The following is a 72,089-nucleotide window of genomic DNA, read 5'->3' as shown; positions in this document are numbered from 1 at the left end:
GAGGCTAATGTTAACTAATTTGATGATGCAGAGTTAAAAAAATATCAATAAAAACTTTACTTTTCGCAAAGTACGCTTTTTAACATTTTTAATTGATATGTATCAGCAGTGTTAGATTACTTACAAATTGTAGTCAGTTACTAACAGTGTTGTGTGTAACGCGTTACAAAGTAACGCGTTACAGTAACGTAACTACTTTTTCGGGTAAAAAGTAGTGTAACGCGTTACTACTGAAAATTTGGTAACGAAACGTAGTTCCTTTTTCAATTCCGCACAACGTTACTTTTCCCATGGACAGATTTGACAGCAACAGTGTCTCCTCAGCTGCGCGCTTGCAATAGTCACAAGCTCCACATGGTACGTGACAGAGGCTGGTAGCAGAGCAATCAATTCTGTGAATTACACTGCGCAAACCAAAAGTAATACTCCCACCGGATGAAGAAGGGTTGGCTCTCCACAGAACATAAAATATTAATTGTATTGAATTTTTCGTGTTCGCATTTATGAGGAAAGAAACAATGTTATGGACGTAACAGTTCTTCGGACTTGACCGCTCTGAAAGCGGCACTAAAAGACTGCTTTAAATCTTTCACAGAGACCTCAAACATGCATTTAAAACACCAAATATTAAGGATTGGCATATCAAGCAAAATAATATTCGATGATTGCTCGAAAATCGTACCTCTACCCCCACATGCTTAGTAAGACGGCGTTCGCTCAAATCCCGCTCCGATATTAAATTTCTCTGTATAGACCTGCGTGTTGTAGCCTAGTCATTAAAGAAAACGATTTAGTTTCATATTTCTGTTTAAATAAAATAATTTATTTTTTAATTTCATCAATGTTGATTATATGAAAAGTGAAAAGCATGAGTAAGAGCATGCGCAATCGGGAGACAAATAGAGTGGGCAGACATGATTTTGACCACTTCATTAAGTTTGTTTTTTTAGAAAGCCTTTCTTTAAAGTGAATTTCGTTTTGTATTAATTGTATCTTAATTTTAATCAATGTTTCATCAACCAATTGTCTTTAATAAATAAGCAGTAAATATAGCAGGCAATATAATCAGGACTTCTCAGGAGCTCCGTGCCAGCGCGTGGACTGAGCTCGTCTCATAAATGAACCGAAACTTAGCGCAAGCTACTTGCCTCAAAGATCTGAGAAATATATAGAAAGCTTGAAATGTGTACTTTAAAACAAAACTATTCAAAACGAGAGAAAACAGACTCTCTGCATGTAATCCATATGAAATGTGCATTTCTCTCTGGCGCGTTCACTACTGTGAAGATCGCGAGTCAGCATCGTCAACTTTATCTTTGCAGCCGACACTGACTGACAAAGAAAACACTTGTTTATTAATAAACAATTGAAATGTCTCCTTGCTATATTTGATATTCGATATTCATAATCATTTCTTTTGCCGGTTCTTTGTGACATTTTTCATGAACGCGTCACCACCGCTCAATAGTTAATATTGTGCTTTGGTGTTCAGTTTATACAGGTTTTTCAAATGTTATTTAAATAAACATATTTTATTTTTCTATCTCAAAATCTTTCTTTTTTTTCTAGTTTTTCAATAAGTAGAGTTCATAGTAGAATTTTATGTAGGCCTACACATTTAGGAACAGATATTGGGTTCTGCCCAAAGTCAAGCAACATAAAAGTAACGTAAAAGTAACGAGTAACATAAAAAGTTACTTTCCAAAGGGGGTAACTAAGTAAAGTAACGGATTACTTTTTTAAGAAGTAACGAGTAACGAGAAAACACTACTTTTTAAAAGTAACTTCCCCAACACTGGTTACTAATGCCAAATTACAAAAAATGTAGTTTGTAACGTAATCCATTACATTGCATTTTAGGTCATATAATCTGATTAATTTTAGATTACTTTTTGACCTAACTCGTTTATCACATTGATTTGAATACGATAATCTTGGACCATATTGATATAAAAGTACAAAGAGAAAGAAAATATATTCCATTTGTTATCAACAACATGAAGTATTATTGAAATATTACATTACGTCAGAGTTTCCCAAACTGGGGTTCATGAAGGAACTGCAGGAGCTTCGGGAGTTTAATAAAAAGCTATTAGGTAATTATATCATTAAAACATTTTTTTAAAAAAAATTTTATATAAAAACAATAAAAAATAAAACGCTTTAATTTTAAATATATTAGGTCAAAGAGCTTCAGCTGACAAAAAAAGTTGAGGATTCCCTGCATTGCATGTAAATATGAAATAATGTAAATGTATGCATTTTAATGTGTATGAAAGACAAAAGCCTTCCAAAGACAGTAATACTTAAATGACTCACTGAGTGATAATGCAAATATGTGTTTGTCAGGATTAGATATGCATTGCTGAGAAAACACTTTTTAAAAGATGAATGGGTTGTGTAAATCCAGTGATCAAATGCTGTAGGTCTCAGTTTTTTATTGAAAGTCACATGACTAGTGGCTGGTCTGTATGCCGTTCTAAAAACCTGAAGACCTTCTGAAATATGGCTTTTTTTAGAAAATGTAATAGATAGAAAAGAAGTAGTAGGTAGAATAAATGACTTAATGAATAATTTTATTTTGAGAATAACATGTAATCAATAAAAAAGTAACTGTAGCCTGATTACGAGTATTTTACTTTTAAACGTACATATTGAACGTAATATAATCTAATTGCAAGTACTTTTTTTTTTTTTGGAAACTGATTACTTAATTCAGATTACATGTAATCAGTTACTTCCCAGCTCTGTATATCAGCTTTAATGCACTCATCAAACTAACAAAAGCAGTCAAACGTCATTAAAAGTTTAGTTTTTAATGACAAACAGAAGCATTCAAAATGCATAATTTAATTTACAGTCTGCAAAATTGTGGAAAAAAAAGACTTTACATACACACAAGTTTACACATAAATACTTTTTTTTGTCACTGTCACTGTTTGGATGTGAGCACAAAACAGATGTAGCTCAGAAAACTGGGTCCCAAATCTGGATGTTTGCATTTTCTTCTGTCACTGGCCATAATTCTAATCTTGGAATCAGGATTAGGCATAAAATCATGTGGAAATCGGCTGAGAATTGAACATATAGTTGTGACCTTTTTCAGAGGAAGAGAGGAATCATGTCTCTCCTCATATAACACAAGACTTCTTCACCTATAATGCACACATCATATTTTGTGAGAACTTTGACAAAACAGACACTATTTTTAGAATCAGCACCACAAAATGAGTAAGTAATAAGTATTGTATTTGATTCAGCGTGATGCAGGGCGGTGTTATCTTTAAACAGTCCAACGCTCCTCACCTCGACCCTCAGGGCTTGTTTGAATAAGGTCTGCTCAGGCTCCCTATAGCCCGCTGCCCTTTGACCCCTGTGTACATTCCACATGTATTCTGTGAAATGAAGTGAGGAATTCCTCTGAAGTTTAGTTAATGGATTGGAGGAGCTACTGAGGAACACATGCTGGACCTCAGGCTCTCACAGAGCACGGATGTGTTGAAGGTCATGCGAAACCCAATGCTTTTGGTTGTTGATGCATAATGTGGCCATGGACTAATTTATAGGAAATGTATATTTTAGGTGTAACTCACCATTTCTAATTCAGAATCACAATTATAAACATGGATGGTTGTCGCTTTAAAAGAATAAAACAACTGCTTTTTGAAAAATAATGTTGACATTTTAAACTATTATATATATATAGTATAAATTATAATATATACATTATGCCTATATTACGGTTATTATTATACAGTTTATTAATTATTTTAAATTAAGAACCAATATTCCAATGCTGTTTAATAAAATAATATAATACAAAAACCCAACATTTACAATACACAACCAGTCAAAGCGAACTAGTTATAAGGTAAACGAGTAATTAAAAAATATGAAAACATAATTACAACCTAAAAAAAACATTCGTCAGAAATTAAACTAATTTATTCAGCAAGTATGCATGACATTTATAATGTTACAAAATATTGCTATTTTAAATATATACTGTTCTTTTGATCTTTCTAGAATCCTGGGAAAAAATATATATATCATGGTTTCCACAAGCAACACAAACCGTTTTCAACATTGATAATAATATGAGCACAAATTCAGAATATTAGAATGATCAAGGATCACGTGACACTGAAGACTGGAGTAATGATGCTGAAAATACAGCTTTGATCACAGGAATAAATTACATTTTAAGACATATTCAAACAAAAAACAGTTATTTTGAATTGTAAAAAATATTTCACTTTTTAGTTTTTTGATCAAATAAATGGAGCCTTGGTCAGCATAACTTCTTTAAATAAACATGAACAAATTACCAGCCCCAAAATTTAAATAGCAGTGAATACGCATATCAAAAGAATGAGCAAAATGCTGTTTAAAATAGTTTTAGCATGTCAAAACTTTCCAAAAGAGTTTACATATATTCATATAGCTGTTTTCTGAATAAATGATTATTTGTTCCTAAATATTTGATCAAATGCTACAAACATCTAATTATTAGCTCATAACTGTGTTGATTTTCCTCTGAAATATTACATCAACCATTGTAAATGGCTTATGAAGAACAGCTGGTAGGTATAGTGTAGGTGAACTTCCTTGTCACGAATGTTCACACGTCTAAAGCTCTGGATGCGTGTGGAATCCCCCTCCAGAAAGCCCATGATGTTTGGTGTCACGTTCAGCTGGAAACTCCTCGCCCTGCTCTGGTCCGCCACACACACGGCTGGAATGCGGGGCATGCGCTAACTCGGGGTGGAAAGGGTAACGCTTCTTAAGGCAAAACAGGGGGGAGAAAAGTCGGGCTACTGGAGGTGGGGTCTCAACTCTCGACTCCAAAAAAGAGTGGGATTCGCATCCCATCGTCCATGTCACCACCCACTGTGATGGCGATGGAAGAAGCTAATCCATTAACCTTCTGCTGGGCTCGGGGAAATGATCAATGACATCTATCACTGCTGATGTTCCCTGTTAGGAGAGAGGCTTGGGATGGAGGAGAAGAGGGTAGGCAGGGAAAGGTTAAAGGGCAGAGGAAGAGGGGAGGAACATTTTTGGAGGAAGGGAATTGGGGGGGGGGAGAAAGAACAATAACAAAACTTTACCTCCCAGGTCTGAAGGATCTCGAATTCTCTGGTTTTCTCAGGTTTGATGACTGCTGAACATCATCCAGGACGCATTTAAAACCAATTAAAAGATGGACAGCAAATAATCATTTAACAGTCTACATGTTGCTTTAACAATCAAAACATAACAGTTTATGTTCGTTATTCGTTATGCTTTTTTAAAGTTGAAATAAATGTAGAAAATGTTTTTTAAAATGTGTGACTTTTAGGTTGTTTTTTAAGGACTTCTGAATGATCTAAACTAAACTCAGAATTATATACAATTAGACAATTTACAAAACAAATTTAAATTGTATACAGAGCCTATAAACATGTTTTTGTCTTTTTGAGGATTTAGCAAGAATTAAAAATTCAATTAATATCATGAGAACCCTGAATAAAAGCATACATTTTAGGTTTTGAAAACACAACTAAAGTACATGTTCTCGGATTAATTATCTTAGCTTTTATTTATTAAATCAGTCTCCTGAAGAGAGACACATATATGAGGACAAATGGAAAATTACAGTTTGACTCCAGAGAAATGTAAAATATGGAAATCTCTTTAAAACTGTTATTTAATTATACATGTCTGTATTTGAATTTGAATCATGGTAGTCAGTTACATCACAATGTATTTTATTTCATGTAGATTGTTTCTGTGTAAATTTGTTTTTTTGTGTGTGTGTGTGTGTTACAAATAATTAATACCATAGTTATTATACATTTGTAATCAAAAAAGCCTCTTTCGTACCGTGAAATCCATTAAAAAGAATTAGAATCTCTGAATCATTTAAACACACTTTTCTAAATCATTCCTTGAGAATTACGTCAGCTGCAATTTTGTTGTTAATTCTCTGAATATTTTACATATCGAACCGTGAGAAATATTTACTTTATTTCCTCCACACGATTTGTTTTTCCTATTCTGTATACTGTATTCATTTGATTATGTTTTATTAAATACAAGTATAAGGGGAAATGTACCTGGTTTTTGAATTAGAATAATGATTTCTTTTAACTGGTTTTGTTCTTTCCAAAATCATTACAAATACAAAACACATTTCCACTGACCTTTTTAATAACATTAATCAATCTATCATTTTTATCAATTTATAGCACGCTTCCAAACAAGTCAATGCAGTTTGAAACAAATGAAAATAACTGAATTAAAATGAATAGTCAGGCTACCTTTAATAAGCACTTTTACAGTTACATGACAAAAAAATATTTGTTTCAATTAATATAGCCTATAGATTTGTATAAAGGTTTCTCTGTCAATATGCTAAAGAAGCAACATGCATGACTGTTGACTTGTGGATGTTTTTGAGTTGCACATCAACCCTTGAACAGCATGACATGATAACCTTATAAACTAAAGAGAATCAATAAAACTTTTTCTGTCAAAACTGTATATGAATGCAAATGATATGCAGAATGCAACATGACAGCTGAAATTAGTCATTAATGGTTTTGTTATTTACACTGTAAAAAAAACTGACATTTTAAGTACAATCAACTTGGATTTTTAATCATTTCAACTTAAGACATTTCAACTGTACATTAAATTGGTTAAAAAAGAGGTGAATCTTATATAAGTTATTCAAAAAAGATGAAAATTGCTGAACTTATTTTGATGAGTTAAAGCGATGGAAAATCAAATGTTGTCATAACTTATTGATCATATAATTTTTTACAGTGTATAAATGCTTTTTTTTTTCATTAAAAACGTAAAAAATAGTGTGTCTTGTTGAAAAGCTATACTGATAATGTGTGGTAAAACATAAAGGCGATGTGTATCTCTGTTAGTTATCATCTCAAATGGCCAACTGAGAGACAGAGGCAGAACATCCCTTCTAGTTTTCCTCGCAGCCTGTGAATGCATTGCCCACATCAAACACTTTAAACAGAGTAAGCGCACAATCAGATCCCTTCAGATTGGGGGACAGAGAGAGGGGAGGGGGGGAATGGGCCCTTTCTCACCAAACAATACAATTATTTCAGCTCCCTTGGCCAAGAATGCCACATTTCACAGCCCACAACCCTCCTCCAGATGTCAATCAAAGCTCACTGGCGACTCAAGCTCCTCCCAGGACCGGCCCACCACTGTGGCCACGCCCACAAAATCTGACCGCTTCCCCTGATCCATCTTCCATAATGTGTTTTATGGTTGCCTCATAAGAGAAATGGGTAACACTTTACAATAAGGTTCGTTAGTTAACATTAGTTAACTACATTAGTTAGCATGAACTAATAATGAACTGCATACATCATTTATTAATCTTTGTTAATGTTAATTTCAACATTTACTAATACTTTATTAAAATCTTGTTAACATTAGTTAATGCACTATGAACATGAACAAACAACGAACAGCTGTATTTTTATTAACTAACATTAACAACGATTAACAAATACAGCAACACATGTATTGCCCATGGTTTGTTGTTAGTTAATTAACTAATGTTAACTAATGAACCTTATTGTAAAGTGTTAACGAGAAATGTATATAAAAAAGTGGTTTCAAAAATTTAAAGTAGGCTAATTAGTTCAAATGTATACTTTTAGACATCTGTGCAGTTTTGCTCTAAACGTCCAAATAAAATAAAAAATTGGTATTAATAAGTTATAAAAGTAAACACTAAATATTTACATGTAAATAGGCCTACACTGTAAAAATCAATAGGCCTAAGTTGACAATATATGTTTTAACATTGCTGTGACTCATCAAAATAAGTTAAGCAATTTTCAACCTTTTTTTGTTACAAGATTCAACTCATTTGTTTAGGTCAGTTTAATGTAGGCCTAATTTAAGTTGAAATGACTTAAACATCCAAGTTGATTGTGCCTAAAAATTTAAGGCAGCAACTTTTTTTTAGTGTATGTGAATAAGATGTCAATTAAAAAAAAGGTTTAAAGACTCTGTTCTGATCACAGTTATTGCCAATATGAAATATACCAAGCCAATGCATAAAAGCTATTTTCGTTTTATTTCATCATTGATTAATTTAATATTAAAATACTTTAAAATCTACACTTTTATAATGTGAATCAGCTACTTATTCAAAAGGGGTCGACTTTGACATTGACGACTGCCATGTTTACATGTGATCATGATTTACAGAGTAATCTTAATAATACATAAAAACAAACATATTGTGTACTTCATATGTTAGATGTTATGAAATGGCATCTTTCAAAGGGTACAATTTAATTACACAGCTCTGGTCATGTGACTATTTACACCAGCCATGTAAAACTCATGGTAAAACTATTCACATGAAATCAAAACAGTCTGAACTTTTACTTATATTTGAGTGAAATAGGCCTATAAACAACTCTTTAAACCTAAATTAAGTTTAATACTCAAAAAAGTAAATAGTCTATGTTTTAGACTATTATGTTAATAACTATTATGTTAAGACAAAATGGAAAGGAGATATGATTGTGTTCATGGATCATTATAATGTGTTTCAGCGGTAGTGTCACCCGGGATAGGCGGACGGCGGCGATGGGAAATTTGTGAATGAGACACAGTTCGACGCGTATTTGTTGTTCAATTAAATTATGCAGCGGCGGTATCCGTTTTGCGTCCAATCACATCACGAGTCAGAGCGCCGAGGAGCTGAGAATTCAACCAATGGCGCATCGCACGGCAGAGACTAGCGCAGCAGCAGACCAATCAGCGCCGCGCATGCAAATGAAGCATTTGCTCCGGCTGGATCTGAATGTCAACTAGTCAAAGATGGAGTCTGACGCTGGATGGCCGCGAGGCCGCGCGTCTTTACATTCGCTCGTTTATTTCGCTGAACCGCGCGATAAGATTTGAACTTTGCACTCTCGAAAACGGAGAGTTTTAAAACATTGACCATTTGAAAAAGGACAGAAGAAGAAGACGGTCAGGTTTTGCACCTTTTACTCAACTTTTCCTCTTCTCTCACTCTCCCTCTTCGTTTTTTTTTTTTCTCTGACGGAGTGTCCCTCCCTTGGTTCGCTGCCATTCATGAATTTGGGGTTCACTATGTGCTCTTCATGCATTTGGGATGATTGGGCGGAAATGGCGGGAGCTGTGGGGCGTAAAGGAGAGTTTGGATGGATGGGACCAATCCACTCGCCTCATTTTCATGCGCATCAGGACCGTGTGCCATCAAACCCTGGGTACGAGATCTTTTCTGTGGTCTGCAGCGTTTATGCGCGTAATGTTTGCTGTCTGAGAAAACAGAGAAGCCTGAATGAATTGCCACTATTTAAATGCACGCGCTGATAGTGTGATCAGGTACGAATCACCCTTTTAAACGTATGAATGTGAGGTTATGTAAACACCACCGTTATTAAATGTAAATTCGTTAGTCTGCTGAAGTTTAGTTGGTCTAGTGATGCTTTACATTTAATCCGAATCAAAACAAACACGAGAAAGTGTCAAACGGCGCTTAATTCGAATTAATATTTATTGTTAACTGGATCAGAATGCATCTAATGAGAATATGAATTGTTGTATAATTAATGAAGGTTGGATAGTAATTCGGAAAGTTTGTAACGGTTATCAACAAGTCTTTGAAAATGTTAAGCAAACTGTTAAAGTGTTTAATTACTTTTATAGCTCTCACCACTTTTAAATCAACACATTTAAATGTTTTTTGTTTTTTTTTAGTTTAAGAAAAAAAGTCGCTTTATAAAGTCGCATAATTTCTTAAACGTGTGGTTCCCACTGTCCTGGAAAACCAAATATCAGGGTATTTCAAAAGTAGACTAATTTCCAGTCCTGGAAAATTCGTGGAAATTTCTGTAGTCAATATAAAGTTTAATTATGCCCAGTTATACAAAACTATTTTAAGCAAGAGAAACACTCTAGTGTTGTGTATGTAATAAAAAAAAAAAAACCTAATTCAGTCTTCATAAAAGGTTTGAAAAGTCATAGATGAATAATGGAAATTAACTGGGAAAGTGTGGGAAACCTGAATTAAAATCATCATTGGTAGCCTTTTTTTTTTTTTACTAAAGTTCCTCTTTCTGCTTTTGTTTTCTTTTTAAAGTTTGTTTCGATTTCACTTCATCTTATGTAACTATCAAGGTCTCAACATTTTTCAGGAATACTGTTCTCTCTGTTCTAAACATGTCAGAAGTCCTGACACATTTCCAAGACTCTCCCGGAGGATCAGAGAGACATCTGTTTAAAAAGATAGATTTTTATTTAATTGTACTATTAAAACAAAAACACTAAAGTTGTTTTCATTGTAAATCAGAGCCTCACAGAGAAAAAGGAAACAGATGTGGAAAAAATGTGCTTTCGGTGGTAAAATGTTACTGTAAAACTTTGATTTTAATTTCTTAAATTTGTTCAGCTGATGTTGTTGTTGCTGTTTGTAGATGAATTATTTGGTTATATGAGTAATACTTTGAAGCTGAACTGAACTGCTCAGAGTTCACTGCTCGTTCCTTTGATTCTCATAAACAAAGTGCATGAAATCCATATAAATCAAGCACACAGAAATCTGAGTGTAATGTAATTGATCAAACATGATGAGGGAATTGTGATATTGACCATGTTTTGTCCATTGCCCTTTTTCTGTTGTACTACTGGCCAATCAGAAGAGCAGTGCAATATTAAAAGGGCATTGGCTGATAGAACAGAGACCTGCACCTCCCTCTATTCCTTCACCTCTCACCCCTCTCTGCTTTGACATTATTTAACATGTGGAGCTACAGTCAGTACACAGCCTGGAAACCTGCAGAAGCACATTTATACAGACTCTAAACGTTTGACAAACTTGCTTGATTGACAAACATGAAAGTACTGTTTTTGCTTATTAAATATCACATGTTTTCACTTATGTCACATATTTATATATATAATGTTGTTGTTTTTAGTTTTTGAGGCAGCATTTTATTTGTTTTTCTAAAAATTATAAAATTATTATTTTATAATTAGTATAATATTGTTTTTATTTGTAGTTTTGTTATACACATTTTATATATTGCATATTTATATATTGCATAAATTATTGTTATATATTTTATATTGCATATATATATATATATATATATATATTGCAAAAGGCCTGTTAAGAATGTAAATTAAAGTAATTTGAAAATAATTTTTTTGTTTATGTTTGACAAACTTGCTTTGAATCAGTTTAATGAAAGTACTATTTTTGCTTATTATTACATATATATAATTGGAAGCAGTTTATCTGTAAATAAATAATTACAAATAATATTTTTAGCAATTATATATATACATTGTTATTATGTTTTCTTGTTTTTTGTGGCTGCATTTTAATTATTTTTCTAAATATTCTAAATATTATTATTGTTGTATTATTAGTATACTATTGTCTTTATTTGTTTATAGTTGTTGCATTTTATTTATTTATTCAAATATATATATATATATGCATATAGAATATAAATTATTTGTAAAATTGGAAGTAATTTGGACATTATTATTATTCTTTTCTAATATATATTACACACACACACACACACATAGGCTATATATATATATATATGTGTGTATGTGTGTGTGTGTGTGTGTGTGAAATACTTGAAATGAGTGTGGGGCAGGAGTCGCTGTCCAGAGAAGATGGCTGTCGTCGGTCCATGTGCTGATGTGCTGAGGTCAGCTGCTCTGACGATGTTGCACTACTGTACCATCCATTCTAGCAGTGCAATAGTATTGTCATAGCATTTAGCCTCTGATATGCTCAACGCTCCGAAACAAGTGCTGCATTGCTTGGATTGTCCCCTTACGTTACCCTGCAACTGTAACCGGTGTAACGCACATGTTTGATCAATAAAATCAGTTCTTTTTCGACTTAAAACTGAGTTCAGCCGTCATTTGTTTTGGCGACCACGCCATTTTGGCTCAGTTATCGCGCCATGCGTCAGGCTAAGTTTGGAGCTAAAGGGCCGAAATAAAGGTGCACGGTCGGACCCTCCCTTGTCGCAGGTTAGCAGGGGGAAGGGAATGTTTTCAGTGGAATGCAGGGAGGCAAGTCCAGTTGTGAGTACAGGGGTGGGGGATGGTCAGGAGAGGGGCCCAGGACTGCTTAAACGTGTCTCTCGGCATTTCTGAGACAGTCCTTAACATAGCTGAGTGAATCAACCCTATAGGGGCGAGTCGCTACACACAAGGTGTCTGTACTTGCCCCGTATCTATACTAATATGCTGGTGTTGACTTGAAGTGCAGAATACTAAAGCTTAGGTTACTCCATTAACATAAACTCACAAGAAACTACACGTTAAGGCTGTAAACGTGCTATCAGCTGTTAAGTGATAAAAATGTTCCTCAAAGTTTTTGCACCGAAGTTGCACAATTTTAGGAATACGCCTGGGGTTAAATGTTAACCCCGTTTATCCATGGGGGTGGTAAACTCCCAGCGACTGGAGCACCTCAAATACCTGGGTTACGAATGCGACTTGTCGGGGCACGTTTGCAAAGGTTTCTGGGAAATTGTGGAATGTGAGGAATGGGATATGATACATGTGTCTGTGGTGCTCGGGACACATCATCACAGGGAGCTTTCGCTTCTCAAGCAAGTCGCTCAATAATCTGCTCGTCTTCAATGAAGTCACAACCGCTTGATTATGGAGAAAAAACATGCATTTATGAGTGTTTGGTTAATTCCATTACGCCTTGTTTCAACCCCATGTTTGTACTGTTAGACATGATGTAACAAGTTAATTACTGCTGAATTGCACTCTAGTGTTTGTGCTTATCGAGTTTCATTTGAAGGTCACTCAAAAAGGGTCAAAGAGCACTTGAGTTAAACAATTGAGTGTGTTATTAACGGTTCATTAACTCGCCTCATCTCAGGCCTATAAGGATATGAAACTGTCCATATCTGGTGTCTTAAGGGAACTATGTTATTTGTCATGTAGTAACTTAATTTTACAGCAAACTTAAATGTGGTTAGATGGTTCTGTTTGAAATTGAGTAGATCCCATTACCTTCAAAGAGCACGGGAATAGCAAGTACACAAGACTTCCTCCTCAACACATTGGGATTTATTTAGGGAAAACCCGTTTTATCCATCATTATTCCTGATCAAAGCCTTCAATGTCTTCTGTTGGAGACCTCATATTTTATTCATTAGGGCGCTTTCCAGGAAAATAGTAGTGTCCGAAATGCTTAAAAAGCACGTACAAATGTTGGTCATTAGCCTCGGGTCATGCTAAATTGGATATGAGTTTCATTTTATATTCATTTTATATTGGTTTTGTAATTTGTGCAACCCTGTTGGCAGTTTAAATCCCTGATTTGTGTGGTTTTGCCATTTTCTTATACATTTTTATAGGTCTCCTTTACAAATTGTTTGTTAATGACAGACTCGTGTTCCTGTAAGTCAAAGAAAAATATTTGTGTTATAATTTTCCTTGTAATAACAGGCTTGGATGGTTGAAGCTTGACAAATGCAGTCAACACTTGTTCTATAACCCTTCTTAACTTTACTTCATATCCAACAATTTGTTGAACTTGAATGTAAAAATCTAGTACAATCTACATACTACGTTTTTGTTACTCAGAAAACAGTTCAAGAGTTTTTAAGAGTAAAAGAGTTACTAAGGTGGGGCAATTCTTAATATAATTTTCACTAATTTTACAGTGTAAAAACAAATTTGTTCAGTTTACTTAATTAAATTGTGCAAACTCGTTGCCGTAATTCAATTTAGAAAGCTTAACATAATTCTATCAAGTAGCTATATATTAAAAGTGTTTCTTACTTATTTTGAGTTTAGTTAACTTAATTGTATCTGCGATCTGATGAACAGTGAACTCGAATGCATTGTGGCATGAATAAATTAATTAGTTGCTTTGTTTTACTATCTTTTTGGCTTTATTTGACAATTTGATTTGCCGTCTTGTGTCAGTAGCACAATAAAGACCGAAAATAAAGTTGTTTTGCAATGGTCAGCAACTCAGCATGCAATGTTGTTGATTACATTAGCCTACAACAAGGGGGATCAACCCCCTTTTTTGATGTTTCACAATATGGTGTTTATGATTTTTTGTTAGCAATATAATTATAATAGACCATAATTCAACATGAAATAGTGATTTAATGAGAAGTCGGGTCATCTTTTTAAAAAAAAAAACTTAGGCTATACTCTCTAACTTTCAAACCAAAAATAGTAATATTTATGAAGTTGCCAATGGAACACTAATCACCTTAATGGTGACAAAACCATTTAAGGTTAAGTAAAGGTTAACAATCAAGTTAAATCAACCTCAATTTATGAAGTCAACTTATGTGATAATGTTCTCTCAAAAATGTCAAGGCAACTAGGAGAAAGATGACTGCAGAAGTGGAGGAAATTAGTGAACATTATATTAAGAGTTGCCCTGACTCGAACTCTTTTGCTTGATAAACTGGTACTAAAACCAATCAAGTAATCTTAATTTGAGGCATAGGCATATATGAATAGTACATATTTATAGATTTGTACAATTAAGTTCAACAAATTGTTGGACATTAAGTAGCCACAGATAACTAAGAAGGGCTAGTTAGAACAACTGTTGGGTTTTATTTTTTTATAGAATGGGGTGATATTATTTCATGATATAGGCTATGTTACTTCGTTGTAAGGACTGTTACTTAACAGGGTTGAATGCTAAATTGTTTTTTAGAAAATAAAATCTGTTCAGTAAAAGATTGTACATGAATGAACTTAGTGTCAAAAAATAATGTTTGTTGTATGACTGTAAGCGTTAGATTCAGGCATGAAGATCAAGAGAAGGTTCAAGTTAAACAATCTAGTTTTACAAACATATCAAATGTAGCTAATTATCACGACAAAAACACGCGATTTGTGCCTCTATGCTCGAGACAAAAAGTCACATGACATTCATTGGCTTGCATACACTAGTAGCCTACTTATGGATTAATTAAAATAGTTTTATCGTACTTTCTTTGAGTTTTATCGTAAGTAGCCTATGCTTGATGTGCACAGTAAATTATAACCTGTCTATATGCTACCTTTACACGTGCTACATTTTTATGATAATCATTTTAAATATATTTTAATCGATACCTGTTGCAGGAAATTAATCTGCTGGTTTTATGGTCATTTGAAAAAGGAAAAAAAAAAGGTAGGCCTTGTTCACAGGTTATAGTTGTTCTCAGGTCGACGCCGCGGGAATCAAAACAGAATAGCGTGAAATATTGATGTTTGAACACACAGTAGCGGTGTGTGGTATCTGAGCTGTTTATAGCTACAAAGGCAGGGCATGATATGGTCTAATTTTATAATCATGCTCTAACAGAAGCTGGTTATGATCAAATGATAGTTCTCCATTCAAGTCGGGCGCACACACTATAGTCTTTGCCGCCATCTTACGGACAACAGAGATCTTCCCGAAGATGTCCGTATGCTAGTTAATTTACCCGTTACTGATTAAAAGTTTTTAGTTTTTACTGCAATTAATCTTCTGTTTTCATGAACATGCAGTTTCAGTACACTTCCTCGACCTCTATATCATATGGCATATTAAAAATTTCATTCAGCAATTAAAGGCTCCCATGCAGGGACAAAGTTGAACTCATTACAACAGGAAATTAACTTTCACATGTGTCTGAGGTTAATCAAATTAGAAATAAATATGACAACAGAATAAGTCTAAAATAAAGCTCTTTAATTATATCAATTCATTATAGCCTACTTATGAAAAACAGTAGGCCTAGCCTAAAAGTATAAACAAACAAACAAAAAAATATATATATGGCTAATATAATATAATAGGTATAGGCCTATATTAAATCAGTATAGGGGCAGAATAGAACAGTTTTAGAGTTACTTTCTAGATTAAGTTGTTATACATCAATGTCTGCATTATTGTATAGGCCTAAGGTCTATGATATAATAAACAAAAGTAAATAAACATTTCACCAATGAGACAAAAGGCTAGATGCTTTATCAAAGCTCTTAATCACGAACACAGAATAAACAGAATATAAAAGTTTTATAAAATGGTTAAATAATGATTTTACACTTGCTTTATAAATAATAACAAAACAGCTGTTAACTTAAACCATATGACATGCAAACGTAGCAAATTCCTTTTAATCACAAATTAGACATTTCTGCCAGAATCATACTTTAGCTAAACTGCAAATCAACCACACAAGCGCTGCTGTGTATCAATGCACAGTTTTAAGGCAGGAATGGAAACTGAGAAAGTACAACATACACATTAAATAAAAAGTTCAAATTTACAGCAGTAATAATAATTAAAAAAAAATATCAGTCCTCATGTCTCTGTGGATGAAGCTGGGTCATTTCGGGCACAATTTTCATCTTGTCCGCAGTTGGCATCGTCGCACTCACACTGCCTCTGTGTGCAAAAGATGTAAATCACTTGGCAAAGAAAAAGCATCATTTTAGAACAAAACCATGGGAAAACATTATTGTTACATTTAAAACATTACGATGTTTGAGAGTAATAAATTTTAGGAATATAACAAAACATTTATAATTATTATATAAAAAGTGAAAGCGACTCAAACCTGGATGTTTGTGCTTTTGAGCATGTGCTCTGGCAGCTCTGTGATCTGCTCTTTGGTCTGAGACTCCACAGCGGCCTCGTGTGGCAACTGTTATGAGTGACAACATTCATTCATTATACACACACTAGGAATTTTGACAAAAATATCAGCACCTATTTTTTTTTTACTAGCAATTTAGTAGTCTTAGAATAGTACTATAAATAGTTTATTTAAAAACTTTTACAATTATATTATCATTTTATAACATAATTGTAAAATTTCGACATAAAATTAAATTATTTCGACAACTGTATTGGAGAGTGTACCAGGACGTGGGGGGCTCTGAAGAGGTAGCTGAAGGGGTAGTTTAAGAGGTTGAGGCAGGTGGTAGAGTATATATCCGCATAGCGCAGTAACTGACTGGCGAAGAGGGTTTTTGTGGAACCACAGCGTAAAAGACTGCCCATTTTCCCATAGCACAGATCCATGCCGTATGTCACCATCTGTAATGCATATCGAAAAAATGCTATGTTACAGTAAGGATATACAATTTTAAGAAACATAAAATTCAGAATATTGTTTGCATGAAGATAATCCACAAAACAGGTTAGATGAGAAACCATCAAGGTAAATGATGTGTGGCAAACTTACTGAGATGATCCTGAGAACTCACCTTTATCCTGCGCTGAATCGCACTAATATCCGGGCTCTCTTGACTTCCACTGTCCAAATGCCTGATGGGATAAAATGAGAGGTCAGCTGAAAAGTTCAATGTCATTCAGTGTTAACCCTCTGGTCATCTTTGGTCACTTTTGACTGAGAAAAAAAAAAAAAGTTTTTATGTTTTACTTCATCGGAATGGTCCAAAGTTGCGTTACTTTTTTAAAATGCAACTTGCGTTACATAGTTACTTTTTACGGAAAGTAATGCGTTACGTTACTTATACGTTCCATTTCCTCATCTGGGCTCGGCTTGCTTGAAAAAACTAATAAGCCTCAGGCTGAAGGAAATGCAAATTCGCGCCTGTACAGTAGAGGGCGCAGCTCAAACAAACCTTTCAGCTGTGCAGCCATTCTGGATTGCAGAAGAATAGGACTCAGGAGAAGAAAGTTCATCACTCTTACTTAAAAACAACAACAACAAAAGAAACACAAATGTAATGTTTGACTAAAGTTATTTTTGCCTGTGACTACGGTTGAATTGGATCATCGAAGGTCAGCAGCGAGACACAGTGCGCACACAACGATTTCTCTCAACATGGGGACAGGAGAGGTGTCAGTCAAGATAGGGGAAAACATTTATTTGAAAAAGTAATGTTTTACTTTATAGTTACTTAAAGTAATCTGATTACATAACTCACATTACTTGTAATGTGTTACCCCAACACTGGAAGTCACTTTGTGACTTTTGTGGCACTTGCCATGTGAACACTCAAGGCTTGTTCGATCAAAGTATTGCGAGAGGGATTAGAGAGCAGACCATGTGCTTTTGCATTGTGTTTGCGGTATGTCATGCACCGATCGGTCTGTGCAGAGTCGCTTCAAGTCGAACAAGCCTACACACACACACACACACAAATCACGGACATGATTTAAAAAGGTTAAATGGTCCTAAAAAAGTGACACTTGTACTCCTCACAGTCAAAAATGATCGCTTTATATGATGAACAGATTGAATTTAGGCTTTTATTCACATATGACCATTGATCAGCGAACATAAACAGAAGCTCAACTGAACCTGCTTAACACGCGCGTGAACAAACCTCATTGGTTCTTGCTGAAGCTCAAACATGCTGCGAAACACGAGAATTAACCTCATTGGTTCAGAAAAAAAGTCAGAATTGTGAGATAAAAAGTCGCAATTCTGTCTCTATTTCTCAGAATTGCGACTTTATTTCTCAGAATTGCGACTTTATTTCTCAGAATTGCGACTTTATTTCTCAGAATTGCGACTTTATTTCTCAGAATTCCGACTTTATTTCTCAGAATTGCGACTTTATTTCTCAGAATTGCGACTTTATTTCTCAGAATTGCGACTTTATTTCTCAGAATTGCGACTTTATATCTCGCAATTGCGACTTTATTTCTCACAATTCTGACTTCATATCTAGCAATTGTGAGATAAAAAGTCGCAATTATTTATTTATTCATTTTTATTCAGTGGCGGAAACAAGCTTCCATAGGTTCTCACACATCAAGGAAACACACTTCCATTTACCACAACTGATGTGTGTTGGTGAATGTTTAAATGTGAATTAAATATCGAGTCTCTTCAGAAAATTTTAACTGCTCAATTCAATTGGATTACGATATCTTTATGAACTTTTTGAAGCGTCAAAGTGTAAGTTGTGTAGCTGTCTATGGAGGGACAGAAAGCTCCCAGATTTCATTAAGAATTTCTTCATTTCGGTTGTGAAGATGAAAGAAAGTCTTACGGGTTTGGAACGAATGGTGAGTAAATGATGACAGAATTTAACTAACCCTTCAAGGGTACATAACAATACATAACAACAACAAGGGGGGGGGGGACATTGTGACATTTGAGGTGTTCGAACACTTTTGACCCCTAAATGAGGAGAACCAGATTAATGTTTGTGAGCGTTTCAGCTTTTGCTGTCTCTAAGTACCCAAAAAAGGTTAAAAAAAACTTTATTTATACAGTAAAAGCCTAAATAAAATATAATTACTAAATAACCTAATTCATTTGAACTAACACTACATTGAGTGTGAAGTCTGTGCACAGAAAAGCAAGTATATGGAGTGCTGTACTGCCATCTATCCATCATGCCTAGTATTGCACGGATTCTGGCAGAGAAAGACTCACACTTACTGATATAACTCTGCAAGGAAGATGTCAAGATGTCTCAACTCCTCAAACATACCTATAAAAAGACACAAGAGACAGTATTTTTAGCCTCTAGCAGTCAACTTTGCAAATCCATTCTTTATCAAATGATGAAAATGAAAGGGTGTTATTTACTGGTTTTGTCTGTCCACACATGCAGCTCCTTCACGAGCTCAGGAACCACCAGGAAAGTCTTCCAGCCCTGACGTTTCTTTGATTTGAGGATATCCCCAAAGATGTGATCCCCCACATAGAGGATGTCTTTGCCCTTAACATCCAGCAAATCACAGACAATATCAGAAGATCCTAAGAAAGGGGTTGAAGAATAACTGACATGAGCAAAAGTAGTGTCTTAATGCAAGCCTAGCAAACAGATCATGAATATGACGAGGACAACATGTGAAAGCTCCTCTGGCATTACCTCCAGAATACACTGTCCCGTGCTGGAGGTCTCCAGTGTATGTGCCAATACGCAGCTTACCAGTGACCTACATCAGGGAGCAATCAGAAGTTCAGTACAATCCAAGCTCACGCAAGACGGTTCCTGATATTTCATTGAACAAGTGCCTTAATGTTTATAAAAATATACAGTGTACAATGTTATTTATTTATTTATTTACTGCCATTCAAATGTTTGGGGTCTGTAAGATTTTAACGTTTTTAAAGAAGTCTCTTATGCTCACCATTCATTTGATTTAAAATACAGTAAAAACAGTAATATAGTGAAATATTATTACAATTTAAAATGACTGTTTTCTATTGTAATATATTTTAAAATGTAATTTATTCCTGTGAGGCAAAGCTGAATTTTCAGCATCATTCAGTCTTCAGTGTCACATGATCCTTCAGAAATCATTTGCCGCTCAAGAAAAAAAAGATTTTTTTTTTTAAACTGATACTGTGGATTTTTTTATGATTATAATATAAATATTATTCTTATTACATTCAATGTTTATGACAAACATGCACAACTATATTGGAACATGTACTAGTATACAGTGAGAATCATCTTGTCTGGGACACAATTTTGTTAAAATCAGCATATATAAAAGTAAATCCCACCATAATGGTACAAATATTAGGTTACACTTTATTTGAAGGTGTCCTTGTAACAATGTAATTATACATTTAAGTGCTGGGCATAATATCAATTAACATGTTAGAGTTTGGTTTAGGGTTAGTGGCATGTAATTATGCATAATTTATAGTTATTACTATAGTAACTACCTACATGTAACTTTTAAAAAGGTCACTGTAAAATAGTGATACCACATATTATGTCACTGAGAACAAGACTTTTCAATTCACTACAAAGAGAAATGTGGGGAAATGTATAGTAATGTAAATGTAGTAAAAAGCAATTTCTTTTTCCGTTTTTTTTTTTTTTTTTTGTAAAATGGAGCTAGACATGTTCCTGACAGTCTTAAGATTCACCCATAGTCTCATTGTTATTAAATCATTGGGTATAACAGCTAACTTTTACATCAAAACCCCCTTATTTTTGCCTGAATGAATGGTTAATTTAAAAGAGAGTACAGCTTTTGATTTCTACATGAATAGTAGCAGTGACTGTGCACCCCACCAGACAGCAGGAACCCACCGTGTCGACCTGTCGCAATACTGTCCCTCCTGCGAAGAACATGGGCTTCCTAGTGTCCACCACCACCAGGTCAAAGTAGGAGCGCCAGGGTTTCTTGGGGTTCTAGACAACATGAAACATTTCAGAATTTTAACATCTTTACGTGTGCATAAAGTCAGAGTAAATGATACTAAGTAGTATGTTTTGTGTCAGTCAGAGAGTCCTCGTGCTGCTCACCTTAGAGCCAGCCGGGGAATCCAGTAAGTACTTCATAATAGCCTAATTTGAGAAAAGACGTGATACAGCGTGATTAAAATCCAATTATGAATATTAATGATAGCGTGCAATGATATGCAGCCTGTCCGTGGCAGTGTAAATAATTTCTAGGGGGCTGGCGCTCTCCTTACCTCAGTGTAATTGAAGTCGCTGTTGGTGGCCAGGAACACTTTGGCGACCTCTTTAATGCGGCTCAGTAACACAGGAAGACGAGGCTAAACATAATCATATGTATATGAGTCTTTAGGCACATGCAAATCTATAATATAATTATCATAATGATGATTAGCATACAAAATGTTTCTCTCAGGCAATTTGAGAAAAAAATATATAATTATTAGGCTACTTACATCTTTAATCACGTACTTGTCCAGGTTCTTGAGTGTTCGTTCCTTCAGAGTGCCCTGAAAGACAAAAATAATAATTACTGTAATGTGTGTATGCCTGAATATTCAGCATTAATCATCAATTGCAGAGGACAACTGATGATTAACACATGTATGAATGGATTCTGATTGGCTGGCAATGTCTTATCGTTCATCAATTGAGAAAAATCATTCTGAAAGTGATTCCAACGTTAGCGTTCCTCTGTGTGATTATTGTTATAGTTGTGGACTTCCCTATTCTCATAGAATTAGAATGATTATTAAAACTTTATAGTTATCGTCCTCTGCGTGATCGGCCCTTTATAATCTACACACAAATGTTAGTGAAAATGGTCGTTTACCGTGTCGTGAAGGTGATCCATGGCGTCCCTCACGTCCTGAAACATGCTTCTGTGTGACATGAACAAGTCTCCGTGTTTGAACCCTTTCTGGCAACTAAGTGGGAGAGGAACAGTAAAACAGATTTTAGAAATCTTTTGAGCATCTTTTAAAGGTTCCTAATTTATTTTTTGAGGTCTGCTACAATAGGTTTACATGCATCCAAGGTCAAAAACACACTCTCACTTTGTCATAATATACATTGCAGCATAGCCTATTTTCGTACAGTGTCTGAAAATGATTCTATCTTTCTAAACCACTCCTTCCTGATACCTCAAGCGAACCGTCCCAGAGTTCGTTTGCAATCGGTCCGAGACTATCTCGTTTAGGCGATCTCGGAGTGATTGTTTTTGGTGCGGATCTGAGCACGATTGCCATGTTCACATATGCCTAAACAAACCGAACCAAGGGCGAAAACGCACCAGGTTCGAAACAAATCCTCAAGTGTAAAAGCACCCTAAGTTTCCTTTTTTAGCATATACTCAACAGACTCTATAGATTTGCTATATGGTTGCTAAGGTATTCAAATTGGTCGCTAGGGTGTTCTAGGTCTGCCATATGAACAGTCTGAAAATGATAATGGTTTGAAACCTCTAGCCTTAAGCATAAGCAAGAGTAATAGTGATGTTTGCCTCAGCAAAAACTGTCAATTATAAACATTATTCTCATGACTAAGCTGTAAAAGAGCCTGTTGCAGTTAAGAATAACTCACTCACTTTTTGTATCTGGTGGTTTTGGCGAAGAAGTCAAACAGGCACGCATAAAGATACGTCTCTGAGAACATGAGAGAGACAAATCATGTTAATAGAATCGATTATCCTTTCACTTGACCGTTGGGATGCAAAGGTTTCATTGTACCTGATAGGTTGAAGAGCGTGTTGAGGACGTAAAAGCGGTTAGTGTCGTCCCTCTGGATGAACTTGTTTGGATAATACTCATCAACCTGTTCACTGCAAACAGACACGCGTCTTAATGAGAATACAAGCAGACAAATAAGCTTTCTGACAAACCATACAAAAGCATTGGGAATATGTTCACATATCGGAAGGCGTGTGGCGAAACAATAACAGTGTGTCACTGAGCTGCCCAGCTAATGTGTCACAGCAGCGGCCAGTGTTGAGAGACTGCTAACAATACTGTTCTCAAACAACTGATCCCTGCTTAATAAAACCGTCCCCAAAATACCGGTACCCCATGTCTAATGAATCACCCTTTATAACACCGTCTTATACGTGAGGATAACCAACAGCCTCATTAACAAAATCTACAGGTGTTGGATATAAATATACTACTATAATGAGTTCATTACTTCTGTGTCTGATCTAAATAGAGAGTTGGGTCTCAAATTAGACATTTTCCACAAAAATGGAACAAAATAGTGGTTATAAGTTTTTGTTCATCCACCTCAGGAGGTCTAACTATTTTTTTTGTTATGATATATGACAAAATATAGATATTTTATTTTATATACACTACAGTTCAAAAGTTTGGTTGAGTAAATGTTTAATGTTTTTTTTTTTTTATAAATTTTTTAAATTCAATTTTAAGTAAGCTTGTATATTGTTATGCTTCGAGAAAAAGATTTGTTCATGAAGCAGAATGATTAAGATGTTTAGTTTAGGCTAACAATTGCTATATTCATTTTTTTAAATTCGCTTTTGTGAAGCCCCTTCATTGCTAACGTGCATTTTTTTTTTTTTACTTGTGATGTTAAACACAATATTGCCTTGCTCTGCTGTGCTAGTCTGTAACACAGATCCTTGTATTTCTTTATCTGTTTTCAACAGCTCTCAACCCTGTCGTTCCTTCACATTCGGTTTATTGGCTTTCAACCTGCCTCCCTTGAATGTTCTGTCCCACGCAGCACTCACCTTTGTTGGTATCTTCTGTTGTCAGAGAAAGGTTGAGGGGGCATTTGCGAGCAAACTCTCACTCAATACAGCATTGACTCGCGCCACAATGAATCATCTCACTCACCCTCTCAGGTACTCAAAGCCGTGAGTGCACACCAGGATGTTTCCATTGGAGTCTATTTTCAACAGGTTACCGTACGTAGTATCGTACACCAGGCCTCTGGAGAGGAGAGGAGAAAGAGAGGGAACGTTGGAAAGAACAAGAGTCTGGGAGCATTCAGACAAGTGAATAATTGATAGCAAAATATGGCCCTCTTAGGAGTTAAAACAAGAGTTCATTCATATTTATATTTCCCGCAGCAGTATCATTGAGCAGAGAGTTAAACTGTCTGCGTTTGGCATTCAGCACGTTTTAAAAACGACCTCAAGCAACACTATTGCTTTTACGAGACTCTTGAGACTGACGTAATGCAGGGCATTTTTATTTGTATGGTTACCCACAAAGGTTCTCAGGAAGGGTTTATAATAGGCTCAAAAATGACTACAAACACAAAATTAAGTGGACTTAAGGTCTCCATCTTGTACTAAAGAGATCAATTTTTATTGGAATTATCTGATAATTTACACTACCGTTCAAAAGTTTGGGGTCAGTATAATCTTTTTCTTAAAAAAAAAAATACATTTGTGTTTTTATTCGGCAAGGACAAATTAAACTGATCAAAAGTGACAGTTAAGACATTTATAATGTTACAAAAGATTTCTATTTCAAATAAATGCTGTTCTTTTGAACTTTGTTTATCTAAGAATCCAGAAAAAAATCACACTTTCTTCAAAAATATTAAGCAGCACAACTGTTTTCAACATCGATGATGATAATTATAGTAAATGTTTCTTGAGCATCAAATCATCATATTAGAATGATTTCTGGAGGATCATGTGACACTGAAGACTGGAGTAATGATGCTGAAAATTCAGCTTTATCATCACAGAAATAAATTACATTTTAAAATATATATCAAAAGAAAACAGTCATTTTAAATTGTAATAATATTTCACTATATTACTGTTTTTACTGTATTTTTGATCAAATAAATGAAGTCTTGGTGAGCATAAAAGACTTCTTTCAAAAATATTATTAACCTCAAACTTTTGAACATTAGTGTGTATATCACGGTAACCTAATTGCATAATTAATAATGAATTAAAAAACTATGAAAAATAAAACTAGCGAAAGAAAGAAGCATATTCATCATAAATCAAAACTGATCCTTTAATTTCTCAATACCAACTTTTCCACAATTCTACACTGCACATTATTTTAAATAAAAAATCTAAATGCAATAACTTTCTCCACTTCTGAAACAAATGAAGTTCACGAAAACCTTATCAACTCTCAAAGTACCTGCATATATTCATAATGCCTATTTTTCAAAAAATACTCGATGGAAATGACTGGATTTTGAAGTTATGAATGGCATTTCGTATCGACTTGAAAGCAAATGAACATAAATTAGTACAAATACTGAAACTGTAAACTGCAAAAAAAATATTTTCTTACTCAGTATTTTCGTCTTGTAATCATTTATAAATATCTAAACGTTCTTAAATCAAGATACATTAAATTAAAATGCAAAGATTTCTAGAGCTAATGCTCCTATTATTGTCATGAATTATCATTATAAATATTATCATTGATACTATCACCACTAATATTAATATATTGCTGTTGTTGTTGTGATTGTTGGGATAATTAATACTTCACTAAAGCTATACTGATACTACCGGACTGTCCCTATCCATACTTGCATCACAGAAAGGATCTCATGTCCCTACATACACCACTTTATCGATGACTGTACTGGGCTGTTTTGTATTTCGTTGTTTTTGTTTTGTTTTTGTGCTTTTTCTCTCTTATGTATTGTATATGTGTCTCACTACCTTGTATGTATTACTCCTTTGTTAATTTGCAATAAAAAATAATAATAATAAATAAATAAATAAAAATGCAAAATTACTTAAGATATTAAGTCTTGTTTTCTGAAAAAATGGATCAAAATTAAGTGAAAGGGGAAGAAAAATAAACTTAATTTAAAGGGAAATCCATTTTATTTTGCTTACCTTATTGGTAGACATTTTTATCTTGTTTTAAGCGTAAACTTGCTTTAATTTTGATATATTTTTCCGAAAACAACACTTGTTATCTGATGTCATTTTGCTTCTCAAGTAATTGAATCTTGATTTAGGGACATTAAGGTATTTGTAATGAAAAATAAGGAGAAAATCATATTTTGCAGTGAAGATTCCCCTGAACTATTCATTTTGAAATTCACTGCACTGTTGTCACTTCTTTAAGTTGCTTACATTTCTATTTTCCCCCTTGTGACATACCATTCCCATTGAAATCAATGGATTAATCGTGTCCTGTGACGCAACGTAAACCAGAATACGGATATTAAGAAGATGATGTGCATGTAAACACAGTCAACGTTCTGCTTGCACCGCCACAAACCCTCAAAAGCCTTTCCAATAAGCTCAGTTACCCAATATAGCCTGATCCAGACCCATTAATGCGCAACACTTACCGTGTGGGGAAGGTAGGGTCGTATGAATAGCCCAGCAGCTCGTGTGGGTATCCGATTGACACCAGCCTGTCTCTGAGCAGCTCAAAGCCCAGACTCTCATACTCTGGAGACTTATACACTGTTGAAAACACGAGAGTTGATGTGAAAGAAGCACTTCACACATAGTCTGACAACTTGCAACTCCCAAATGCACTATAAAAGCACTCACCCGCCAGAGTGTAATCCATGTCAAATCCATAGCACTTGATGTTTTCAAGTGTCAAACTCCGGTTCACAAACACCCTGAAGGGAAAGACAGGAGGTTGTTTATTTGATTGGTCATGCCTTTCTTACAGTTATCGATTTGGCATATACTTTTATCCAGAGAACACTTACACTGAATTAAATGGGACCCTTTTATGCCATTTTAAAAGTCTTCTTTTTTATGAAAAATGATTTCAATTAAATTATTTAAATGAGGGATATTGTGTTGCTGGAAGAAAACTCAAGACTACAAACAAAGCGTTTCAGGGAGCTCAGAAACAGTGCGCACTGATACAGAGAATAACTCTCATGCTTTGTAACTTTGCAGACATTTTTCATGCTCAAACAGCAACATTACACATGAAGAAAGATGAAAATGTACAAAATAAATAAACATCCTTTAAGTTATAATCAAAGCCACAACCTCAGTGTAGTAACCCTGGCATAAATGCTGAATTTTGTAACATTATTGAACTGAATTGAATCAACATTGACTCGAGCTGAATAACGACACTGCTGTCTTCTGTAGAGCTTCTTATGACTGAATTGAACTAATTTCATTACTGATGAATGTTACACAGTTATTGAACTAAACTGAATCAACACTGAACTGACTCGAGCTGAATAATGACACCAATGTTTTTTTAGAGCTGCTTACAGCAGAATTTCAATTTGTTTCATATTTGATGAAGTTTGCATCATTGGTCGTTTATTACTGTGAAACTGCTTTAAAACAATCTGTTTTGTATAAAGTGCTGTAGAAATGTAGATAACTTGACTGAGCAACAAGAACACGTAATACCGCCAAAAAGTGGTAATTTACGTGTTTGTATTGAAACGTGCAGTGCTTATCACACTGTCCTATATATCAAGTCAGCGCAGTTTAGGTCTGTTCTTATCAGGTCCCTGGCATATGACATCAGTGCAGCTGGTGTGAGGTCACTGCCGTTCGAAACATGTAAAGACGTAGGGTGAAGGAACAGCCAACTGGCACTCTTTCTTCTTGGCAATTTTTCAATGCAAACAAGTCGTGTTTTTATATTTACAAAGGAAAGGACTGACTAAGCAATGTAAAAACAGTAAGACAATGCAACTTGATTAAATCGAATGATATTTTAAATGTTGCATGCTTGACAGTCAACTTATGTTGAATTTGAAAAAGAATTGAGGTTGAAATCTTTGATATCTGTATATCACAACTATTCCTAAAAATATTACTGACCAACTGACGATTGACAGTTTCATATACTCATATATATATATATATATATATATATATATATATATATATATATATATATTAGTGCTGTCAACCGATTAAAAAATAACTAACATTTTTCTGTAATTAATCACGAGTAATCACGCCTAACATTAAAGGTTTTAATGTGTTTTTATATTTGTAATAATTTCACATTGAATCTCCCAAGTAATGTAGAAACAAAATGAAGATGGTATATTTTGAATATTTGTAATGCCATCTTATGAATGAATCTTATGATACCAGTACTGATACTGATGTCACTATTACATTGATTGTATAGCCAATCAACATTACAGTATAACTGAAAGCTATATCTTTTTTTAACTTTTTAACATATTTAACATTTTATAGCCTTTTAAAAATATAACAACTTTTAATTTAAGTGAACTTAAATCAATCTTTGCATAAACCCATTGTAATAAATGTTACATTTAGCTGTGCCTTTAATATATCAGGGCTCAACACTAACTAACAGGTATACAGAAATTGAATTATCAAACACTGCACAGTGCAGTTATAAATTGAATATTAGTTGCCTTGATGAATTTATTGGCTGAATGAGATATTTTGTATTTAAAGGGATAGTTCACTTTGAAATTAATTTTTGGTATGTTTTAGCTTACCTCAAGGGCGTTCTTGTCTGTCAGTCATATAATGCAGGTCTATGGTCACCACCTCAAAGAGCATGCACAGAGAAGTCCAAATTAAACATGATTTAATGACTCGTAAATGTAAGTACACATTGATGGCCTAAGACACGAAACAAGCGGTTTGTGAGAGAAAACGAACAGTATTTATATCGTTTTTACCTCTTGTAACCACAGCCACGTCCAAGTGATCTGAGGGCGCGGGCGCTTCGGTCTGCGCGTTACAAGAGGTAAAAACGATATAAATACTGTTCGTTTTCTCACACAAACCGCTCGTTTCGTGTCTTAGGCCATCAATGTATACTTACATTTACGAGTCATTAAATCATGTTTAATTTGGACTTCTCTGTGCATGCTCTTTGAGGTGGTGACCATAGACCTGCATTATATAACTGAGACAAGAACGGTTTGACCTAAAAATATCAAAATTGAAACTTCTGCGGAAACAAAGACACCTACATCTTGGATGCCCTTGAGGTAAGCTAAAACATATAAAAAATTTATTTCAAAGTGAACTATCCCTTTAAACGAACAAATTCAAAACAAAGTAGTGTTATGCCTTATACTCGACGCGTCCGCACGAGCGCGAGTCTCCGCTGACTGCGCGCGCACCTCTCCAAACGGACGAGGCGTTTATACTTGACGCGCTCGCCGTTGTGCTATTCTGTGAAACGACAGGGGGCGACTCGGAGTAATTCTCCTCTAAACCACCAGGAATCAGCAGTGAAGAAGTAGTTTGCCGTTTATTAGTAGTTTATTAATAGCTGATTCATATTAAAAGAGTAATAAATGCAGTAGGTGTATTGTACTTTCTTGTACAAACTCGTTAAACAACTGAAGCCTTATTGAAGAGTGTTTAAACCTTAATTTCATCAGCAGGGCTTACTTCTGCTATTGTAGGCTTATTTTATAAATGTAAGCAGTTACTTTAGACAAGTGCAAACTGGGTGCTTAATGCAAATGTGTTCCTATTCACAAAATGAGAGGCTTTTATGGTCGCCCATCAATGCAAATGTCTCTGTGTATAGAAGGATCATAAACATGCTGGTACAGACGCACCAGTTCGGCCTGATTCGGCTCGAAGTCGTTCATCTTCGGATGCGGCGCCGCGCGCGATGTTACAAAAAGTGCCGTGCACACCGCCAGGCGAAATGGGGTCTTGCGCACCCAACGCGCACGACCGCCCACACCGCAATGACGTCATTTTAGCCGCGCGCACTTCGCGCACTTGCGGACGCGTCGAGTATAAACAAGGCTTTACTTAAGACAATTTCTAGCACAATACACTGTAAAAAAAATATTGTTGGTTTAACTAAGAAAAGTAAGTAATCTGGTTGCATTCATTTTGAGTTCATTGAAACAAAAATTTTTAGTTACAAAGAAAGAGATTGATTCAATCAACAGAAACTCAAAATATTGTGGTACAAGTTGATTTGACAAATGAAAAGGTTGTGATAAATCATGAAAATAATTTCATATAATGAAGAGAACCTAAAAAAGCGAATGCATCAGTTCTCTCAACAATTCCTTTTTTTATTTTACAGTGAGTGTATTTATGTCTCATTGACTCACTGTGCAGGTTCAGTTGAAGATGTAAAACAGGTTGTGATAGTCATATGTTTGCAATGCCATATGCAACCTTTCTTATCATAGTTATTTTCAACTTCTTTGATGACACACATGAATTCTTAATGAAATAGTTCACCCAAAAAATTTAATTCTGTCATCATTCACTCGCTCTTTTGTGTTCAGCAGAGGAAATAAAGTCATACAGGTTTGGCACGACGTCAGGGCAAGTAATTAATTTTAATTTTGGGGCGAACAATCACTTCAAGTATGTCCAAAGTCTTAATGATTAAAAAGCACAGTTAATTACCTAGATGAGTGACTTGTCATCTGTGACTAACTATTCACCGAGAAAAGAAACAATCAGTCTTTTATCTTTGAATAGATAAGACTGAGTATACAGGACCAACTAACTGAATTTAAATCAAATGAATGAATGTATAAAATTTAAATAAATAAACACTTTATTTTAGTGTCCTTGTTACACGTTACATGTACTTTACTATAGTAATAAAACAAAAATTATGCATAATTACAAGCAACTAAACCTAAACCAAACCCTATAAGTGTTAATAGTGCTCAGTACTTAATAAATTACACTGTAAGGACACCTTAAAATAAAGTGTAACCAAATAAAGCAAAACAAAAATAATTTGTCTATGTAGGTATATTATTGTTTTATGACAGACGTTATTATTTTTTGGAAAAGTTACATTTTGTTTAGATATTATATAGAGCATTGGCCCAGGTTAATGTCTAAATATGATGCTTTAAGTAAATTGATGTCATTGAGAGGCAAGAAACTCAAAGCCTGTCAGTGGAGGCTATTGCCACATTATTGTGAAATCAAACTACAGGAAATGCCTTTTTTTGTCCAAAAAATATCCCATGAGGCAGCATGATATATGACAAACACCGAGACTTACTACAACAAAGTGGTATTGTAGTGGTATAACGACACAATTTAAATAAAAACAAACAAATCAACTGAAAATATGAATAAATAACAGCATACTAAGACCCGTGTTTCTAAAGATCGTTTAAGCTGGTTAAAGGCTGGTATTCACCTGTATGACAGTGTAAAAGTACCTGTTCTTACCTGTGATGTATTTCTTTTTTGGCGCTGCGCATCTCCATCGCGAGTGTCCGGTCTGTGTGTTCGCTCGCGCTCCCCGAATCACTCTCTGGTCACTCTGAACTGTCACGACACCCTTTGCGCTTTAAAATGTACCATGATGTTGACATCACTAGTGTGAATTTACCTTGGGTTTGGCTTGTAAACAGGAACCTTAAGTACGTAGTTTGGGCGTGTGTGGGGTGCACGCGAACACGAGTGAAGTTTGAAATCGGTCGCTGTGGACTGGCTCCAGCGCGCAGCTCGAGCACGTAGATTGTGTTATCAGTATCAGACAGGCGCGCGCGCTCGCCTCAGGACGCAAAGGTCCCGTCCAGCGCCCAAACACGAGACCATCGATACTGCGCCACCGAGCCGACTAGAGTCAGGAGCATTTACAAATTAACCGCGCATTCATATTTCATTTAGCGCACGAGTGTTCCTCCCTTCATTCATATTCGCGACAAGAGAGTGCGTCTCTCACACCGGGGAAAGTTGTCACAGTGGCTATAACTATAGATATACTCGCTTAGCCTATACTTAAAGACAAACTTGTCACGTGTTTTAAATTTTGAACAAATGAAATGTAAACACTTAAATTTCAAACTCCGCTAATATATATTTAAACAAAACCTGTGTTTCTTTCTTCTGTGGAACATAAAAGAAGACATTTTGAGAAATGTCTGTGGTTTTTGTCCATACCATGTTCCTTCATGCTGCAATGTGACATCCAGGATAAAGTCCTAACAGATCAATACATTCTCAGGAATATTTTGAACTTGCATTTATTTTTATATTGCCATTTTCTTTATAATTTTGAAATGTGCTCTGGACAATTGTATTAGTTTCTTATTTTTTTTATTTAGCTTTATTTTTATTTTAGTAGGCTATTTACAATTTTCAACCAATATCTGCATTTTATTTTAGCTTTATTTCAATTAACGAAAACAAGTGTTTTTTTTCTTTTTCTGATTAATGTCCATAATGAAGTCAATTTTAGCCAAAAGTTTTTGGTTTTTAACATTCTTTACAATATCTTATTGTGTGTTATACAGAAGCAAAATTTCTTCTGGTTTTTATGGGTGAACCAGACCTTTAACCCACTTTTAAATGTAGAACATTTTAAATCCTAAATGTTCTTTTTTTTTTTTTAAGTAAAGAATGTGATGGTTTTAGAGAATATGTAATTCAAATAAATTGTATAATATTTAAGGATAAAACAGCCACTTGGCAGAAACAATAAAGCAATTTTCTGTTTAATTTTCAATTATACAGTCATTTTGGTGGAGTCCAATTTTTTTATTTGATAGTTTTATGGCGTGTGGTAAGAGGTCAACACACCTCTGAGGACTGATACTCAAGCCTTACTAATCACTACTGAACTATCCAAGGAACAATGTCAATAAAGTCATTGCAGCACAACAACTGTATCAGGCCAAACCTGAATTGGTGTCTCTCGGCGTGACAAAGTACAAACATATTGATTCAACATTCAGTTCGCCTCTAATTAAAATTAGATTTTTGAGTTAAAAAATGTGATGTGGCTTACAGTTTAACACACTAGATGTCACCAACAGAATAGCCAAACAGATCACAGAGTCATCAGCCATCAAAACAAGAAGTGGATATTGGGTGTAAGATGACTTTTTATTGGTCAGCTTCTGATTTAACTACATGACTAATTCTGGTGCTAAAGCTTGGTAGATATGTCAGTTTGTATGTTGTTGATGTGTATTGAGCTCAGTTTGGACTGTAGTGAGTATCTGCGTTTCTGGTGCATTCTCTTAAAGTCTTCGGAGATCTCCAGAACAGTTTTATTCTTTGTCTCAGGCACGTGGAACCACACAAAAACACCAGAGAAGAAGCAGAACACAAAAAATACGAGGAAGCAAAAATAATCCAAATGCTCCTGCAATGGAGAAATACATTAGTTAAGAAAAAAAACTAATAGCGCAAATAGGCATGTTTTCAAAAGTGTACTTTATATTTTTTGGTTTATGTCATCTTGCACTTATACTGACACCTAGTGGTGTGGGTGTATGTAAAAGCACCCTTCAGTTTTCAGTTTCAGATTCCACTGATGAAATGCACTGTTCACATTAAGCCATAATTAATTTATTCTTCAAGTGAAAGTGTTGGGTAACAAGAGTAGTAACCAAATAAAGTTGAGTAGTATTAAACTGGTCATGTGATCTAAAAATGGCAGCCTCCATAAGGAGACCCACTCCATGTAAAATAAAAAGGGTTTTAATAAGGCTACTAAATACGAGTGGAGTCTTCATCTCATGTGAGATTACATTTGAAAAATGTTTAAAATTATGTACAATTTTTGCATGTGTAAATTCTAAGCAAAAAATGGGTCATAAAATGATTGAGGCGGACCAGCTCACCACCATAAGAGGAAACAACATGCCCACTAGAAAGAGCCCGACCCAGTTGAGGATGCAAGCCACCATGAACGCTGGAGGTTTATAAGACTGTGTGAAAATCTCACCAGGAAGTGATGCGGTCACCCCGGCTGTGGAAGAGAGAATTCACAAGAGTATTTTTGAGGCCATAGAGCCACAAACATGAGTCTGAAATGCACTCTGAACGTCAGAAAAATGTGTGGATGTACCTGGCCCGCTAGAGAAGAAGAAAATGTAGGTGAAAATAAGGACAATGCTGCAATATGGCATCCAGGATACAAAGTTCTATAACAGAGTCAGACATATCCAATCTCATCAACAGCTTCATGTATACAGTACCCATATAAACTGCTCATTTAATGCTCATTAATTCGTTTTTCTTTAATGTGTACCTCAATTGTTATTTTACCTGATTTGTCTTTAAGAAATAATTCACTTTATGACATTCTTTCTTCAATGAAATGCAAAATATGTGGATAAGGTTTTCTGTGAATAATGCGTTAAATTGTGTCTGTTCCTCAACAGAACAATCATGTGATCACAGAAAGCATGGAATAAAGCTTATATCTGTACTACCTTTATTGTACTTTTATCACATTATTTTTGTCATTTTTAAAGCTTGACATCTGCAGTCCCCATTCACCCCCATTTTACAAAATTATCACCTTGACATTTGAGAGTTGTGGTGAAGGTTTTTTGTGAATAACAACTTAAATTTAGCCCATTCCTCAAAAAAAAGGAAATCAATTAATTAAAAGACATTCGCCATTCGGTTTCATTATATGAAAAACAGCCACCTGAGATTTAAAAAGCTGTGGCGAAGACTTTTTTTTTTTAAACTACTTATAAGGTACTTTCATGATGCTTTTTGTCATTTTTGACATTATTTTTAGCCATTATATGAAAAGAGCAGCTGGATATTCTGCAAACATCTCTTTCTCATATGGCTTTGGAATGAGACTAAGTAAATGCTGACTCCTTTAAATGTAGCTGCACAAGCAGCGCTTTTCTTGTTAATAACTGAATTATTAGCCATACACACAAACTATCATTTGAATTCTCATTCAAAAATTAACCACACAATGTATATAATTGCACGATTGCATAATTAAAAAAAATAACCAAACCTGGAGGTAAAGAGTGAGTGTGAGCAGGGCAAGTGAGGCCGCCATGCACAGGTAACCCCTAAAGAGAAGCACTCTCTTCCCTGTACTCTCAATGATCAGCACCTGGATAAAAATAGCACAGTAAACAACCACACAAAACCAACAGAAGCTTCCTTTAAACCAGGTCACATCATGTTTTGAGGTTGAGGTGGTGAAGAGCGGCTCACGCAGGCAATGGAGGTGGAGACTTCACACAGGCCTGTCCCTAAGGCGGCGTAGCGCAGGCTCTCCTTGGCAATACCGGCAGCTTGAAACACATCAAACGAATAGAGATAGACCTGCAAAGACATCAATCACAGGCCATATGAACACCAATACCTTTAAATTCTATTATTCATCTTTGAAACTGAATGATGAAAATAATTACGGTGGCTTTCTTTAAAAAGAAGAATGGGGGGGAAGGCAATTCTGGTAATGTGTTTTCTGTGCTGTGTGAAGTCAATTTCCTGAGCAGATTGTGGAATGTAGCGGTGCGTTTTGACAAAATAAGCGTTCTCGATTCAATCATTTTTGGATTGAGCAGGTGCGGGCGGCTCCGTGTCTTTCCTGTGACTCACAGCATTGATGCCGCAGAGCTGCAGAGTGACGAACGTGACGAGGATGGTGAGGAGCTGCCAGCGGACGTTGTGGTCGAGGAAGAGGTCCATGAGCCCCTGGATCTTCACTCCCTTCAGGGTGGTGTGTTCAGCCAACATCTCCTCCATCTCTGGTCCAGGGTCCATTTCAGCCCCCCACAGCCTGCGCAGAGCTGGGCCGTAACAAACATTGTCAAACAACTTGACAGAATACACACTCAAATTTAAGAGAACGTGATACAAATACTGTTTTGACACACTTTGGCTTGGGAAGCGTTTGCCGATCGATTAAAAGTTTGGGGTTGGTAAGATTTTTTTTAATGTTTTGAAAAAGGCTTCACCAAGGCTTCATTTATTTTAATAAACAAAATACAGTAAAACAGTAATATTGTGACATTTTATTTCAATTTAGAATAATTATATTCAAATATATTTTAAAATGTCATTTATTCCTGTGATCAAAGCTGAATTTTCAGCATCATAACTCCAAATTGGAACTTTAAATTGGAATATCGCATAAAACATTTGCAAATAAAGCACCGTTTTTCACTTTGCTCAGGCATTTCAGAACGACCAAAACAACATTTTCAGATTCTGCGCAATGAGATCGTTCCGCTGGTTAGTCCAGCTATGCCGTCCCATCGCAAACTATCGATACGCATCAAGGAATTTATTTGGTAACTCTGTTTCCATCGTAGTTTATGCGCATGATTTCTTATCGGATAAAAAGTTTATTCGACTTTTAATTCGTGATTAATTATTTATTTATTTTTCTTGACGTTTCCATCCAGCGTTTTTTATGCGATATCCCAAAACGCGCATAAAAATAGGTGGATGGAAACATAGCTAGTGTCACATGACCCTTCAGAAATCATTCTAATATGCTAATTTGCTGTGCATGAAACATTTATTATTATTAATGTTGAAAACTGTTTTTGTTGCTTAATATGCTTGTGGAAACCCTGATACACTATTCAGAAGTTTGGGGTAAGTAAGATTAAAGAAAAAGAAATTAATACTTTGATAAAAAGTGACAGTTATGAAATGTATAATGTTACAAAATAGCAGTACATAAAATATACAAAACTATTTTAAATGTTTCTATTTCAAATATATGCTGTTCTTTTGAATTTTCTATTCATCAAAGAATCCTGAAAGTATTGTGGTTTCCAAAAAAAAAAAAAAAAAAACTGTTTTCAAAACTGATAATAAGAACCACTATTAATAATTGAACAATGATAATAATTGATAAATGAGCAGCAAATAAAATGATTTCTGAGGGACCATGTGACATTGAAGACTGGAGTAATGATGCTGAACATAAATTACCTTTTTAAATATATTCAAATAGAAAAGATTTATTTTAAATTGTAATAATATTTCACAATATTACTGTTTTTTTACTGTATTTTATAGAATTGGTGAACATAAGAGACTTATTTCAAAGACGTTAAAATCTAACATTTAACCGGTAGTGTATGTGTAAATGTCACAGAAGGAGTCTGTGGTTCTGACCCGTCTCACAGCCGTGTTTGTCTGCCTTCTCCAGCAGGAGGTACCGCGGGGACTCTGGGAGAAAGGGCAGAGTTAGCATCTGCAGGAGCCCAGCCGCCCCACTGAAGGCCAGCAGCCAGATCCAGCGCTCCTCAGTGCCTAACACCTCGCTGACACACACACACACACACACACAAGTCACACGCAAAACCAGAGTTCAAATCTTTAAAATGTATGACGAAGACGTGTTCATTTGATTAACACGTGGACAGCGAAAGTAACAGAAAATGCTACAGGAAGATGAACCTGCTGTTAATGACCCACCTAATCCCAAGCAGCTGACCGAAGAACTTCCCCAATGAGACAAAAGAGGCCACAGACACGCCAACCATCCCACGCAGCCTCTTGGGGGCGCACTCCAATATATACATGGTGTGGACAGTCAAACTCACACCTGCGCAGACATCACTCAAGTAGTTTATATAGAAACACAGCACATCACAAAACAGACAATACATGTACAGATTTTTCCAACGCACCAGCGTTGAGGCCGTATAGGACGCGTCCCACCATGATCATCTCAAACGAGAGGGCGGTTTTACTCAACAACATCAGGACAGCTCCACAGATTGCCACCACATTGTTCAAAAGCAGAGTTCTCTTCCTGTGAAGGGTTAAAAACACACACTGTGCAAACACACTTAGTTGCTACTCCTTCTAGAAGAATTTAAATACTTAAAATTGACCTAAAATGCAATGGTTACCAAAAATAAAAATGGTCATTTTCATGTCACTCCAAATCCGTGTGATTTTTTTTCTTTCCCTTTTTAACACCATGCCAACTTCTATGGCTATGTTCATGGCGAGGGCCAGGTTTAGTTATTAAAAGATACAACTAAATAAGAATTCAAATGGGTAGAAGTATTACAGTCCAGCAAAATGTTTAATGCGTAAGATTTTTTTCTTTATTCACACACAAAAAGAGATGTTTGGCAGAATGTTCATGCTCTTTGCCATTTAATGAAAGTGAATGATGAGCAGGGGCTGTTAAGGCTCCAAAAACATTATAAATGTAGTCTATATGCACCATGTTTTAAGTTTTTCGAAGCCATACATGAACAATATAGTGCACAAGTCACATATAGACTACTCTTATAGTGCATTTAGTCATTTTTGGAGCTGTTCATCTCCTGGTCACTGTTCATTGTATGGGAAAGAGCAGCATGGACATTCTGCTAAATATCTTTTTTTTTTTTCTGTGGAAGAAAAATACATTTATTCAGGTTTGTAACACCATATGGTTGACTAAATGATGATACAATTTTCATTTTTGGGTGGACTATCCCTTTAAGAAATATTAAAATGAGCCAGAGTGTTTACATTTGAAATGTTTTGCTCTGCCAGCTGGGTTACAGGAACAGAACATAACACTGAAGAGGCTTAATCTAGGACAGACTGGCTTAAAGAAATATCTGTGGCTTTATGTTAGCATTATTTCAGGACAATTCTGGAATTAAAGGCCCACGTTGCTCATTGAATTGCTCCCATTTGGTCATTTATTCACATGCTAAAAATGTTTGATACAAAAGTTGCTTCTTAAAATACAGAATAAAGGGCTGTGGATGGATCCATGTTAGGATCCTGAAAATCAACCTAGTTTACACAAGGTTAATATTTTGCAACCCAAGACATCCTGGAAACCAAAAATTGTTAGCTATATATATACACACACACACACATATACATACATATATACATATATATATATATATATATATATATATATATATATATATATATATATATATATACACACACACACTTTTCTTTTTTACAATATTACTGTTTTACTGTGTTTTTGATCAAATAAATATCATGCAAAACCACAATGAACCCCATTAACTTTCATTATATGGCCAAAATACTAAAATATCTTATATTTTAAGCTGAACTATCCCCAGTAAGCAACTTCATTCAGCATCAGACGATGACCTGACTGCACTTCCAGTACCTTCCGTAGACGCCTGCCAGACGTCCAGCATACAGGGTTCCGGCCAGTCCTCCGATGCAGTAAATGGACACAATGAAGGACCAGATGAGCGACAGCTCCCACGGCTCAAGAGAGTGGCCATAACGCTGCTGGCAGGTGCTGTTCACCAGCTCTTTAATAAACTTGCAATGTAAGCACAAGCCTCAGTTGATTATGCCATTCATTTCATTTTATTGAACTCATAAGCTCTGATATGTATTGATTCTTTGGGAATGTCCCATCTCAAGACAGCAGCAGAAATGCATGTGATTAATACTGATTGCCTCCAACCGCCCTATTTGCAGCTCAAGAGACAGTAAATCACCCTAAGACACTTTATAACCAAACAAGCAGGTACTTACAAGTGATGGCGAGTTCAGGACAGAGATATGGAAGCCATATTGGAAGGTCCCTCCTATTCCTGCTATGAAAATGGCTGCAAAGAGCACTGGACTTCTTGCCTGCAAAAAAATTAAAGATTTTTGTGAAAACAGGACAACAAAATCATCATGTAATTTAACAGTTAGCGTACCAGTTGTCTTAAAGCATCCGTCATTGTATGTGCAAGTGCAGCGTACTCTACATTCTCTCACTAGTCTTCTTGACGTCTTTCTAAGCTAATGACGATGACAAAGCAAGAACAAAAAATGTCTAACTTACGGTTGATGTGTAACTTTCCATGCTTGGTTGAGTTTTTGGTGAGAAAACGGAGTAAAGTTAAGGACTCACTCATCTTCACACGTCCCTCGGGTACTGTTAACTGAAGCTGCTTCTTTTGTCTCAAAAATTAATAATACTAAAATGTCAATACAGCAATCTCACCGTTTTTTGAAATGACACTGACATTTGAGATGAGGTTACCAATACTGCAATTTTATTTGAGCTCCAATATTTTTCCACTTTCCACCAATATAAATAATACAGCAATCAATTTATAATTTCATCATCACAGATAAAGTGACCCATCTACATCATCAACTGTGTATCCACAAAGCCAGTTTGTAGGTTGACCCCAGAATGCAAATTCGCCCTGTGGTGCTCCTGGGTTTTCAGAACAGGATTTATGAGTAAATTAAGTCTGTTGTTGACATTGATTGAAGAGAAGTTTGTTCAGCAAAATAATGAGTTTTTGTACTGGAACATAAATTACACAAAGTTATACCTCAAATGTGAATTCATGAATTATTAACAAAATTGAGCGCACAACGGTTTTAGCATTTGATGTTTGACTGCGTACTGTATAATTTATGTTGTAGAACAAAATGTGAAAGATTCTTCAGGCAATAACAGAACGTATTTTACACATAAATCCATCTCTCTGTCAGGTTTTAGGCCTGCAAACGTAATTAATGTACATGAGGATGATTTGGCAAACAATTTGGATACTGAAGTTCATTCCACAGCAAACAGCTCTCAAACAAACACATCCTTTAGTGCACAGTGCCTTTTAAAACTCCATTGAAAGCGATGTGATGTAGATGTGGGCGTCCATGACCCTTAGAGCAGGATGAAGCGTGTGAGACCACCGCCTCGGACCTCCTTCAGACGCTGGCAGTGGCGTAACATGTTCAACATGCCCACAAACCGTTTGTCCACCTTCAGCTGGGTGAACTCTCTGATGTCTTGCTCCACGATGAAAAACTGACCTGTGGGACGCAGAAAGAGTTGATGGATTACCTCTTTCAGCCTATAAGAGCTTATTAAATACCAGACCAGGATAAATGACCTCAGTCATGTAATGTTCATGCTCCCGTGGCGTTAATAGTTTTTTGGAGCAAACAGTTAACTCTCAAGTCTTGATATGACAAGACTGTTAATACATGATGGACTGCAGAGCTAAATGAGGTCAGATAAGCCTTGACCTGCGGCTCCAGAACAGACAGACAGATAAAACTGTGATACCCTTGGTGTCCTTTGTCTCTTGGTCTTTGAAGCGCTGGTGGAGCGTGCGGGACACGTTGTTCAGGGTTTTGACAGACTGATGGAGGATCTTATATTTTGACGTCACAGCTGCGTTGATGCTTTGGACCGCCGCGTTCAGCTGGTCGTACGTCACACGGCCTTTCATGTACCTGTGACGGCACAAGTGAAGTTGGAGAAACTTCAATAAATTGCATGCGAATTTTTGCAAACATTTTTGAAAGATGCTAAAACAAAACCTCATAACAACTGTTCTTTGGGATACTTGACTCTGATTGGTCAATCGTGGCATTCTTATTCCAAAACCTAGTGAACTCTCCTCCTTTGAACTCACATGCCTACATAGGTCAGTATGTCTACATTATCCGGATATATTTGAAAATCGCATTTTAGTTTCAAAGCGCTCTTCCTCCACACTAGCGGTTTCAAGCATTTTCCAAAAGTTTCTTATCCACACTGAAACGTCAGAAGACACTTCATCTTACTGCGCATGTGTAAAACATAATAAAACATCACTCACATGATACAGAAAGACCAGACATGTGCATTGAGGTCGCACTCAATCACCCCTCCATGTATGGTCTAAAACGCAATTGCTTAAAGGGATAGTTCACCCAAAAATAAAAATTCTGTCATTAATTACTCACCCTTCAATCTGTTCATCATATAAAGCGATCTAATCTTTTCAGAAAACTTGGACTAAACCGCTCAATCTCTTTATGAACTTTTTTAAGTGTCAAAGTGGAGGTTGTGTAGCTGTCTATGGAGGGACAGAAATCTCTTAGATCTTTATTTGTGTTCCAAACATGAATGAAAGTCTTAATGGTTTGGAACGACATGAGGGTGAGTTATTAATGACAGAATTTTCATTTTTGGGTGAACTATCCCAGCGATTCCCAAACTGTGGTCCGTGAGGGTACTGCAGGTGGTCCGTGAAAAGTGAATTTTTTTTTTTAAATAATATATTTTTTTACCTTCATTTTACCAGGAAATTCCCATAAAAAGTAAAAAGAATATGTAGGCCTATATTTATATAAAATGTCAATTAAATTGTCAAGTTTGTTGTGTGATTACTAAAATAGGCTAGTGGCGCTCGGCCGTGACGTTCAAGCTCAGCGTCGTCAGAACCACAACATGGATCGATGGATACCTATGATAGCAACAGGTTAGGTGAGCATTTATTTAGTTGTTTGTTTTTAATATAGGCCTATATTAGACAGACGATACAAAGAGGAAGGGAAAGATGTGGAGGGTGACAAAGGGGGATATTATATTCATATCGTGCTGGCAAATAGACTTCACTGTCTTTTCCTTTTGACAACTTTATTTAATTTTTTAACCTGGAGTAACATTAGGCCTACTGTGTTTTCATTAAATGTGCAAAGTTATAGGGCAGTGGCAAATATGTTCTCATTATCACATCACATGCATAGCCTTTATAGGCAGTTTAGGCCTATATCAAATGAAATGTTTATAAATGGAATGAATAAGGCTTGTTATTATTTTAATTTCCAGTTAACGTTAGTTTCTTGATCTCGTGTTTCTGAAATGTTTCGCGGATGTGCTGTTAAGTGGACAAACTCAAGCCTACTGTTTGAGGACTTGTAAAACTCTGAAGATTAACGTTAATAATCCCCTAAAATCGCCAAAGGTTTTGAAATGCTGACTATATCCAAGTGTTCTTATTACTGTATAGATGTCATACTTCATTGCTATGGAAATAAGCCTGTTGTTCAAATGAACCTGATTATGCCCTCGGGCGCTTGAGTAAATAAATAAATTAAATTTGTGGCAGCGGTTGTGTGCAGTAAAAAAGTCTTTAAACAAATTTGTTGTACTGATGTGATGACCAGTTATAGTTTTAGTGCTAGTTAGCCTATTTAGAGGTGTGGATTAATTCAGGTAGGACTGTGTAGACATATTTTATTATGTGTATTATGAGGTGGTCCACGAAAATTCTTGATTTCAAATGGTGGTCCACACACACAAAAAGTTTGAAAACCCCTGAACTATCCCATTAATATTTTTTAAATAATTAGCATTTAACAGTGGAATTCCTGGTGAAAAATACCATTAGCCATTGTAGAAGCCATATACCCTGAATGTTTAAAGTAAATTTCATGTGACTATGGGAATAAGGGGAGTGTTAATTATGTGGGGTAAAAACACCTGTTGTGTGTGTGTTGGCAGGGAAGAATGGGGTGAGTGTGGGAGCACACATTTTGTTAATTGTACAATATGTCCAAATTATTTTAATCTAAAGAATCGTCAGAACTTGCAAGAAGTTTTCAATGGATGAAAAATAAAATTCAGGATGCAAGTGCCAAGGATGATGTCATGAGTCATGACGTGTCACAGAAGACCTCACTCAGTTCCTTAGCGGTTTAGGTTAGTTTTTATTGTGCCGCTACACCCATGATACGGCAAAGACATCTCTACTAATCAAAGAATTGTTTAGCGCCACCCACTCCTATGAAGCACCGCAAATGACATAATCCAGTCATTCAGCATACGTTCTCAAACTACTTAAATATTAGGAGAAGAAAAAAATGCAATAATCTTTTGCAATCTTTTTTTAATTTGATTATGTCATTCACAATGCTTCATGGGAGCATTCTTTCCCTCATTAAAGCTGTACAGTCTTATACCGTTGTATTTTTTGCTTCAAATCAAAGTTTGTAATGTTGTAATTCACCTCGCAGCTGCTTGGTTTGGCTCATAGCTTATAACTCTTAAACAAAGACTTTTCAGAAATCCCTCCAGAACCAAGGTCGCTGAAAAAGTGGACCGCCACTGTTGCCCTCTATAGAGTTTGGTGGTAGCATGCTGCTAAAAAACTCATTGCAGTGCATTCTGGGATTTGTCAAAATAATCTTAGAAGGTAGCCTACCTTTCGAAACAGCCTTCACATCAGGATCCCGCCTAATATGATGTCTAGTTAGGCGACTCACTGGGTTTTGCAACACAGCTATTGTTTACTGTTCTGTCCTATTATTTACTCACAGAGTTTGTTTAGACAGTTGTGGAAGGACTCACGGTGGTATGCTGTCAAACTCTGGGACGGTAATGAACTCCATCTCTTTGATCTGGTTGCGCGGAGGTTTCCTGGGCGGCCCCTGTTCCTGAGGGGCGGGGGCCGCATCTGTCTGCCTGCTCTGAACTGCCACCTGTCCTCCACTGAAGACAAAAAAAGACAAACTCATCAGCTTCAGTCAAACAGAAGCTGGCTCAGGCTTTATGTGTGTTGAGATTTTTGTAGTGTTTCCTAATGATGAACCAAACTGAATAAGGCACCATCCCACAGAGGGATAGTTAGGTAATAGAGAGATATAAAAACAGGAAATACCCTTGCGGAGCTGCTTGTTGGCCTCTTTTGGGCATGTGCGGAGGGGTGTTGTTCTTGAGGTGATGGGCATCCTGTTCGTCCTCCTGGAAAAACCCTTCTAGATCCTATTGGCAAGATGATTAAAAAACTCAGAAAAGAAGCAAAAATGTTGCTTTGAACATATGCACTTTTGAAATCCAAAAAAAAAAAGGTTCAATTGATTCAGAAAAAGCTCAGATTCTCCCATCACTAAATGTAACAATTACAGAGAATATCCGAAAAATAAAATAAATATTAATGAAAATATTACACCTTCAAATGCTTCAGCAAGTCTCTCTGCTGGCCCACATATCTCTCAAAGCGATCAAGAAGCTCATTGATGGCAGCGACTTCTTGCTCGATTTTGAGAAGAGTTCCCCGTTTGTCTGGATCTTTTGCTAAAGAAAATTCACGGAGACATACCGTAACGAATCATAGCACCAACAAGGAACACACTTGGAAAAATGACCAAATATAAGTCAAGTTACGAGCTCATTCATTATTTCAGATTAACGGGAAGAGATGCACAGAAAATGTCGGCACCCAAAATATTCGGCCGAAACGGCTAAATAAATTAATTTTGGAGGGCCTAAATCGTGACATTTAATTAGCACTCCTCTGCTGGCTTGTTTTGACTGGTAAACATGTTTGTGGTCACCAGAAGAAAGGAATCTTTGAGGGTGAGTAAATAAATGATGACAAATTTAATTTGGGGGTGAACTATCCCTTTAATTAGTAATACTTTATTTTCGGTTTTTAGCTAAATGACAACTAATTTTGTTTTTTTTGTGAAATAAAAAAGAAAAAAAGATTTCAGTGCATCACTAGTGACCGGTACAATAAATGCAGCTTACCAACAGCTCGAAGCTCCAGCAGTCTTTTAATCATGGAAATTTTATTGTTAATATGTTCTGTTACTTCTTCAAGCTCACAGTGATTCATTTCTTTAAAAGGGAGATAAAAAGATTAACGTTAGAGGTCAACAAGAGCATAAATATATTCAAAGACAGACCATGCTTAGGACTGTAACCTAGCAACCGCCTAACAACACCCTAAGAACAAGACAGATATTCGTAGCAACGACCTACCTACCACCTAGAACACATTAGCAACATCCACCACTGTAAACACCAATAACCCAAGCAAACACACACTCAGAGCACATTAACAAACCGTTTAGCATCAACCATGCAACACAATTCAAATTATATTTACTCTCCATTAGGCCGAAATGTTCACACATTTTAAAGCTTTCACGGAAGGCTTTATCATTCGTTCTTCCTCTTTTATTTTTGTTTGTCTTGATGAACTCTATATGAACGCTACAGCCACACGACGACGACAACAACAAACAACAAATCTAGTGACTGACAGTGACAGACAGCACTGCACACATAAAACACCGTTTAACAGTACTCCTTCAGTCTAAATGATTCGTTACAGACATAAATCATGGTCCACAAACACTTCTTTATCAGTGTAACGTTAAATATTAAAAAATCAAAAACGACAATGGACAGTCACGTTTTGTATTATTCTCAATCTAAAGACACAGTTTTGGATAAATAGGCAACTTTATCAGTTAGGAAATAAAATACAAACACAACTAATGATATTTACCTGTCCTACGGATTTTTATGGGGTTGATAAGTATATTTCTGAAAGGGATGTGATGAAGTCAGATCGCGCCAACTTTTAAACACACACGCACGCGCAGAAGACACTTTGTGATTCGTCCACGCACTTTCGTCAGAGAAACTCTTCAGCACAAATTCATAATAACGTAATAAATTGTGCTTTCTCATATGACCATTCTAAATGTTGTTATTTTAATTGTTTGTATTGTATTTTTGTAAGACTGGCTATATCATGATTTATTATGTAATTAAGTATTTCTCTGATTGTGTTACTGATGTGCAAATTAATATATTTGTATGTTCGGGTTTTCACTGAACGTCAACTAAAGATACAGTGAATTAAATAATTGAAATATGCAGTTTAAAATTAAGATTTAGAAGCACTGATTACATGCGTTTTTTCAGAGACCTGAATATTTTTTACAGTACAGCGTCACACATGCCTTGGTATGATTTACAGAGTTTTTATTTAACTATTAACTTTTAAAACGGTAAGCAATTGTGCTTTTCTGAATCTTAACCATCATATGTCAATTTAAAAAAAAAAAAAAAAAAGATTTTTTTTTTGACGATGATGGTTGAATGTAAAAACACATTTTGTGTCTGAACCGATATTTTGAACGCCCAAAGAGCGTTTCAGTGAACAGTTCTAAAAAGTATTTTTTTTTTCTGAGTGTGAAGAATATTAGAACTTATAAAGATATAAAGAACTTTTTGGAAAAGTTTGTGATGGAAAAGTTCCATTGATGTTAAGGATTGTTTATGGCACCATAAGTGCAAATAAAGCACCTTTATTTTTGAGACTATAGCCTAGCCCTAGATGAATTACTACAAGTGACTTAAAACTTTTTTCACAAATTAGTGTTTGGATTTGACTGTTAGTCCAAGACAATGACAATGTTGTCCATCAAAAAAAAAAACTAAAACAGAGAAAATGCTTAATTTATTGAAGCATATATTTTGGGCAGTGAGTCACATTATACAGAAGCTAAATCAGGGCCATGGAATCCAGTTGATTCTCATGAAATGTTCTGTACAGTTGAAGATACCGTTCCAACCATGATTGAGGTAATTATCACCTGGAAATTGAATGTGACCTTATCTGAGATGCAAAGTCGAGACCGAAACCACAAAATCAAGACTAACTCCGGAAATAGCAAATAAACAATTTATTTGCAAAACAAAAATTCTTTCAACAACATTTTTTTTTGTATTCAAACAAATGCAGATTTAAAACTCCACAAACACAAAAAAAATATCAAACAAACACAACAACATTACAGTATTTTTGCCAAGTACAATAGAAAAGTAAACATCTGCTCATTTGAACCTCACATTTTTGCAGGTGTTGTAGGAAAATGCAAAACTTAAATGTGCTACAGTACTTCTTTTCTTTCAGATTCAGTCAAGTGTCACGATATCACAGTACGTTTGCAGTCTGAGCCAGATTTCAGAGTCCAAGAGAAGCTTTGAGCAGTGAGGTCATATCATCAGGTAACGTGTCCTCTTCATCTGGAAGAACCAAACATATATGTATTCATTTTGCAAACAAAACACAGGTGAAAATCCCTGCGAGTTTCATTAAAGTATTCTCACCCTCCTCGGTTGAAGTTGCGGTCATGTGCTGCTCTAGTTTGAGTTTTCTTTCTCCAATTCGAAGCATGGCGTCCTCTATGGAGTCCTTACTTATCAGCTTGATCACCTTCACCGTCCTTTAACGGGACACATGCACTCAGATATTAAAGCGTGAGGACAAATCGCTAGTGAAACAACAGCAAAGACTACTGTGGGACACACATGTGCAGTGTCTCTTACTTGGTTTGTCCCACCCGGTGGCAGCGGCCCTCTGCCTGTTTGTCATTGTAAGGGTTGCAGTCGATATCGTGAAGGATGACCACATTGGCAGAAGTCAGGTTAATGCCCAGTCCTCCGGCTCTGGTGGACAGCAGGAACACAAATATGTCCTGGTCTGTGTTGAACTGGTCAATCAGCCCAATTCTGTAAAAGCCCAGTCACGATTTACAGTTACTGACCATTTACTTAATTGGCATTTAGAAAACACTTTGATTTACAAGTGAAAAAAAAAGTGAAAAAGTGATTTACAGTATGCTAACAGTGGCAATGGTTCCTATGGATAATGGGGTTAAGTGCTTTGGCCAAGAAAACAATGGTAGTCGAGCAGGACAGTGATCTATATGAATAAAACAGATTAAGTGTGGTTGGTCATGGTCACACACTATTGTAATACTTCCCCTTTACATCCTTATCACAATAATTCAATTAAGGTGGACATCTACCACGCATGATATGCACTATATATATATTGGTACCATACAGGTTATCAGCTGATATTTGTTATATTCTTGTCATATTCATATCTGGTATATTTTAAAGTGCCCCTGTTATGCTGTTTTAAATGTTCTTCATTTAGTTTTGGAGGTCTCCTACAACAGGTTTACATGCATCCCTGGTCCAAAAAACTTTAATTTTGTCATAATATACATTGCAGCATATTTTCTCACAGTGTCTGAAATGGTTCGATAAAGGATTCGTCTCTCTAAACCCCTTCCTTCCGAGAGCCTGTTATGCTCTGATTGGTCAGATAACCCAGTTTGTTGTGATTGGTCTACTCTGCTCTGATTGGTCAGATGGCCCAGTCTGTTGTGATTTGGTCTACTCTGCTCGGATTGGTCAGATCACCCAGTCTGTCGTGATTGGTCTACTCTGCTCGGATTGGTCAGATCATCCAGTCTGTCGTGATTGGTCTACTCTGCTCTGATTGGTCAGATCACCCAGTCTGTCGTGATTGGTCTACTGTGCTCTGATTGGTCAGATGACCCAGTCTGTCGTGATTGGTCTACTGTGCTCTGATTGGTCAGATGACCCAGTCTGTCGTGATTGGTCTACTGTGCTCTGATTGGTCAGATGACCCAGTCTGTCGTGATTGGTCTACTCTGCTCTGATTCGTCAGATGACCCAGTTTGTTGTGATTGGTCTACTCTGCTCTGATTGGTCAGATGACCCAGTCTGTCGTGATTGGTCTACTGTGCTCTGATTGGTCAGATGACCCAGTCTGTCGTGATTGGTCTACTCTGCTCTGATTGGTCAGATGACCCAGTTTGTCGTGATTGGTCTACTCTGCTCTGATTGGTCAGATGACCCAGTCTGTCGTGATTGGTCTACTGTGCTCTGATTGGTCAGATGACCCAGTTTGTTGTGATTGGTCTACTCTGCTCTGATTGGTCAGATGACCCAGTTTGTTGTGATTGGTCTACTCTGCTCTGATTGGTCAGATGACCCAGTCTGTTGTGATTGGTCTGCTCTGCTCTGATTAGTCAGACAGACTGGACCGTCTGACCAATCAGAGCAGAGTAGACCAATCACAGCAGACTGGACCGTCTACCAGGACTGCCAACAAGACCATCAACTGGTCGATTGGTCTACTTCTTACAGCGCCTGTCGGAAACGAAATGCCAATTTCCATATTTGAATTTCAGCTCTGGAGGCTTAATCAGCACTTGTATACACAGTGCAACAGTAATTCGAATCACTACTGTAAAACATGAGTCCTCATGCTTTGGAAATGTATGCAAAGTGGATCTGCTTTCGGAGTGCAAAAAACACAATTTCCTCAACATGTCAACAACCTGAATAAGTTCTTTCTTTTAGAAAACAGTAACTTCCTTTATCGTGCACTTTGATCTTCGAAAGTTTGCAGTCCTTTTACATTCACAAACAGCTATATTACACTATATGAAAGGTAATATCCAAAAAAAGCATTATAGAAGCACTTTAATTCATCAGCAACATTGGAAATTGTATCTATTTTAAGAATTAGTTCAACATCTACTAACTTAAAAGGGTAGCAGTAGGTTTTGATAAACAGTTAACCCTTAAAGAGCACAATCTCTTGATGAACATGTATAATACCATTCAAAAGTTCGTAAGATTCTTTTTTGTAAGAATTAAATACTTTTATTCAACAAATATGCATTAAATTGAGCAAAAGCGATAGTAAAACATTTATAATGTTACAGAATATTTCAAATAAATGCTGTTCTTTTGAATTTTCAACTAATAAAAAAAATCGTATAAAAAATGTATCGTTTTCACTCAAATATTAAGCAGTTATAAGCAGTACTGTTTTCAAGACTGATAATAATAATAAATGTTTCTTGAGCACCAAATCATGATATTAGAATGATCATGTGACACTGAATACTGGAGTAATGATGCTGAAATTTCAGCTTTTATCACAGGAATAAATTACATTTTACAATATATTAAATTAGAAAATAGTTATTTAAAATGGTAATAATATTTTTGAATATCACTGTTTTTACTAAATTTTTCAAATAAATGGCTCCTCTGTGAACACAAGATACTTCTTTCAAAAACAATAAAACAAATCTCACAATAAATGAATAAAATCTTAGAATAAAAATCTTAGAATAATTATCAGTAGTAGTATACATTTTTAATAATGCCCATTTTTCCATTAAACGGGTTATAATATTCTAACATCAGACTATCCAAAGGTCAAATTATCAAACAAAACAGCTACTTGCAAACAAAACCCAAAACAAAAACTCATCCACACCTGCCAAAACAATAACGGCACAGGTAGAACACAAAACAAGATGGCTCAAACAAACGTTTCACACAACAAAACCATGAAATTAAGACAGACAAAGTCTTCAAGGACACGGATGGAGAACCTGAGTGTCAGTGAAGGAGACACCGTCCTTGATTTACGACAGCTGTGACAAGACACAATAAACATCAGGTCCACCTCATCACACACTGCCAACATCACCGCTGTCACTCCTTCCTGTCATGAGTCTGGGCTTGAGCCGATGCCAGAAGGACATACATGATGATGATTTGCAGGGTGGATTTACTGAGCAACATTGGACATAATAGTGTGTTTACCTGTCACTCATGGGCGTTGAACCGTCCAGCCGGATGTATCTGTGCTTATGGTGTCTCAGGAACACCTCCAAAATGTCAAGCATCATTGTGAACTGGCTAAACAGCACCACTCGATCCCCCTGGGGGAAAGAGAGAGAGAAATGAGAGGACAAAATTCATTATATGGAAAAAAGCAGCATGAACATTCTGCTAAATGTCTGCTTTTGTGTTCCACAGACGAAAGAAAGTCATACAGGTTTGGAATATGATGATGTCTACTGTGTGCTTTACTTAAAACAAGTATATACGTACTTATATAGTTGACAGTATCAGTATGGTGTAATTTGGAAGTGCATTTCTCTGCACAGGTAAATAACTTTCATTATACCCTGAAGGGTTATTAAAAATGTAATTTGGTCTGCAGAACATAAACAGGAATCTGTTTTCCCCCAACCTTCTCCTTCTGGGAGTTCAGCAGCTGTGCGAGGAGGCTGAGCTTCCCCGAGTCCAGCAGTATTTCTGTGTCGAGTTGGTATTCCTGCAGTGCCGAATACTGCTGACAGAGGCGGTGTAACTCGAAGTCGGAGAGCACCTCCATGTCCTCTTTGATGAGAGCGGGATCTGCGTCACGGTGACTCGGCTCCTGGAATGTTTCAGCCAATTAACGGTAAAGCACACAGACTCTTCAGATAAGATGCAGTCGTAACAATACAAGATGTTCTATACAGTTATATAATTGTGCTCAAACACAAAGACTGACCAATATTTCTGTTATGACCTATACTAATACAAATATTTGTTTGTTTGTGTACGACCAAAATGCAGAGCCATTTTTTTAAAATTGCTTTAAAAAATGAACTAAATCATCATTATACAGCAATAAATTTTTTTTATTATTAAATATTTGATTATTCTTGTTAATAATGAGAATTAAATAATTGATAGAATTGATGTATTATTATAATTATTGTCCACACAGCTGTTTGTGGCCAATAATGATAATAATATTAATAATACATAGTATTTTTCATTTTTAAATAAAATAAAATATTATATTTTTATTGTTGTTCAGTAATTGTTTTTGTAGTTGTATAATCATACAAATATTATTATTTATTCATTTTCTGAATAGCTGTTCATTGACAACCATTGCTCTGAAATGTATTAAATGCATACTTTCCTCAGCAGCCTAATATTAATAATAATTCTTTGTCAATAAAAATAATAATTAAAAAATATTTATACAAAATATCATATTTTATTTTGTTGTTCAATAATTGCTTACACTTTATTTTAAGGTGACGTAGTTGCATTGTACTACCTTGAATAAGTACTGAGTAATATTAATTAACTACATGTTGTAGCTAACTACGAGTTGTAGTTATAGAGTGACGGTTAGGGTTTAGGGTTAGTTACTTGTAATTATGCATAATTTACTGTTATTACTGTAGTAAGTACATGTAGTAATGTGGAACTACGTCACCAGTGCTACCAATAATTGTTTTATAATATTACAATAATAATTGTTGTATAAACATTATTCATCTTCATAAATAATCCTAATAAATGGATGGTTCTTGGATAGAATAAGATGGAAACAATAGTGACTTGCCATAGTGAATTCAGTTTACTTAAAATCAGCCAGAAAATGTAAGAATTCCACCGATTTCGTCTGAACCTGATAAGATCTGAACCTAATATGGGGTTGATCAACATGTAAAACTTCATATGAAAATATCTCAGACCTTGAGCATGAGTTTGCTCATGGCTTTGAGTTTTTCTGTGGTATAATACTGCCGGTGAAGGAGCGGATGGTTGGACATCTTTCTCAGCTGCATCATCACATTGGTCAGCTCACGTCCTGCAGAAAGACATGGTTAATAAACTATGATTCGCATACTGTATACTGAAGCCAGTACATTTTACAACACTATCTCCCTCAAACACATACTTTCTCTATTACTGGAGCGCTTCAGTTTGTGGAAAAGAGCGTTGTAGAGTTCCTGCTGCCTCTCGGACATGGCACAAAATTCAACCTGCTCCTCTTTGGCAGGCAACTGCTTCAGGACCTGTCGGGCACATCATCATCTGTCAGTGAACCCCTCGAGTGCCCTGGAGTCACAGAGGGTCAACATGACAAGCAAAGTGCCTCATCTGCTTGTGAGACTGAATAATGCATTTGAGATGTTGTCCAACAGATTTCCACATTGGCATGCATTCTGAGAGCACATGCATTATGCAAAATGCATATGGACTATGCATGCTGATGTACCTCGCTCTTCACACGTCTGAGGATGAAGGGTTTCATGATAAGCTTGGCCTGGGTGATCCTGTCCCTCTCAAAACTGCTCTGCTCCTCTGAAGATTTCTGGTGGAGACAGATTAAAGAAATATCTGGAACTACATTTTTACATTTACTGAAGACAATTGGAATGGTGCTGGTCTTGATGCTAAGGTGTCTCTAGGCATGGCAAAGTGTTCTGGATGCTTTCTAGGTCATGGCTAGGTGGTTGCTAAGGTGTTCTGGGTGCTTTTGTCTAATTCATGGCTAGGCTGCTGCTAGGGTGTTGCTAATGTGTTCTGGGCGCTTTCTCTGGGTGGTTGCTAGGGTGTTGCTAAGGTGTTCTGGATGCTTTCTCTGGAGAATGGCTGGGTGGTTGCTAGGGTGTTGCTAAGGTATGCGGATGCTGGTACAAAAACAAAATAAATCTTCTGAAGCACAAAAAAAAAAATCAGTGCAATATTGGTTATCAGCAGAAATTAGAGATTTTAAATTGATCTGTATTGGTCGATGTTGAATTTAAACTGGCAAATATTGCAAATTTCACTTTGCATGCTAATTTCCGCTTTTTACATTTAATTGTTAATCTTTAGTAAAATGAATACATTTCTTTTCATATTCCACATTATAACGTTAAAATGATTTTTGTATCAAAACCAAAATTGGATTAAATTAAATTGGCCATAATTATAAATAAATATCAGCAAGAATTTTAATAAAGGTGCATCCCCTAAAGAGGGAAGATTGCTTTAGCACGGCCCGCTCTTACTTTGAAAAATAAGGTGGATAAAAGATGGACATTTAGGTGTGTGCAAGTTCTACCATGGAGAACATCTTGGAGATCTGTGAAGTGCTGCTGGAGAACATGCTGGGCATGATGAAGTTGAGCAGGGACATGAGCTCGAGTAGGTTGTTTTGCAGTGGGGTTCCAGTGAGCAGCAGTCGATATTTGGCCTGGAGGGACACAAATGGAGGAGAAACCTGAGTGCCTGAGGGGGCAAAGGCAGTTTAACCCCATCTGGGCCGCACACAGTCCTGCTTTTACAAAAACAGACATGTGGCTGTAATAGAGCTCAAGGCATTTATTCTTAATGACCACTGACACGTTGCTATGGACGACAGCTATACATGCAACTTATAGGGATCTTACGTTGATGGCCATGAGGTGTCGGTAGCGCAGCGAGTTCATGTTCTTCAGCAAGTGGCCTTCGTCGAACACGGCATACTCCAGCTTGAGCTTGCAGAACAGGCTGCGGTCACTGTTATTTCCAATAGCCAGGTTGTAACTGTGCACAAGAGACCATTTAATGAGCTGAGGTATTAAGGGGCAGGACATGAGGCACAGCCATGTTTCATTACCATAAATAATGAATGGGACAGGGTCATTTTACTAGGACCTTTTCACGTTCACTCAAACGCTGAGTATTTCATCATTATTATGTCTTTAACAAGGCTGCTTTTTCTATGCTAGCTTCACGGCTCGTGGTTCTGTGTGTGTAACAAAGTTCAAAAGATACATATTTCCCCAGACGCCTCATGCTTGGTACCCTTCTCGGATTTGCATGCAGGTGGTCGATGAAGGATATGACGCCTCGACTCTTTCTTCAAGGGTTCAGGGCAATCTTGAGAGCTTGAACTTCGATACTCACGTGGAGACAATGATGTTGTAATCCACTATTTGATTCAGGATCTCGTAGCGCATATACTTGCGATCCTCAGCAGACCCTACCGAAATAAATCAGTTAGATTGACACCAACATTTTCTTTGAAATGTTACATTAAAAGTTAAGTGTGTAATTTATTCATGATAAAACATTTCCTTTCCCAGTTTAACATGTAAATGAAGCTTTTTGTAGGTTGTTTTCTCCCACAAATGTGTATACACTGTAGTGCTATCAAAGCCTTGGTTTATCTCAGCATCCGAACGAGCCAAACACAGCAGCATTGGCTCAACCAAACTATGTGAGTATGAGGCGTTGGTAGGTTCAGGGAGTGTTTGGGGGGGGGGGGGGGGGGACGGAAAAATAAGCTATATATATATAGGAATACTTGACAATGGGCCGTTGAATTATTAGAAAAATAATGCACACCCGAGGTGGTGCGGAGTCAATTATTCTGCTTATACAGTTACCACACCTCAAAACATTGTTCAGATGATGTATTTCAAGACATTTGTCAGGCATTTGTCCTGAAAACACTCTTGTGTGTAGGATTAATTTCTTACGCATCAAATTCCAAGCCTCAGTTGCTAATTCCAAAATGTAATTTTAGAGCTAGTAATGGAGTCTTGAGCCACAGATAGCAGACTAATGCAGTTATTAATGCAGTTATAGAGAGAGAGAGAGAGATTAAGGATATGCGATTACCTGAATCTGTGCATCTCTCAACAGTGTTCAGGCAGCAGCATCTCTACTAATAGCGAAACCTTAAGTTTATCTGCTCCAAGAACAGCGCCGTTATTACCTCGCTAGTGAGAAATGCCATGTAGCTTTTAAGATTTGAATCTATTTTACTGATAAAATCATCAGAGCAGCGCTGTCAACACGTTTCTGTGTGAGTGTGTGTTCGTACTGTAGGCCTATGTTTGTGCGTTTGAGAGGGAGAGCGGGAGAAAGAGTAGCCTACGTGCTTTTCGTACATCATAAAATGGAATTTGGTGGCAAAAAACATGGACATAATGTGTTGTTTTTATCCTATTGTTTACTATATTTATTTGCTGGGTCAGTGTCATTGCGAGTTTTGGTTCTTTTGCTGTTGTAGTCTGTAAGGACCTTTGAAATCATTTGCCGAAGTGATATAGAACTGTAATGTGGTCAAGACCTGCCTGGAACTACTTTAGCCATATGTTTCCATGAAAATTACCTTCGAACGTTCGTTAAATCAATCAGATTCAAGCATTCAACAGCCCTGTGGTATAATATATATATATATATATATATATATATATATATACACTACAGTTGACCCTAATACAGTTCCATATCACTTCGGCAAATTATTTCAGTGATTAAACGCGATTAATCAATTTGAAAGCACTAATATATACAGTATATATATATTTATATAATTACAAAATGCATTTTGTGTGTTTAGTGAAGAACAAAATGTGTAAAAAGTTTGCAAAAAGATTCTTGGTTTTACCATAATATACAAGCACTTTGAAACTGGGGCACCAAAGTTTCAGTTCCCGAACCCAATTATCTGTAAAAGTAACAACAAATTAAGATGATTTAGAAGGTTGGATGTTTTATGCTGATGGTTATTTAGACGCGCATTGCTCTGTTCACCAAGTGTAGAAGCAGGAACGGTGATCAGATGAGGCCCATGGTTCCCTTCCTGATAGAGGTATGCCAGGAACGAGATGGCCTGGATGGTCTTCCCCAAACCCTAAATTAAGAAAGTACATCCTAGTGATTAAATGTGCAGTCCTTGCCATGTAATGAACATTGAGATCATATTCATAATATCACTAAACATTTATAAAAGGACTATCATTCTATTACCATCTCATCTGCCAGGATTCCACTAAGTTTGTTCTGATGTAGTAAAGCCAGCCAGTTCAGTCCAATCAGCTGGTACGGTTTCAACTGGAATCTAGACAAAAATATAAAAAATTAAGAATCAATCACTCGACAATCAATTTTTCCACAATCTATGATGTTAAATCTTACGTGCTAGTGAGGATCTGGGGCTGGCTCATAGAGCCCGGGCCGTTGTTCATCATTTGGGTCACGTCTTGGATCAGTTTTACAGATATCTCCTCGCACTTGCTCATGAGACCTTTAACAACTTCCCTTTCCTTCAGAACCTCCCGACATCCAGCCAGCAGCTCAATGGAAAGACCATTTCCTCTGTGCATGGCATCATCCTGAGAAAGAGATGTGCAAAAGTGTTCCTCTTTGATCATGGCCTAAATGTTCTGGCAGTTATAAACAGAAAGCAAAATGCACAGTTCTCTCACCAGGTCTTTCCACCTTTTAAAGGGTCTCAGCTCGGTGATTTTCTGAGCCTTCTTCAAGGAGCATCCTGCAATGAGTGTGAGCTCATCCGCAGAAGCCGTCTGAAAGAAGCTGAGGATCTCTGATTTGAGTTTGGATAGAGTCTCATCTGATTGGTCAGAGTCAGAGTCCAGTAATACATTCACCATAGAGGCCTCAGAGTCACTGCACTCCTCAGACGAGCTCACATATACGTTTTTTGTGACTACCGACTGCTTTGCACTCCTTTGAGGTGTTTTGGTCCCGTCAAGAGGTCTGCGTGGTTTCGGTTGGGGTGGGCTAGTGGGAAGTTGGGGAACCTGAGCTTGTTGGCGGGTATTTGCGACCCGTCTGGTGCGTTTGGCAGCAGTGGATACTTGAGAGGCATCATCCTCAGACTCAACCACTAAACGTACAGAAAGAATGTAAGCTTTAGGACAATTATGACACTTACGTTGAATCTTTGTTCTCATACGCTATCATGTTTAAATTCAATTAGAATTGTAATTGCAAAGCAACTACCAGTTAAATGTATGCTATTAAAAACATAAGTCCAGCTGAGACTTTAAATTTTACATGAGAATCTTTTTCTGGAAGGAAAAAAAAACATAGCCATATGTTTATAGCCAAACATATGTTGACATTTTAGGTAAAAACTTTCATTTTTAATTCAATATTTTTTTTCTGTGATGCTACTGCCATAATACATGCCAATACACAGTTCAAGACCAGTTATAGCCGTCGTTTAGGAAGAGGAATAAGAGCCAGAAACGGACTGTAAAATAAATAAACAAAAATTTGAATTTAACAGTTCATAAATAATTTAAAAATAAACATATTTAATCAATAAATGTATTTTAATAAATACGTATATATTGCAATTCCATTTGGTGTCACTAGAGGCACAAACTAAAAAAAATATACACTTTACCTGTGTAAAATTTGCAAAAAAAAGATGCTCGGTTTTTCCATCATACCAGCAAATTTGGGCCACCAAAATTACATTCTCAAACCCAATCATCTGTTTCTGTAACTGTTTATAGTAACTTCATCGCCAGGGTTTTTGAAAAAAGTTGCCAGTCATCTCCAGCCATTTTTAATCATTTTCTCAAATTGTTTCACGGCCCCCCAGAATATTCTGTTGTATGAATATCTGAACATGCAATATATCAAAACATATACTGTATATATAAAACAGTTTTATTCTAGCTTCATGAATTCTTTTTTATCAACACTTGAATGCGGGTAAGTTTCATAAAAAAAAAAAAAAACATTTTGAGCAAGAAGCTGAGAAAATCGCGTTTTTGTCAAAGACTACATCCAGATGGGATTCAGAACGATGATCAAAAACACAGATGGAGTAGATCGAGTCCATCGACACCCCCAAAGCTTCACAGTCCAAAAGCTCGTCCTGGGTCGACATTTCATTCAGTAACATTAGGCAGTTTTGATTTATGCTGTTGCTTTATGCAAACATACTACTTCCACCATTTCATCATTGTTGTGATCTACGATGTTCTTTGCTATTTATAACTATGAAGACTCCTTTACAGTGGCCTCATGGGATAGTAAAGTGTTGGCTATTGTTTCATGAGAACTGTGTTACTACTGTCAAACTGCTTTTGAAATACTATAATAACAGTCCAAAATAATACTAATGTCAATTGCGATTTTAAAGCTATACACGATAAATATCCTATCAAACCTCACCAAGATCGGAGAACATTCGTAGTGTTTCCAAGGCATCCTCAATAAGCCAGCTGTGTTCCTGAAGCACATCCCTGAGTTCCTGTGGGAAGTCGCACACTTCAACTTTAGCCCTCAAGCTCAAACAAATATCTGGTGTACATGCGTGTGCTTCTGTCAGTGATGACTCACATTCTTGTTCAGATGAGGGAACTTCCTCTGGAGTTTTCTCAGCATACGTTCCTGATCTTTAGATCCTGGCTCAGGCCCCTCTTCCTCTGAATCATCCATCTAATGAGACATGAAACACTGTTGTGGCCCACTTCCCTGAATACTGCAGGGATGATGCTTTTTTTGTAGGCCAAACTCCAGAAAAGAGTTCGCATTTTAGCACTTTCATTTCCATAAAGTCAATGAACGGATTTTTGGTTCAATTTGAAATAAAGTCTGTGATTAACACAAACTTAAGATATTTTGATGTTTTAGATGTTTTGATAGGTGTTTTATTTTACATACATAGGTAATACCCCCTTGTGATATTTTTTAAAGCTTTTACTTTTGTACTTGTCTGCTTTTACTTGTCTTTTTAAAAAAAATTTGTACTTGCTAACAAGCATCTAAATGAGACTACAGATGTTTTCGAGACATCTGTCTAAACTCCTCTGCTCACTAGTCCGTTTTCACAGCCTCGTTGAGTTTATAATGGAACTCTTGCACACTATTTCAACTCAAACTTTCAGGGAATATGTTTCTGTTCGGTCATTTTTTAACTTAAAATTTTACATCTTTACATACATTTTTTACTTTATTGGAATCGAAACTTGGTAAAGGTTTTGGCACTTGCTGTGTGAACACAGATATATCATGGGCATGATTCAAAAAGGCTAAATGGTCCTGAAAAAAATAGTCACACTTGTATTGTTCGCGGTCAAAAATGACGAATTTCATCTAGTGGAAACGTTTGGTACTGCGCACAAACAGATTCTTACTGAAAGCAATTTTTTTCAGATATCAACCTCAAATTTGGAACACAGTTTGTTTAGATTTATGGCTTTGATTTTCTCTCAGTTTTAGAGTAAAACATGTTTTGGAAAATATATATATTTTATATTTCATATAAATTTTTTTATTATATATTTCATATAAAAAAAAAATTTGTGCATTTTTCATTACAATAAATGAAAATTGTATAACTTTTTTCAAGTTCACTTTTTTAAACTTTTTTCACTTCAACAATAATCTGCCAAATGTCTTCTTTAAAAACGTAAGTTTGTGCTTCAAAGCATTAAAGATTTATGACAGTTTAAGTTGGACTACAGTTTAACTACTGCATAAATATAATATATTACATTAAATCCCCTAAAAATACAAAATATTAAATAAAAACATTTAATGAGCTAAAATATAGTGCAATCATTTCATTGAAAAAAATGGACCAACACGCGAACAGTACCAGAGGGTTAAACAAAGACTGAAAGAGTTGTTGGAAACTTGGTGATGGTGATGTTTAAGTCATGAGACAATAGTGTTGTTCGATTATAACCTATATTTAGCTTCTTACTTCTGCTGATTGTATTTAGGCTTCAAAAGTTAATTGGTGAAGATTACCATGATGAACAAAACATGTAAGAATCGTGAACGTTTGTTGATATCAGAGCTTGTTTTCTTCAATTCAAAGGCCAATGGAAAAATCCTATTGGGTTTTTGTCGAGGGAACCAGGGTGATGCGAACTTCTGGGTTGGCCTACAAGAATACGTCATCCCTGCAGCGCTCCATAAGCCTAGTGTGAACGCACACACCCTCGCCAATGACTAATAGACTAATACATCATCTTGAAAAGGGATTAACCGTAACCTGGCAGTCACAGGTAGAAAGACATACTGTTGGTGTCCTTGATCGGGACACTCTCTTCAATTTAGCCTTGGTGTATTTGCAGCGGCACAAACTCCTTGCTGTCAGTATTATCAGAGAGGGAACGACCCACGTTATTCCAATGACTGCGTGTGAGCTCACCTCAGAAGCCCGCCTCTTTCTGCGGTCGCTCTCCTGGGAAGTGCCACACATCTGCTGCTCTCTCCTCTCCTGGACCGAATCAGATGCTGGAAAGGAGAGCATGTCAACAAAGCTCAGCAACACACGAATCAATGCAGCAAATGCATCTTCACCTCAGACTCTGAAACCATCCAAGTGATCATTGAGTTTTTATCATGGGAGCAGTTTAGATTGGTGGAGTGACTCTGCTCATCTGTACCTGCCATCCCAGACGTCTTCAGGGGCGAGGGGTGCGCGCTATTGGTCACCTAAAACGTCAATGAGATGATTATTGCCATGCAACCCAAACGATGGCTGGGATGAACCCCCGAAATTGTCACACTGGGTCTAGAAAATGCTTGTTTTTACCATTCGTGACCCCTTCTGTTGTGTTTGTGGAGCTTGTGAGGTAGATCTTGTTGTTCTGTTGTGCTTCAGTCTTCTCTCCATCTTCACCACAGTTACTTCCTCCTCGTCAGACAGTGATAGTTCATCCTCAGACGATGACGCTTTTTTCTTACGCTCTACTTGCCTTGATATCAAAGTATAAAGCATACCGTATAAAGCATAAAGGCTATTAGCATAATCAGTTAATCTCAATAATGGTGGTTCAAAGCACATCCAGACTGTTTTTGCCATTCCTTTGTACAGCTTTGTAGGGCTGCAAATATTTGATCAAACTGATAATAACTGGTAATGAAACTAGTCAATAACATTATCAATTAGTCAGGTGATATAAAAAAACCCAGACAAAACAAGACAAAAAAAGTTGTTCAAAGCATGCACTGTATCCTGTTAAGTTATACAAATATATATATATATATATAAATTACAAAATATTGTTATATATCCCATTAAATATAGAGTAAAAAAAACTGCCCGCCGGGCTTGCAAGAAATTCAACGTAAAAAATAGACTAACAATGTTTCATGTTTTACGGGATGGCAGATTGGTGTCTTACAACTTATAACTGTATTTCATTAAGTGATATAATGTTAATATACCATACCAATATAATAACTTGAACTACCAAATCGATGCACATGGTTGGTCACTCACAAAAACGCCATCAGGGTAACACGCACGACACTTAAATAATGCAATAAACATCTACATAACATAAATGTAACACAAAACACCCTAATTTACATTACTGATTACAAAAAATTGTATTTATGTATATAAAATATAACCATATGTGATTATGCAAGGATTTGAATGTTCTTATACGGTTTTCACCATAAATTTTACAGTAATTCATAGCTTTTCCTTTCAAAAACCATAAATTTGACAGCATTTTACAGTAAAATTACATACTGTACTGTATAATGCAATGATAAACCATCTAGTTTTCATCATATATGGTGAGGTAAATTACAGTTAACCAATTCAAGTCATCATGAAATCAAAATGGACAATTCATATTTTTTTTAAGGAATGTTTCGGTATTCATTATAAATAATTTATCCATGCTCATTTTTTTTTATTCTTGTGCCCTCGTAATCTTTAATTGAAATGTAATCTATCCCTCTTGCAGCATCATCTCTTCTCTGATGATGTGTTTACTGGCGTGAGGGCGGGGCCTGTCACTCATACAAGATCGTCCAATAGCAAACCACAACCATCCAATCAATTCCCCAATGACAAAAGTCCCGCCCTACATTGTATTCTTGTTCGAGAAGCCTTTTCACTCAGATATAGGTCACAAAAGGGAAGAAAAAACTATCGGCTTTAACAGGATTTTACTGCAGCATACAGTGTCTGTAAACATTTTTTCATTGAGAGGGTGCTTTATATTATGTCATTTACATTTACAATGCCTCAAGCACAAATACTGAGCTGTTGAGGACTGACCTGACTGGCATCATGGAACTGCCTGATATCTCAATATCTGAGTCAGAGTCAGAAAGGGCAGTGGAGAAAGATGATCCTGATGGACGTTTGGTTTCAGGAGTCTCTGGAATGATAGTGTCTGGCTCTGTTGGAATTAAGCATTTCCTTAACTGTGGCAAAATCACAATGCATGCCCTTGAGAGGCTTATTACTGTACTCGCAAGACAACACTGCTCTAATATTCAGAGCATATATACTGGATATGAATATATATACACATACATACACATAGCACATACACACACACACACACACACACACACACAAAACTTTCTGGTTCTCAAATCTGATTGGCTGAGAGCCTTTTCCAGCCGTGTGATATTAGGTGGTGATTTGCTGGGGTGGTGGAGGGATTTCCCCCCTCTGGTCTCAATATCCCTGCCTGATGAGCTGAATTATTTATATCCCCGGTGGCTTTTTTATGTTGAAGCACGCTGTGCTATTGCGTTCTGTGATTATTTTGTATGAAATATTGAAGTTTATAATAAGCGTTTTGGCACACCTGGCCGAGTGGCGCATTGTTCTAAAATCAGGGTTTAATTCTGGCATGACGAACGCGCCGGGATTTTTCTCCTTTGTGGAGCACATCACAAAAATGAGCCAAAACTTAGTGTATACCTGTCTACGGTGTATACGTGCCTCAGTCATGATAAGAATTATATCTATAGAAAGCTTGAAATGTAAAATTGAAATGAATCACATATTCAAATTGAATTAATCCTTATGAAACCAATGAGAGGTACAGAGGTAATCTGCTTAAATATAGATACATAATGTGTATGAGAGCTTCCCAATGATGAAAGGACAAGGCATAAGTGTGAAAACTCGGTCTTGATTAATTAAAATATAAAAATTTATTAAAATATTCCTTTTTAACCCTCTGGTTCTGTTCGCATGTCAGTCAAAAATGACCTGTTTTTTTTTTTCTTTCAATGAAATGATTGTACTATTTAGTTCGATAATGTTTTTTTATTTAATATTTTGTATTTTTAGGGGATTTTATGGTTCTATCTAAATTATATTTATGCAGGAGTTATAATCCATTTATTCACTTTTTGAGCATTTCAAATCCCTATTTTTTCACAAAAATAGGCTAATCGAGCATCTAACATAAAAAAGTCTGTTTACATATGTGTGTATATATTATTATATTTATATATGTTATATAAATATATAACATATAAATAACTCATATATATAAATGTATGTTATATAAATATACGGCGATGACGAATATTTGCATTCATTTGCATCTATTTATCATTGCTGGGTAGCACACTCAAATTTATGGTCTTTTATTTAACCATTGTAGGATGACCAGTCACATTAAATAAAACATTATTAAATCATCATCATTCATTATGGAAGCGAATGAACAGGCTCTTATCTCAAGTTCATACTGTCAAACTTAACACAGCCTACCCGAGGGATCCACATGATGTGAGGATGCTGACTGTCCTTTCTTTCTCCTCATTGTTCACTCTCCACATGCGTTAACATCAGCTGAATCCAGGTTCTCGCATAATGCCATGCAAACCAATCGATTCAATCGATACAATCATTCGTCGCTGCCCGAATTCACTATCTATCAACTGTAATGAGCTGATTTTTTGGACAAGAGTAGCATTTCTCTCTAACAAAGCACGGCGAGCTAATGAATGATTGCTTTGTCAATAAACAGCCTCGCATCGGCTTCGGTCAACGGTAATGACCAGATAACCCTGTTTAACTCGAAACATTTCTATGCACGTTCTGAGTCTTTGGGATATTTCACCGGCTGTATTGTGTGTCTAGTGTATTTAATGAATGAAAGACAGCGTAATAATACGCTAGCCGGTTGTAACATCTGTAACTACGGTGGCCGTGAAGGTACGCACGTGTAGTCACAGTCGACCGAGAGAGAGTAGCATATGAACTGTAATACATTACACTTGTACTGCATCTTAATTATTATCATATATTTATGTATTTAATGTATTGACATACATACTTGTAGTAGTGTAGTAAAATAAATGTTAAACCAAAATTAAAATAGTAATTGTTTTATCCGTTTTTTGGAATAAAATAAAAATTATGTAAAATATAAAAAATAAATTCAAACACGAGACATAACTGAATTAAACTGACAAGAAACTCGTTTCCTATGGGAGAATGCAGCAGTACACAGAACCATCACGTGTCTTTGAATGGCATGGGTTGAAACATGCAACACTGTTACAAGTAAATCGATCTCGTTTCCGAACACATCCTGTCATTTTCCTTTCTTTCAAACTCTGTCTCCGTGATGCCCGACTGTGTGAGCAGGTGGTGATTTGATTGACAGCAGTCCTGTGATCTCGCTTCATAAAGATGCAGGTTGGCAAGAGGCGAGACAACAATAACAAACGGTTCTCAGAGGCTGCTGACGCTGCGAGGTGACGTGCCGTGACTGCGGTAACACTGCAGCGACTCTTTCACGAGTGCTGAGATTCAAATTATGGCTTTACATAAGCGGACTGATTCTCACTGGATCTAGACACCGTTTTGTTTGGGCAGACGCATGGTATAATAACGACGTAAACTTACATTACACGACAGGGCACCATCATTTAATTATGATAGACTTCATTGAATAGGAACCCGCTGCCTAATCACTCAGAATGAACCAGTTGGCTTTGTCGGGAAAGTGTTGATATACATTTGCTTTCACTCAATTTGTAGTGTCCTACTGTTTAAAATGTCCGTCTCGCGAGTAAACCAGGTGGTCAGATGCACGGTTACTGTCACTACTGTGACTAGTGGTTTTATTCATCCCAGTGAATCGGATCTTTTGAATCGGTTCACTAAAACAATTCATTCAGATACTTTCTGAAGGTAACATCATTACAAGCGAATGGCTGCATCCGAAATCACATGATAGGCCTACTACTATGGGGTTAGAATTGTTGCATTATTCCAAATAAATAGATTGAGATTCACAAACAAATGTAAAGAGATTCACAAAAATGTAACAAATTCACAAATAAATAAAATGAGATTTGCAAATACAATTGTAAATACAATTTGTTTTGTTTTTTTACAAATGTATTTTATGTCACAAACACAACTCTGCCTGGCATTTATTTGTGAACCGCTTTCTGTGCATTTGTACAGTAAATCGCTGCACGCATTGGTGAATTGCCTCTTGTGCATTTGTAAATCCCCTCACGCATCTGTGGATTTCACCCACCCTCTACTCAAGCCAATCAGATAACGGCCACATTGAGCTGACCAATCGTAGCACGTTCACGCATCACGCTAACCAATCACGTTAGGCTTTACAATCAGGGTGGTCTTGCCCTGAAATAACTTTGCTCATTAATCTGCATTGGCTCAAATAGGAAGGCTAAGGCCCATAAAATTGCTTCAGTAAAATATATTTAAAATTTGGATTTCGTTAGAGTTATGGATTTCGTTTGACCATTAGACAGTGTATCAAGCCAAGACACATTTTTATGAGCCTTTGAAAATGCCAGAGAAACAGCGCTTAAATCTCTGTTACAACGCGTTATGGAAGCGTCACGAAATTCATGATAGAACAGACTCAACACCATAGACAGTAAAAGAAATGGACAGAGCGACCCCATTGATTTCAACGGAGAAGACTGAAGCCCAATTATTGCACTTCCTGTCTGATGTCTGAGTGACTGCGCAGGCTCAAACTGAGCGTGACGACAGTCTGGCAGTTGAAAATCTTCTAGTAGCTGTGCCAAGCCAAATCTGAATCACCTAATTCCTCAAAAACGTTGTTGAAATATTTTGTCCCATTGCTTTTATAGACTCTCTATTTATGGGCTTCTACCTTGACTTTGTGCCTCCATGTCCCCCCGATTGCCTCATAGACAGTTAAAGATTTCCAGCGAGCTTCTCCTCCTGTCTATACGGTAATGTCTCTATTGTGCGACAGAAAGTCCCGTGGTTATGACGCAATCTTTAGCCTATTTTTAAAAAAAACGGCTTCTACGGGGCCGTAACGTAAGATACAAAGTAATGGAACATTTTATACATTGTCGTGTTTCTTTAGAAATAAGAAAATGGACAAATGAAGTCTTTGGACGCCTCAGATGTAAAGTTATTCGCTGTCAAAGTGACGCCAAAATGAATGGGAGTCAATGGGATGCTAACAGCAAGTGAAGGTCTGCTACAATGGCGGCTCCCGCGAGGCTTCAACTTCCGGCTAATGGATTGCCCCCTTGCTCAACACGCTGCAACTGAAGCAAACACATGCAAATAGAAAAAAACACCTACAAATTGAAAAAACATCTTCATCAGTTTCACAACACACGTGTGCTCCAAATACAGAAACGCGCTGCAAAAGTTCACAACACAACCAAATACAGAAAACGTGCTGCAAATAACACAGACCACAACGGAAATGTTTCCAGGGGAACCAAATAAGTGGCGAACCCGGCTGGGACGTGCATATTGCTCATCATCTATGATTGCTCGTGAGCTTCCCTATGCCCTACTCCCTTTGAAGGGCAGACGGCAGAGCCCTTAAAGTGGGACTGTGGAGTGAGCAAGGCTCTAGTGTGCTGTTAGGCAGCCGTGTGGAACGCACTTGATGAAGGAGGAACGAAAGACAACGTAATTTCCTCATTATTTTCACCTGGGATGTTCCCATGACAACGCAGCACGGTGTCCATCAGCTGAAGAGCTGTTCTTACCACAGAAATATAATGCTGTTAACATAACGGTTGCAAATACATTTTTATTTTTACTTTACAAAAAAAGCTTTTAAAATGTGCGTTATATATCTATGTGTCTCAACTTTGGACCCTACATTACCTAACATTTCTTATGAAACTTTTCTTTATGAAAATTTAAACATAACATGAAACAATTTGTACAGTGTAACTGATGTATAGATAAATATCTTTCCTTCATGTTCTTCTTCTCTATCCTTTTTATTTATTTATTTTAGTTTTCATCTCATTGTTCTTTTCTCATTTGTATCCTGATGACATTGAACATATTGTTAATACATTTTGTACAATTGTATACAACTCGTATGTCATAAACAAAATGTAATATCAGTATGTTTAGCAAAAATAAATAAATAAAGTAGAATTTTAAGCTGAATTTTAAGATGTTTTCTTAATTTGTATGTGTTTTTTTTTTCTATTTGCAGGCGTTTTTTTCTGTTTGCATGCGTTTTTTTCTATTTGGATGTGTTTTCTTCAGTTGCAGCGCGTTGAGCTCTCTCGGCCACCGTAGAAATTACTGTCACAACGGCAAACAGCTTTTCCCACTTCAGTCAAGTTTTAAATATGCAGCAGGTCCGAGGATCTAAAGATCTAGCATTAAATATGTTAAATAGACACTTAAGCCGAGTATTTATTTTATTTTATTTTGCAAAATGCTTTGTTTAAGATATCAATATTGTGTCGGTTGTTGTTGTTGGTTTTTTTAATTGATTTTTTTATGTTTATTTTTTTATTGGAAGCTGTAGGTTGTTTATTCGAGATAGGGTTTTATTGGGGTATTAACAGTGTGGAATGATAATTTCATAAATTCAATGTTATTATCTGTGGACTTGATGTTCCAAGCAGGAAAACTAATAAAGAGATTTAAAATAAAATATGTTAAATCGTATTTTAAACATTAAATACCTGTACTACGATTTCCTTTGTTTGTAGAGAAGATATAGGTGGGTTCTTTTTAAGCGTGGGACATGTTGTTGCCTTCCAAGATACATCATGCATTTAAAAGTGAAATGCCCAGCAGAAGCGATTTGCATTTTTGTAAAACACTTGATCACACAAATAATATTTCATTTGAATCAGACTTAATATTTTTTTATTGTAAAAAAGTTTCTTACAACATCCAAAATAAATGCAAAGGTGTGTTTTTCAGCATAGCATTATCCACTCAAAACCAGTAGACGCTGTTGCTCGTACTGTTACATCTTCAATGATGGTCATTTGGGCTGATATTTGGTATTCTACATAATATTTATGTCCTATGTCCTATTTGTCACCACGATTGTGCTTTAAAAGACAAAATCAACCGTTTTGCCATTTCTTACATCGTGTCTTTCCCAATGCTGTCTACACTGGACAAAGCAAATGTGCAAATTATTTGTCCTCGTGTAATTGCATGTAGTAGCCGCTACTTCAGAAGAAGAACGGGCATCCATTTACTATCAATGAATCATCGTGTCGTGCTGCGCTGCACCGCGTCCAGTGTAGACACTACCCACTGCGCAATGTGACGTCGGAGTGACGTCTTTTCTATGTAATTTTTGGACGTCCAATTTCGGTCCACTGAAGGGTGTTGTTATGTAACGCCAGGCGACCTTTTTTCTAACGCACGTCTAATTTTGACGTCCATGGGACCTCCGTGTAAGGGCTATTTATTGTCCAAATGTGGACGTCTTTTCAACATCAAATTTAGACTAATTTTAGACGTCGTTTTTATACAACTTCTATAATTGAAGTCCCATGTTTCAAAAGGGTGGAGGACATGTTTTCTGCACCATGTATTTAAATTTGGCAGACGCTTTTATCCAAAGTGACTTACATTGCATTACACATTTACATTCATATCAGTTCTTGCTTTGCCTGGGAATTGAACCCGTGATCTTAGCGTTGCAAGCGCCAACGCTATACTGTTTGAGCTACAGCATTACACCTTTGTATGCGTCTCCAGTTATCACCTGCTGCTGGGACAATCAAATGGAGTTTTTGGAAAATGATCTTAAATAATTATAAATAATCTGTATTCATATGTCTTAATCATGTTGATAACAACAATGTTGATATTTGTAAATAAAAAAATATTGCATATTAATCATGTAAATTTCCTGCACCTGTCATAGACGTCCAAATGAGGTCCAAAAAAATTAGTGTCTGATGAAGGGCTGGGCCCGAAACGTTACACGAGGTGAGCAACTATTAAAACTCGCTTAGGAGCATCTTCTGGTGTGCGGACTCATTGTTTACCTTTGCAAATATCTGTCCGTCCAGCACCCAGTTTTATTACTTTGGATGTGCGTGCTGCACTTTTTTGAACTCTGTCCAAAAAAATTAGGCCCGGTTCAAAGGTCAAATGTTGAATGTCAATATGACGTCCAAGTTGGGTCATGGTTGGACGTCCAAATAGTGGACCTAGTTTGGACGTTAAATAGTCATGGTCATGGATCTGCAACCGCCTCGAGTGTAAAGCCTAACGTGATTGGTTGTAGCGTGAACGTGCTACGATTGGTCAGTTCAATGTGGCCGTTATCTGATTGGCTTGAGGAAACGGTGGGTGGAGTCCACTTATTTGTGGATTTGTCTGCACGTCGACACTAGAAGTGTTTCAAAATCCACAGATACGTGAGGGGATTTACAAATGCACAAGAAGCAATTCACCAATGCGTGCAGCGATTTACAAATGCACAGAAAGCGGTTCACTAATAAATGCCAGGCAGAGTTGTGTTTGTGACATAAAACACATTTGTAAATATATATTCTTTCTTTTAATCATGCTATTGTAGTATAAATGAACTCATTTTATGGACGTTTGGACGCTCAAATCTCATTTGATTTATTTGTGAGTTTTATCAATTTTTGTGAATCTCTTTACATGTGTTTGTGAATCTCAATCTATTCATTTGGAATAATGCAACAATTATAACCCCATATTCCTCCCTACTTTATAGGTTAGTAGGCGAAAAACAGTATGTGACAAAAGAAGAATGTCAGAATTCACCGTTCTCATGATAAAGGCGTAGGCAAAAAGTACCCGGATGACCTACTACTTCTGGAGAGATTCTGAAATGTGCATACTATAGACACTTTACTATCCCATGAGGCCACGGGAGAGGATTTGTGAATGGCTGCGTTTGAAATAGCATACTCTCTTGAGTAGGTACTTGTTTTGAATAAGTAATTACTTCACAACCGCTAAAAAAGTATGTTCTATATAGTATTCGTGTGAAGTATGAGTGTAATCTAGACATTATCATGTGAACTAGTGTCAGTTCTCTTTGCTGCACTGTCATTCATAAATCATCTCCTGTGGCCTCATGGGATAGTAAAGTGTTCATCGTATGTACTCTTCAGATTTTTAGTTGGCAGTAGTAGGTCATCCGGTCATCAATTCGGACATACTTCATTTGTCACATTCTGTTTTTTCGCCTATGTGATTTTGGATGCAGCCAAAGGCAGTGAGGCGACGCAACTGATGCTGGTAGGTCACATGATAATGACAACATGGCGAATGTAGTATGTCCAGATTACATTAATACTGCACACATATTTATACTATATATATAGAAGAACATAATTTTTTTAGCAGTCACATAGTGATACTTATTCAAAATAAGTAATTTCTCAAGAGAGTATGTGATTTCAGATGCAGCCCAAGTCTTTTGTGAATTATGAGTGAGTTATTGAATCCTTTACTTTTTTGATTAATTTTTTTTATTAAAAGTGTGCATGCCTACAAATCTAACATGCTCCAGAAAGAGTGTTTAAGCATCTTCTCCACAAATTACAACTATAGAGATGTTTAAATTATTGCTCCATTTTGGTCAAGACTTTTATCAAGCTATAGAGAGAGAAAAACGATGAATTTATGACCATCAGTTATTTAGGTGCTTTATAATTCATCTGCCCTATTTCTCTGCTTAAAAATGAAATTCATAATAAAACATGGATGTATAGGCTAATAGTACCCTGAAATTGTATTCCTATAAGTCAAAGAATAAGTCTATAAATCATTATATTCAATGAAGACAAAATCTTTCCTAAGATTCAGAGTAAACAGCCAAGATCAGCGAGTTGTGAATGTCTGCACATTTGAACTTTTAAAAAAAAACATTAATTTCCATAAAATATATGTAACATTTCAAAAGATACGTTCCACATATAATGTTTTAAAGAATTCCATATCATCATAAAACATTCATAACATTTTTAACAACAAGTATTGTATATGATGAACGTTGAGGATAACATTCATATCAAAGATATTAAAGAAAAATATATTCACATGAAAGAGGAAGAAGAATATACGTGGAGTAGCTATAATCAAAATAAAGACTAAAGAGTAATTTAATTCTTTGTAAATGTCCATATTTCTGATTGCTTCGCGGCTTGAAAGTCCTTGTAAGGTTTTAAAACAAACCTTCATGTCAGCCTTGAAATCCGTGATATCTTTTCAGACCCTAACATTTGTGAATGTAAAACTTACCACGGTCTGCACATTTGAACCGCATGTTGCCACCTTCCTCGCGTGACGTCAGTCCAGTTGTTTTGGGTCGTTCGACCAATCGGAAGCGCGCTCGCACTTCTACAGAAGCCGATGTGGGTCCATCCTCGCGCCAGCTTTTATCCTCCGTTCCTCATCACAACGCCCCCTCGGTAGGGTGCATGAACGGGGCTCTG

The 72,089-nt window shown here is 36.3% G+C and overlaps 4 protein-coding genes across 6 annotated transcripts; all 4 read right to left on the bottom strand.

Moving 5' to 3' along the window:
• Positions 1–15,993: 15,993 nt before the first annotated feature.
• On the bottom strand, positions 15,994–31,592 carry nt5c2l1 (5'-nucleotidase, cytosolic II, like 1). 3 transcript variants are annotated; one of them, XM_056253286.1, is made up of 19 exons: positions 31,310–31,584; positions 26,702–26,775; positions 26,494–26,611; positions 24,036–24,131; positions 22,917–23,008; positions 22,775–22,832; positions 22,022–22,115; positions 21,645–21,698; positions 21,426–21,509; positions 21,256–21,297; positions 21,040–21,141; positions 19,861–19,927; positions 19,575–19,745; positions 19,425–19,476; positions 17,650–17,718; positions 17,269–17,329; positions 16,922–17,098; positions 16,617–16,703; positions 15,994–16,444 (listed from the first exon to the last, which is right to left on the bottom strand). In XM_056253286.1, exons 1-19 carry the CDS (start codon positions 31,345–31,347, stop codon positions 16,361–16,363), a joined length of 1,620 nt encoding a protein of 539 aa, XP_056109261.1. In that variant the 5' UTR covers positions 31,348–31,584; the 3' UTR covers positions 15,994–16,360. The 3 variants fall into 3 exon arrangements, with proteins under 3 accessions (XP_056109261.1, XP_056109262.1, XP_056109263.1); XM_056253287.1 differs by lacking the exon at positions 17,650–17,718 and having other exon boundaries at positions 31,310–31,582; XM_056253288.1 differs by lacking the exons at positions 15,994–16,444; positions 16,617–16,703; positions 16,922–17,098 and having other exon boundaries at positions 17,270–17,329; positions 17,650–17,714; positions 31,310–31,592.
• A 1,360-nt stretch (positions 31,593–32,952) lies between these two features.
• On the bottom strand, positions 32,953–39,579 carry slc2a11l (solute carrier family 2 member 11, like). Its single transcript, XM_056253285.1, has 12 exons — positions 39,529–39,579; positions 39,359–39,457; positions 38,979–39,139; positions 37,507–37,631; positions 37,292–37,421; positions 36,989–37,137; positions 35,456–35,646; positions 35,066–35,176; positions 34,860–34,961; positions 33,942–34,017; positions 33,715–33,842; positions 32,953–33,233 (listed from the first exon to the last, which is right to left on the bottom strand). The coding sequence occupies exons 1-12, from the start codon at positions 39,550–39,552 to the stop codon at positions 33,015–33,017; spliced, it is 1,515 nt and encodes a 504-aa protein (XP_056109260.1). The 5' UTR covers positions 39,553–39,579; the 3' UTR covers positions 32,953–33,014.
• A 269-nt stretch (positions 39,580–39,848) lies between these two features.
• ska1 (spindle and kinetochore associated complex subunit 1) lies at positions 39,849–46,025 on the bottom strand. Its single transcript, XM_056253284.1, has 7 exons — positions 45,901–46,025; positions 45,135–45,224; positions 44,554–44,678; positions 44,263–44,366; positions 43,953–44,093; positions 40,899–41,068; positions 39,849–40,642 (listed from the first exon to the last, which is right to left on the bottom strand). Exons 2-7 carry the CDS (start codon positions 45,220–45,222, stop codon positions 40,494–40,496), a joined length of 777 nt encoding a protein of 258 aa, XP_056109259.1. The 5' UTR covers positions 45,223–45,224; positions 45,901–46,025; the 3' UTR covers positions 39,849–40,493.
• Positions 46,026–47,185: 1,160 nt separating this feature from the next.
• Positions 47,186–64,586, bottom strand: smarcad1b (SWI/SNF-related, matrix-associated actin-dependent regulator of chromatin, subfamily a, containing DEAD/H box 1 b). Its single transcript, XM_056253280.1, has 23 exons — positions 64,120–64,586; positions 62,659–62,782; positions 61,174–61,336; positions 61,025–61,073; positions 60,787–60,872; positions 58,965–59,063; positions 58,797–58,875; positions 57,071–57,492; positions 56,781–56,977; positions 56,613–56,703; positions 56,397–56,496; positions 56,251–56,310; positions 54,759–54,834; positions 54,260–54,395; positions 53,932–54,063; positions 53,101–53,196; positions 52,780–52,897; positions 52,574–52,689; positions 51,283–51,471; positions 50,850–50,968; positions 47,733–47,915; positions 47,514–47,629; positions 47,186–47,429 (listed from the first exon to the last, which is right to left on the bottom strand). The coding sequence occupies exons 1-23, from the start codon at positions 64,169–64,171 to the stop codon at positions 47,368–47,370; spliced, it is 2,865 nt and encodes a 954-aa protein (XP_056109255.1). The 5' UTR covers positions 64,172–64,586; the 3' UTR covers positions 47,186–47,367.
• Positions 64,587–72,089: the final 7,503 nt, after the last annotated feature.

Source organism: Rhinichthys klamathensis, unplaced genomic scaffold (assembly GCF_029890125.1).
Source record: "Rhinichthys klamathensis goyatoka isolate OS25496 unplaced genomic scaffold, OSU_Roscu_1.1 h1tg000104l_1, whole genome shotgun sequence".
Classification (NCBI taxonomy): domain Eukaryota; kingdom Metazoa; phylum Chordata; class Actinopteri; order Cypriniformes; family Leuciscidae; genus Rhinichthys; species Rhinichthys klamathensis.
The sequence above is the reverse complement of the archived record's forward strand: the minus strand, read 5'-3'. Positions and strand labels throughout refer to the sequence as shown.

Excerpts from the sequence above, each read along its gene's own strand:
- nt5c2l1 (XM_056253286.1), bottom strand. The coding sequence starts at position 31,347 with ATGGAGATGCGCAGCGCCAAAAAAGAAATACATCACAG. Across the intron at positions 23,009-24,035 it reads GGCTTTGAGTACCTGAGAGG|TGAACAGGTTGATGAGTATT; the intron begins GTGAGTGAGATG and ends GTCTGTTTGCAG. Across the intron at positions 16,704-16,921 it reads TCAGAGCCCCCCACGTCCTG|TTGCCACACGAGGCCGCTGT; the intron begins GTACACTCTCCA and ends CACTCATAACAG.
- slc2a11l (XM_056253285.1), bottom strand. The coding sequence starts at position 39,552 with ATGACGGATGCTTTAAGACAACTG. Across the intron at positions 37,422-37,506 it reads CCTATACGGCCTCAACGCTG|GTGTGAGTTTGACTGTCCAC; the intron begins GTGCGTTGGAAA and ends ATGTCTGCGCAG. Across the intron at positions 35,647-36,988 it reads CAAACACGGCTGTGAGACGG|CTCTGCGCAGGCTGTGGGGG; the intron begins GTCAGAACCACA and ends GTTACGGCCCAG.
- ska1 (XM_056253284.1), bottom strand. The coding sequence starts at position 45,222 with ATGAATCACTGTGAGCTTGAAGAAGTAACAGAACATATTAACAATAAA. Across the intron at positions 44,367-44,553 it reads ACTTGCTGAAGCATTTGAAG|GATCTAGAAGGGTTTTTCCA; the intron begins GTGTAATATTTT and ends TCTTGCCAATAG. Across the intron at positions 41,069-43,952 it reads GAGTTTGACAGCATACCACC|GTACATGAAAGGCCGTGTGA; the intron begins GTGAGTCCTTCC and ends GTGCCGTCACAG.
- smarcad1b (XM_056253280.1), bottom strand. The coding sequence starts at position 64,171 with ATGAGGAGAAAGAAAGGACAGTCAGCATCCTCACATCATGTGGATCCC. Across the intron at positions 57,493-58,796 it reads ACGAATGTTCTCCGATCTTG|TGGTTGAGTCTGAGGATGAT; the intron begins GTGAGGTTTGAT and ends CTGTACGTTTAG. Across the intron at positions 52,898-53,100 it reads TCAGACGTGTGAAGAGCGAG|GTCCTGAAGCAGTTGCCTGC; the intron begins GTACATCAGCAT and ends TGTGCCCGACAG.